The sequence below is a fragment of the Diceros bicornis genome, chromosome 1 (genome assembly GCF_020826845.1).
Source record: "Diceros bicornis minor isolate mBicDic1 chromosome 1, mDicBic1.mat.cur, whole genome shotgun sequence".
Classification (NCBI taxonomy): Eukaryota; Metazoa; Chordata; class Mammalia; order Perissodactyla; family Rhinocerotidae; genus Diceros; species Diceros bicornis.
In genome coordinates, this window is record NC_080740.1 from 51765137 (window position 1) to 51826084 (window position 60948).

The window sequence follows — 60948 nt, forward strand, 5'->3', positions numbered from 1 at the left end:
AGGTCTGGGGCAGGGCCTGAGAACCTGCATTTCTAACAAGAACCAGGTGCTACTGATGCTGCTGGTCTGGGAACCACACTTTGAGAACCACTGGCTTAAGCCGAAGCCAGCTGGTCCAGGCAATTGCATCCCCCTTGAACCACGGTGTTAGGTAAGCGAAATGCAAGATGGGAGGGGGGTGTGGACAGGTAGAATGGGCCTGGAGGCCTTTGGCTGCTGTTTGAGAAGTTTAGATGTAATTCTATAGATTTAATTTGGGGCCATATGGATGGACATGTGTAATAACTGGTCTCCAGGCTGTCCTACTCCAGAGTCTGGGTACCCTCAGCCTGAAGCTTAAAGCTATACAGATGAGATGTGCAGGTGATAAATGCACACTGAGTTTGGCCTTGTAGAGACAAGCCCTGCACACAGCACACCTGCAGAGGGAAGCACAGTTTACACTGACAGACAAACAAGAAGAAGGCATTATTTTAAATATGTTACATCAGGAGTATTTGTAGCCATGCAGTACTTGCTTGCTGTGAGGATGGCAGGTGGAAAAAGAATCTGCTGATCTGACCTTTCAGGCAAAAGCAGCAGATTTACTCTTAATAGAGAGAGAATTGCTCTGAATTTTTCTTCTTGGCCTACAGCCCTCCCAGATTCCCAAAGAAAAGGATGTTACACCACACACCCAGTCCATTTCTGTCGCTGGGGAGACACCTAGATCTAGGTTTCCCCCAGATGGTCTCTCTTTGGCTAAGGAAGGGAGAGTTAGTCGCCTTGGTGGGGTTTGGGGAGGACGGCACACTCTGTGAATGCCCCAGGTGAAGAGTCCCTGCTCCTTCCCAGGGCCATCCTAGTCAGGACACTGGACCAGCAGGACGAGCCCTTTCCCAGATGACCCAGGCATGAAAAGCAGAGGCCATCTGTCATCCTATGCACTGGCTTCCCGTTACACCTCCAATAAGCTAAACTTACACTATTAATTTTCTGCAGAGTAATCTACTGGGTGTGGTAGAGACACAGATGAATCAGCCACAGACCTGCCCTCCAGAAACATAAAATTTAATGGGGGTAGAGGAGACAGAGGCCATTCTTGGTCATTAAAAACCCTCCCACCTGGTCCCCTTGTTTCCTCCCTCCGCATCCCTGCTTAGGTCTAGTTGCCTTCTCTCCCTCCCTCCCCAGTGCTGGAGCCTGGGGGCTCTCACTCATTTGGCGGGATACTGGGGTCACAGAGATGAGTAAATCAAGATGCTTGTGATCTGGTGGGGAGCCCTTCCTGCCCCATAGCTGGAGATAGGCCAGCCCTGAGCAAGTGCCCTATAGCCACTACTCCTGCTGCTGGGGCCGTGCCCATCAACTCTGGGCTGAGGAAACCTGAGTCCCCTTGCTAGCTGGGATCCACATTGATAGAGTGATCCTGGGGACCCCCACCTTTGCATCAGCCTGTCCCAGACCAGCCAAACCACAGGCCTCTGGGGGGTCACAGCTGCTACATGCATGATGATCCACAGGAAGATGAGGTGGGGCTCAGGTGACTGCCAGTGCCCCACCGACTCCCCGAGGACCTCCTTCTTCTTGGAGTTCTGCTTGCCTTTTCCTCAGGGACATGGGAACTGGCTTGCTTCCTCCTTACTCCGCACTCCCATTTGCAAGAGAATCACCCAGAAGAGAGCAGGGGCCCAGAAATCAGAACCAGGTTTAGATCTTGGCTCTGCCACTCCTCAGCTGTGTGACTAGGGCAAGGCGCCTAACCATTCTGAGCCTTAATTTCCTCATCTGTAGGATGGAGATAACAACCTTGCTTACTTCATAGTGTTGTTCAGAGGCACAGAGGATACAGAGGCAAAATTCTTGTCCTTAAACTGCCCTGAAGCCTAACAGAGGAGTTGGGCAAGCACACACGGTGTGATGTGCATCACACCAAAGGCGTGTTTGGGGAGCAATAGTGAGCAGAGTGGAGGCAAACTAATTCTGTTTAACAAAGGGAAACTGCAGAGCTTCCTGTCCCCACCGTGGGGCATGGGGCATGGTGGAAGCAACTCTCCAGGGCTTTGGAGTCTAGTGTTTGTTGAACACCAGACACCGTGTTAAGTGTTTTACCCATGTTTTATTTAGTCCTCACAACAAGCCTGTGAGATAGGTGTTATTATCCCCATTTTACAGACGAGCAAATGGAGGCTCAGAAAGGATCATGCGTTGACCTGGCATAATATTTTTTTTTTTTTGCATTAAAATAACTCCGTTATTTAAAAATATATTTCCTTCAAGTTTTTATATGCATTTTTTACATAGTTGTAATTATCATATACTATACAATTTTAATCCCGTATTTAACCTAACATTTTATTGTAAGCACTTTATATATCCCTCCATTTAAAATAATCATGTAATATTTATTATGTAGATGTAGCACAATTTGGCATAGTATTTATTGAGCACCTACTACGTGCGTGCTAAGTGTTGTAGATACAACACTAAACGAAATGGACCCAAGTCCCTCCCTCATGGAGTTTGCATTCCACAGGTGAAGGGATTTGCCCTAGATGAGGCTGGAATGTGCCAGAGCTGGGATTCAAACCCAGGGGGCCTCCTAGGCTTGTGCTTTTCTCACCTTACCCCAGAACTCGCTGCCCCTGGGGACACTCCTCTCATGGGGAGCATAGACGGTCCCTGCCAGCCCCTCTGGGGAATTCAAGGATTCAGTGGCAAGGCTGGGTCAGGGATAGGAGAGGAGCTGCTATTTCTGCAGAACCCTCTGCTTCCTGAACCACCCGCAGCAGCCTTGCGCCAAAGAAAGGCTGAATGCCTGACCACTAGGGAAGGGTGGAGAGAGGAACTTCCCAAGGGGGATTTCAAGGCAGGATGGGGGTGCGCTCTGTGCTTGGGTCAGAGAGTGACACCCTCTTCCTGGCTGAGGGGGGAATCCCTTTGGATTTCACTGGGTTTATGGGAGGAGCCTATTGGCCTATTGTTTTCCTACTGCTCGTGCCCTCAAGGGAGGAAAGCTCAGGACCAGGGTGTGTCAGAGGATTAAATCAGCCTCTGGCACCTGAGTGAACTGGGGCTCCTTGGGTTCATGGCTCAGCTCCGCCCTTCCACTACCCTCAGTCTCAGGCTGCCTCTTGATGCCCTGAGACCTGCAGCACTCCCACTGGGCAGTGACATTTTGTTTTAACACAAGGAAACAATCGGCCTCCCTCACTAAGAAAAAAAGATACAAGATTGTTCATTATAGCCTTTACTCACAGTAGCAGTCACGTGGAAACAATCTAAATGGCCAATGTTTAGGGATTAAATAAAATAAAGTGAAAGTTTGCATTCAATGGAATACTATGCAGCCATTAAAAATCATCATATAGAAGAAAATTAAATGACATGAGAAGTGCTTATAATAGATTTAGTCAAAATTCATGACTAAAACGTACACAAAACAGAATATACAACATGATCTCATTTTTTAAAAATACGTCTCTATATGCATAGAAAAATGTCTAGAAGGATGCATACCAAGTGTGAACAGTAGTTATCTCTGGGTAATGGAATTGTAAATGACTTTTATTTTCTTCTGTTTTCAATATTTTCCAATTCCTTCAGTGAAAATGCATGTCTTTTGTAATCATGGAGAAAAAAAATCCTCACAATATGTATATTAGAGAGAGAAGAGAAAGAGAATGTCTCCTTTTGGCCTGTACTTAGATGGCCACAGGCCCCACCCAGCCTTGGGAGACGCCAAAGCCTGAGAGTAGCGGGGTAGGGGCCAGCTTGAGGAGAATTAGCCAGGTATCATTGTCCAGGTCGCATCTTAAATGTCATCTCCAGAGAGGTCAGCTGACCACACGGCCTGGCTGAAGAAGGCCCCTCCTACATTTTCTCTCCCTCTTTCACCCCATTTTTTCCGTCTTCGTTGCCCTTGTCCGCATCTGAAGTGATCTGCCTGCTCATCTGTTTCCTTGGTGATTGTCTCCTCCGCCAGAAGACAAGCTCCCTGAAAGCAGGGCCCCTGCCTGCCTGCTCCCTCTGACTTCTCCTCAGCAGAAGGGGCCCAAGTGGGGTCTTGGTTTGTAAGGAATGGAAGACTTGCTCAGCAGCCCCAAGCTTTGGGCATGGATCCTAAGGCTACATGTGACAGTGAGAAAATAAGAATAATTTCACAGGAGTCTAGAAACAGGCAGATAGCCAGCTCATGGGGCCAGAACTGGACGAAGCCCAATTCAACCTGGAGAACCTGGTCCAGCTTGGTAACAACGGCTGCCGTTTACAGGTGTTGTGCAAGTGCCAGCTTTGTGCTTTACATTTTATAAATGAGTGAAGTGAAGGCAGAAGCAATTTATCTTTGCCTACCCCTTACCCCTTACTCCTTTGCTTCCAGCACTCCTGCTGCTGCCAGCCCCTCTGTCCTCCAGCTCACGACTTCAGCTCCTCTCTTTTAAACCTGTTCCAGTCAGTTTCTCATCCCAACCATTCCGCTGAATCTGCCCTTGACCAAGATCACCCGTGACTCCAAGATGCTAAATCCAGTTATTAATTCTCTGTCCTCATTTGACTTGACCTATCACAGTGGATTGCTCCATCCTCCTTGAAACCCTTTTTCGGGTTTCCCTCTTATTGTACTTGGTACTCCTTTTCAGTCTCCTTTGCTGAGCGATTGAATGGGGCTCAGTCCTTGGACAGCTTCTCAACTGACAGTCACCCCCTTGGTGATCTCACCCTATGTCATGGCTTTAAAGAGCTACATGCTGAGCACTCACTAATCTTCATTTCCAGCCTAGACCTCTCCCCTGAACTCCAGACTCATATATCCACCTGTCTATAGGCCTCTACACTTGAATGTCTAAAATGCATCTCATACTTAACATGTCCAAAACTGAGTTCCTTATCTTCCCCCAGACATGCTCCATCAGCAGGCTTCTGCAATCTGATAAAGGCAATGCCATCCTCCTGTTTGCTCCCACTTCCAATCCATCAGCAAATCCTGTTGGCTCTACTTTCTAGAATCTGACTGTATCTCAAAACCTCCATGCTACCTCTCTAGTCCAAGCCATCATTGTCTCTCGCCAGGATTTCTGCAATAGCCTCCTAACTGGTTCTATCTATGCTCCCCAGTTTATTCTCAACACAGCATCCAGATTGATCTTGTTAAAATTTGAGTCACATCATGTCACTTCTCTGTGTAGAACTCTCTGGTGGCTCCCATTTGAGTCAAAGCTCAAGTTCATACAAGGACTTTCCTTTAATGCTCTGCACACTCTGGAGCCTCTCACTACCTCTCTGATCCTCTCTCTTACTTCCCCTTTGCTCACACTACACTTGCCACATCACCCTCCGCACTGATCTTTACCATGTCAGGCAGGCTCTCACCTCTGGGCCTTTGCACATACTGTTCTCTCCACCTGGAAAGCTTCTTCCTCATTAATTCTCAGGGTTCATGTCTTCATTTCTTTCAGATCTTTGTTCATGATTCACCTTCTCAGATGTCTGTGCTTCCCTGGCCACACTATTTAAAATTTCAGCATGCCTTCCTGCCTCCTCCTCCAACACTCCCTTTCTCCCCTCCTGCTTTAATTTTCCTCCAGAGCACTTACCTCTTCTGACTGCTATATATTTTCTTTCTTTCTTTCTTTGGTTGTTGATCTCCCCCAGTGGACTGCAAGCTCCATGAGGGCAGGGTTTTTGTCTGCTTTGTCTACTGCTGTATCCCCAGAGCCTGAGGACAATGCCTGGCATATACTAGCTGCTCGATAAGTATCCATGAATGGTTATCTGAATAAAAATGTATGAAAGGACCACTTACTGTCTATATAAGGCCTTGAGGCAAGGTGGAAAGAGCACTGGAGTTTCTGCCAGGGTAGGAGCATCAACAGGCCAAGTGAGAAAGAAATGACCCAAGTGGAGAGTGCCCCTGTGTAGAGGTCACGGTGCCTGTGTCTGCCCTGGACCGGCATGCAGCCAACTCTCACCTCTTTGGCTTCTGAAGAACTCGCCACAGATGAGCACTCATTGCTCAACCTCCGTCCAGGCTTGCTTTGCCCGAAGGCCCACCTTCAGCACTCTGGCTCAGTCATTTACTTTCCTTTTTTTCTCCAGGTGCCAGAGTTTGTAGCCTGTTGGAGGAAAACAACATCAAGGTAAGAGAACAATAAGACTGTGTCTAGTTTAGGACTTCCCAACTTAAAAGGCCTTGAAAGGTATTCAAGAAAGACCAGAGTGCTGAAAACGTTGGCAACTGGATAAAGTGAAGGTCCAGGAGACTCGTGTTGACTTCCTGGATAGAGGGTGGGCACTGGGGACAGTGAGCACAGCTCAGTCGCAAGGAATGGATCATCAGAGATGGCTGTGAGGTCTTTACACCCAGGGAGACAGTGCTTCCCTTAGGAAAACATGGCAACCTCCCCAAAGCCAGGCAGTCATGGGCCCACAGCCTGGCCCTCTTGCTCTGATTCTTTGCCTCCCTCCGGACCTCTCCCCTTCCTCAGTCTCTCTGGAGATTCTACACAGCCTGCTGAAGTCAGACCAGGCCTCAGCAGAGTGTCTAGGGCTTTTTTTTAAGCAACGATGGTTTAGTTCTAGATCTAGGAGAATATACTAGATCTTCCAGCATAAGGGCTCTCTGATTCTATGTTAAATCTCAGTCCAAATTTTAAAAAGTGAAAACACTCATTAAGTAATGGATGTGAGGGAATATGCACCCAGATGTACTGCTGATGTGATGGGAAAAGGGGCAGCTTTTAAAATGTGTCTAGCAAACACCATATGATCTTACTCATATGTGGAATATAAACCAACACATGGACAGAGAAAACTATATTATGGTTACCAGGGGCAATGGGGGTAGGAGGTGGGCACAAGGGGTGAAGGGAGACATGTATATGGTGATCGACAAACAAAAATGTACAACCAAAAATTTCACAATGTTATAAACTATTAAGACATCAATAAAAAGAAAATTTACCATCTTAACTAAAAAAAAAAAAAAAAAATGTGTCTAGCTTTTGACCAAGCAATTCCACTTTCCAGAATTTATCCTAGGAAAATAATCACATTTGTGCAAACGTGTATGTACAAAGATATTTATAACTGTATTGTTTATAATAGGAAAAAAAGGAAATATCGGAAAGCCCAACAAAAAAGGAATTGGTCATTTAAAACCTGGCCCATCCATGCAAGGGCATGTCATGTACCACAATGACCTAGATGTATGTTTATTGACAAGAATAATGTTTGCGTATATTGCTAAGTAAAAAAAAAGAAAGAAAAATGTGGGAAAAGCGTACAAAACATGCAAGGAAAGCAGCTTTGGACTCAGCCTGGAGGGTTGAAATCCAAATCAGTCTCTTAACCAATATGGGAACTCAGGCAAGTGATGTAGTCTCCCTCAGCCTCTGCTTCCTGCCTGTAATATGGGCGTAATAACACCTGCCTCACAGAGTGGTGAGGATTTGGGGGAATTAACACTTCTAAAGGCTCCAGCACAGGGTATGGCATGTGGTGAGTGCTTAGCAGATGGGTACCCAGATGAGATGAAGACTAATAGTATTTTTGCCTGTGTATAAGCCTGGAAACATTCTGGTTGGTAGAATTATGGGTGATTTTCAATATTTTTTTATTTTTCTACAGGGAATACATATTACATATACAAGGATGATGTAATAAAAAAAAGGGGGGGGGAATAACAAATGAAAAGGTTAAAAAAAAATTGTACTACATTTGGTAGGCAAGCCGGCTGAGCATCCCCCAGCCCCTGGGGGCAGAGCTCTGGAGGACTGAGGTAGGGGCAGGGAGGAGGGGAAATTGGAAGGGCAGTTGGGGAAGGAAAAGAAAGAAAAGGATGGTAAGGGCTGGTCCCCAAGGAGATGTACCTCAGAAGTACAGCTCAAGCCCCTGCTGGCATGCTCCACACTTTGGCCCCTCCCAGGGGAGCCCCTGGTAGGAGATATGGTGACTCAAGGCCCATCTGTCCCATCAGATGATGATGAGTGCGCGCAGCCAGCTTCAGCTGCTGAGGAAACCTGACTCCGTCACATCTGACGAGGCTCCCTGTGGCTCCAGCCCTCAGCCAGCTCCTCACTCACCTTCAGAAACCCAGCATCTTGTCCATGTCCAGAGGAGGAAAAGCAGGGAATCCTAGTCAATTCCCAGAAGTCATCCTAAAGGATGACTAGCTCCTCTCCTCTTTGGCAGCCTTGTAGGATTCATCCTCAAGAGCAGGGTCTCCCAAGCAAATACAACCTTCTGCGAAAGGGAGCTGGTGACCACCCAAGGGCTGCTGTTCCAGCTCCCATCCCCACCCCAACCCCACCAACTGCCTTCCTAGCCAGTGAGTCAGGAAAAGCTCTTCCACATTAATAAGGTTTATGCCTGCCCGTGCCAATTCATTGAGCATTCTTGGGGCGTGGCTCATCCACATAAGTGAATTTTCCACCATAACGTCTGGTCTCCCCCAGGTCTGAGCTCCAGGGTTCTGGGGGTGAAGTGGCTTGCCTCCCGTCCATATCCCCCCTTGCAGGCCCTTAAGTAACTAGCTTCCTCCATGTCAGCCATCATTCTTCCATCTGCTTTCCAGTTTCCCAGAGTTTGCTGAAATCTCTCATCCACTGATGTCTCCTTTACCATTCTTTTTGCTCTTGAGAGTTTATATCATTTTATTTCTTGAAGGGCATTTTAGTGGCACTTCAGGAGAGAGAGGAGATTGGGAAATGTGAGTAACCTGACACATTTAACTGGAGGCCCTGTTGTACTTCTTTTGGATGGATGTATCTCTAAATTGTGTTATAATCTTCCCTGCCCCGTTAAGCCTCTGTTAAGTAGCACAATGACCGCATTTAACCTGTTATTGATAATTCAGAGTCATCTTTATGAACATACATGTTTACCTTGGAATTACTAAGCAAGTAGAGCTGTCTCTCCGTGATGGGCACCAGGATCACTGTGCTAAAATTCCCTAAACGTTTTTTCATGGCCATCTCTGTCTCTGGCTGCCTCTTGTCACATTTATTTGTGGTAAGGGTGCCACATTACAGCACGTTAACTTCTGATTTCCTCCTTTTAAATGGCTAAACCGGATGACTGTGCAGGGCATCCCCCCGACCCCACCCTGCCCCTACCCATTTGCCACCCTTCCCCACACCTCCCACCATTTGACCTTTGTGATTTGCATCAACCAGCCTCCTTGTCCTCATGCTTCCAGTTGGGTTTGGCCAACCGAAGACCCCTGCAGGAGATTAGAGAGTAATGTTGCGGTGCTTTGGGATGCTTCATCTCCCCAGCTCTCTCCTTTGCCAGGCCTCAGGTCAGCAGGGCGTGTGTTTTTCACCCTAAAGCTACAATTCGTACAGCTCTCTCTTGCTCTATAACCACTCCCTTTTCCTTCTACCTTCAGCCCGTGGTGACAGCTCCCACTGTTGCTGGCTCCAGGATGCTTCTCCTGCCCTTATTGTTTCCCTTCATCCTGCTCACCCCCTTGTGAACAGTCCTTCCTTAAGCTCTCCTCTGTTACCTGTGGAGTGTGCATGTGTTTCCTACTGGGATTCTGACCATTCAGAAACTTCTTCTGGTTTGCATCTAAAACAAGAATAGTCCCTGAGGGAGCCCTGAGAGATCCTCCTAGGAGTCCTGTGTATGAGCTTTGGGACATCTCTGGGCTACTCAGTGGCTTTTTAAAATTCACTTCCTTACTTTTAACTGTATACATACCAGAAGGTATTGGATTAATGACTTCTCCATACAGGGAAATATTACTTATTGGAGTGTTTTGAGAAGGAAAATAAGCATGTAAATAAAAGGAAATCAGGATAGGAAATTTATTATGACTTTCAGAAATTATGTAACAGACTGAAAATATCAACAGTTTCAGAAAAGGATTAAATACTTTCCGGGATAGCAGATCCTTCCTGGGTCTTAAGGTAAAGTGGATGGTTGGGGGACATCAAGGCCATGTCTGGATTCCCCCAGATGTGACGTTAGGAGTCGCTCAGGTAGACCTGCCAGGTCTCTGTGCTTCCAGATCAGCAGCTTCTTTAATGCTTTTGCTCTGAGGAGTACCATGTGCTTTTCTGTCCACTGGGATGAGAATATACTGGAGCCCAGAGAGGCCACAGCCTTGCCCCCAGTCACACCTCACACCCTAAGGAGTGCTCGGAGCCCAGTTGTCCTGCAGCCACCTCTGAGATCAGCTTGCACTGCAGACTCTCCTGCTGGAGCACTCCCTGGATTCTCTTGCCTCCTCACCCTACCTCCCAGTCAGCCCTCAGTTTTGTTTAATTTGTGCACCACTTGAAGCATGTGTACCTCAGGGAAAAAGTAGAATCAAGAACTCTTCCTGACCACCCATTTCCTGAAGCATAAAAGGGAAACATTTCATAAATGCCTCTTAAAGAAGACAACAGGAGGGCCAGCCCCGTGGCTTAGTGGTTAAGTGCGCGCGTTCCACTACTGGTGGCCCGGGTTCAGATCCCGGGCATGCACCGACCACCACTTCTCTGGCCATGCTGAGGCCGCATCCCACATGCAGCAACTAGAAGGATGTGCAACTATGACATACAACTATCTACTGGGGCTTTGGGGAAAAAAAAAAGGAGACAACAGGAAAGGGTAGTGCCACTCTGGCTGGCAGGGGTCACCACTGTAGTATTTCACAGACAGGGACATGAGGTGGCACATGGGGGCTGAGGTCCCAGCCAGGGCAGCAGAGGCACAGCCCTCAGGGCCTAGGCCTCCCGTGGCCCACTCTGGCAGAGCTGTGGAACCTCAGCCCTCCTGGGCAAGAAGAAAAGGCCTGGGGGCATCACCCCCATCTCACAGGGAGGAGACTGAAGCCAGGGTAGTGGAGAGGTGCCGCTTCTGTGGAGAGACACTCTTACACCCTGGCTTTCTTATTAATGATTCTTTTACCTCTAGGGATTTTTTTTTAATTTAGGGAGTGGGGATGGGGCAGTTGGAGACAGGTTTGTTTCTTTAATGTGGCTACCCTTGAGTGATGTAGCCTTTATCAGTTTAGCTTGTCCTCTTCCAGCCCACGCCACTCTGTTGTCCCTGGGCCAAGTGAGCCCAGCAAGGCCCCTCAGCGTCCCACCCAGCGGAGGTGCAAGCAGCCCCAGGCCCCTGCCTGTTCACTCTTGCTCTGTAGATGCAACGCTGGGAGGCAGACATGCAGGGACACCGCCAGAAGAGCCAGCCTGGGGCTCGATGGTGGAGGGCCCTGGAGGGCTGGGGGATGCTTCTGAGGCCTCTCTGCACAGCTCCTCCCACAGCACAAGGTTCACGGTCCATGTACTTCTGGGACTGTGGATAGGGCCCAGGTGGGCAGAACACCTGCACAGTGTGGAAGCCCGAGTCCTTTGTTGTCCTGTCTAAGCTGCCTGTAGTTTGATCAGAGTATGCTGGAGGTAGGCCATTGCTAGGGTGGCTGCCACTAACCACATGGAAAGGAAGGAAAATTCTCAGCTCAGGCACTTAAGGAGCCAAGCCCGATGTGGTCCTCAGCAAGATGTTGCAAGTTCCTAATCTGGACCCAGAGGCCAGAGAGTTTGGGTATTATCTGGAACCCAGAGTTGGCTGTTACCCGCAAACATAGACACCCTGAATGGGACCTACACCCACACACACACAGGGTGTCAGAGCCTCAACAGTGCGTCTGGCCTGGGTAGCAGTCCCTGGGAAGTCCAGCTGCCACCTCTCGATAGATGGCCCTGTAGCAGCTGTGCTGAGTGAGCCACTTCCTTGGGGCGGGGTTAGGGCCCACCTTGTTTCCATTACAAACTGATGCAACCAACTTTCAACAGACACTGCCAGGGAAGAAACACATTACAACAGCATGCTGCAATACTTCCTCTGCAGGAGGCTTGCTCACATCAGCAAAGATGGACCTCTTCCCACCCCAGTATCTCACTCTACCGAGCTGCAAGTGCCTTTTATCAGACCATTTGAGGCCTTTGAGTGGATCTGCTTTTCCCAAGGAATTAAACCAGTGGCTCTCAATCCTGGCTGCACATTACAATCATCTAGGATGTTAAAAAATACTGATGCCTGGACCTTACTCTCACCCCAGAGATACTGACTGAGTTGATCTGAGTTGAAAAAAAGATTTAAATCTTTATTGAAGGATAACATACATGCAAAAAACAAACAAACAAACAAAAAGTGCAAACCATAAGTATAAAGCTCAGTGAATTTTAACAAAGTGAACTTACCCCAGGTGACCAGCCTTCCAGGTCAAGAAACGACACGAGCATCTCTTGGTGCCCCAAAAGGTAACCACCATTCTCACTTCTAATGGTATAAATTAGTTTTGCCTGTTTTCAAGCTTTATATTATATAAATGGAATCATACAGGATATATTTCTTTTGTGTCTGGCTTCTTCCACACTATATTGTGTTTGTGAGATTCATCCAAGCTGTTGCTTGTAGTTGTTTTAGTTCATTCATTCTCATTGCTGTGGAGTATTCTACCATATTGATATTCCTCAATTTATCTATCCATTCTACTGCTGATGGATACTTGAGTACTTGGATTGTTGTTTGCAGTCTGGGGTTATTATGACTACTACTGCTATGAGCTTTCTAGTGGTGTCTTTTGGAGCACATTTGTATGCATTTCTGTTGCATATGTACTTAGAAGTGGAATTGCTGGGCAAGTATGGATATGAGTATGTTCAGCTGTGGTACCTTATGCCAAATAGTTTTCCAAAGTGGCTGTACCAATTTACACTCCCTCTAGCAATGTGTGAGAGTTCTGGTCACTTCACATCTTTGCCAACAATTGGTATTGTCTGTCATTTTCATGTTAACCATTCTGGTGGGTGTGTAATGGTATCACAATGTGGTTTTAATTTGCATTTCCCTGATGACTAATACAGTTGAGCACTTTTTCATGTGTTTATTAGCCATTTAGATCCCCTCTTTGCAAAGTGCCTGTTGAAGAATTTGGACATGTGTATTTTTAAGAAGCTCCTCAGGTGGTTCTAATGTGCAGCCAAGGTTGAAAACCATTGAACTAAACCACAAGTTAGCATCTCCTGCTCTGTTTCTCGATGTCCTGCCCTTGAACTTAGAGTATTTGGGATCTGAGGGGGCCTCATGGATGTGGAGAAAGATAACCTTCACCTCTCACACCAAAATGAGCCTACTAGGAAGAAGCAAGAGAATGGAACTGGAGTTGAGGCAGTTGAGAATCTTTGGGAATGTGGCCTCCACTTCAGAAGGGTCTAGGAAGGGCCTTTGGTGTCCACAGCTGCCACAGACATTTCCTGACCACAAAAATGACCCCTTGCTGGTTCCCCCAGAGCCCCAGGCAATCATGTGGAGAAAGTAGAGGGGCCCCATGCCAGGTACTTCCCAGTTTCTGGGCCAGCATGAATGGGACACAGCTCGTGTGGGGGTTGTGGTCAGGTTGAGGACAGTGGAGCATGTGTTCTGGGGACCTGTGTGGGGCTGAGGGAGGCCTGCTGTCTGTGGCCTTTCTCCTGGGTGAAAGAGCAGCCGGTGGGCCCTCCCACATGGGTCCAGGCCTGGCCAGCTCTTGAATTCTGTGGGTTTGCATATAGGTGCCAGTTGTTGTTTCCCTCACCTGTAATGATCTCCTCTATCTTCTGCTCCCCACCTTGGGGGCCCTGCTTCAGCACCTTCCCTGGCCACCCGACCCCTGCTTGACCCCCTCACTCTTCTGAGCCCCTGCAGCACTTAGAGTGAGAACAAACAATATGGCTCCTGATTACAGACTGCCTCGTAGTGAGTCCCCATTGTGTCATCTCATCCTCGCCTCTGGACTGCAACCTCATCCCAGGGACTGCTGGGCACTTCTCTGTGCTCCCTGACAGTGAGGAAAGTGGCATTTGGTAACTCAGTGACAACATCCTCCAACTTGAGAGGGAAGATGCAGTAAAAATACAGACCACACACAGAGTCAGCATTTTCCTTCCCTCAGACTTGAGCTGTGCCGGTGTCAAGCAGAGCTGCCCTGTGTGGGCGCTGTATTGGCACATGTGCCACATGTCTGGTAGGCGAGCAGTTCTGTGCAGTGAGTCTGGAGTTGGACCACCGGCAGGGGGCTAGGATGCTTGTGCCCAACTGGGTGTGCATAAAGGCCCCTGAGGCACAGGGGCTCTGCACACCCTGATGGAGTTCACCGCAGTGCCCAGAGCTCAGTGGGGTGACACCTCGTCAGTGCCTGTCCCATGTGTTCTTTGAAAAGAGCAGGGTCCACCTTCTGTTGACTGAAGTCCTGCCAACTCTGTGACGTGAGATGAGGGGCAAGGGAGCATGCGGGCAAAGTTGACATTTTGGAAGCTGGTGAGCACAGAGCCAAATCTGGGCTCTTGGTTGTGCCATATCCTGTGGATTCAGGCCCATCTTGGAAATCGCCCTGGACATAGAGCATTTGATGTTTGATAGTCCAAGTGCAGATGCTGGGGTTCCCTTGACTGGCCAAAATGGTAGCCTGAACCAGCAACCAGAGTGCTGTCTGAAGTCTGGAATAATAACAGGAAGAACACTCTCTCTGGCAGTATATGCAAGTTCCAGTTGCTGCACATTTTTGCCAACAACTGGTATTTTCTGTCCTTTTCATATTGGCTACCAGAGTCTCATAAAAAGAGAGACCCCTTTCCTTCTACTGAGTCTGCATCCCAGCCTCTCCCCTTTCTCCAGGGCCCCCACCCAGCAATCATGCCCTTCAGTTCTCTCTTTCTGTGGTGCAGCATTTGGCATACTCCTGCCTCAATTTTCTGTGTAATGCTTCCCTCCACCCCCTTCCCCGTGGAGAACAGTCATGCTGTCTGCCTCTCCCGGCCAAGATTCTGGAAGGAGACGTGTCCTCTCTCCTCCTCCTCCTCAACCACTCATTTATTCAGCAAGTGTTTATTTTACACCTGCCTGTGCCGGGCACGATGGGGTTCAGTAGTGAACAAGACCCCGGCCCTGCTCTCATGAGGCTTATAATCGAGTAGGGAAGACAGACATAAATTATTAACACATGCTTATGTAATGGCAGTTGTGATATGTGCTACCACAGCCCGACAGCACAGGCCAGTGCCCTTGTGCACTGTACACCTGCAAACTTCTGCTCGTCCCTCGAGGCTCAGCTCACATGCCACCTCATCTGTGCTTCTCAATGCTGCACCCACATGAGAAGGTGGCACTCTGGGCCCACAACAGCCTTGGGTATAACTGCTCCCCACAGAGGTTGAAACCTGAAGGCAGAGACCAGACCACGCTCACCTCAGAGCTCCCTGCCCGGCACAGAGCCCACCGCTTTGGAGGTGCTCAGTAGATGAATGCAAGTCCCTGCCAAGACGGAGCCAAAGTGTGTGAACATCTCCCGGGACTGAGAATCCACTGCTTCCCTTTCTTTTTTAAATAGCCTTTTGTTTCTTTTTATCATTATAAAATTAATTTGGGTTAGGTCACAACAACGCGAATTAACAATACTGAATTATACCATTACAAATGGTTAAGATGATAACTTATGTGTTATATGTATTTTACCATCATTTAAAAAATACATAGTGTAAAGAATAAGTACAAAAAAGGAGAGAAAAGGAGAAAGGTCCATATTATCAAGAAATAAAGGACAAAGGATTTGATTCAGGCAGAATTGGATTAAAAAATAAGATGTTTGGATTAGGGAAATGCAAATCAAAACCACAATGAGATACCACTTCACACCCTTTCAGATGGCTATTATAAAAAAATAGAAAATAACAAGCGTGGACAAGAATGTGGAGAAATTAGAACCCTCGTGCTTTGCTGAGGGAATGTAAAATGGTGTCATCGCTGTGGAAAATGGTGTGGAGTTTCCTCAAAAAATTAAACATCGAATTACCATATGATCCAGCAATTTCCATTCTGGGTATATACCCACAAGAATTGAAAACAAGGACTCAAAGAGATATTTATACACCCATGTTCATATCAGCATTATTCACAATAGCCAAAAGGTAACAATCCAAGTAAATGTCCATTGACAGATGAATGGATAAACAAAATGTAATGTATACACACAATGAAATATTATTCAGCTTAAAAGGGAATGAAATTCTGCCACATGCTGCAACATTGATGAACCTCGAAAACATTATGCTAAGAAGTGAAACAAGGCAGACACAAAAGGACAAATATTGTATGACTCCACTTATATAAGGTACCTGGAGTAGTCAAATTCATAGAGACAGAAAGCAGAGTGGTGGGCCGGCCCCATGGCTTAGCGGTTAAGTGCGCGCGCTCCGCTACTGGCAGCCCGGGTTCGGATCCCGGGCGTGCACCGACGCACCGCTTCTCCGGCCATGCTGAGGCTGTATCCCACATACAGCAACTAGAAGGATGTGCAGCTATGACGTACAACTATCTACTGGGGCTTTGGGGAAAAAATAAATAAATAAAATTATAAAAAAGAAAAGAAAGTAGAGTGGTGATTGCCAGTGGCTGGCAGTAGAGGGTAATGGGGAATTAGTTTAATGGACTTGGAGTTTATGTTGAGGGTGATGAAAATTTCTGGAGCTGGATGGTAGTGATGGCTGCACAACAATGTGACTGTACTTAATGCCATTGAATTGCACACTTAAAAATGGTTAAAATGGTAAATTTTATGTTATGTATATTTTACTGTGATAAAAAAAAGTAATTTGGGGGGCTGGCCCAGTGGCGTAGCGGTTAAGTTCGCACGGCTCAGCTTCGGCGGCCTGGGATTCGCAGATTCGGATCCCAGGCGTGGAGAGACGCACCGTTTGTCAAGCCATGCTGTGGTGGCATCCCATATAAAGTAGAGGAAGATGGGCATAGATGTTAGCCCAGGGCCAATCTTCCTCAGCAAAAAGAAGAGACTTGGCAACAGACGTTAGCTCAGGGCTAATCTTCCTCACAAAAAAAAAAAAAGTAGTTTGGGTATATTATGGACATTTTAGAAACTAGTGATAAGCACTAGGGGAAAAAATTTAAATCATTCATAATCTTACCAGCTGGATATAGCCTCTGTTAAACTTTCAGTGTGTATCTTTCCATTCCTTTCTTGTTCTTGCTCTTAAAAAAAATTTATACACACACACACACACATATGTGTGTGTGTATATATATCTATCTTTAGAGACCACACTGGACCTATAGGAAGTCTCCTCCTCACGTCTGTCTCTCCACTGTTCCCATTGATGCTGCTTCCTCCCTTTGAGCCATCCAGAATAAGTCTGTCCCTGTTCTGGACATCAGTCCTTTGAACAATTTCTCACACCTGATTTCACTCCTCTGCACCTCCAGGGTTTCACTTCTCTGAAAATGCCCATTTCTTCCATGTGTCCAAAAACATGGTACCAGAGCAGGCCCAGTAATATGTCAGAAGGAGTTGGAGAGAAGAATGAGTGCCTCTCCCACCTTCTCAGACTGCACATCTTAGATATGTCCACATGAGCATGTTGGCTTTTGGATGATGCAGTCGTTGTTGTGGCTCCTGCAAAGGTTACTGACCATTAAACCCCTAAGTCTGTTGGTCCAGGCTGTGTTTTGCTGAGATTCCCGTGTCCTGCCTTGGTGTCCTTGCTTCCTGGACCTGGTGCTGGAGCTTGCATTATCCCTGTTGATTCTAGCTCCTAGATCTGGCTTCTGTAGCCTGTCAGGAACCTGTGACCTCCTGCCCCAAAGAGCAGATCCACCATCTCCACTGTGAGGGAGCTTGGAAAGGAGTGAGGGTTCGACAGCCTCTGATCCCTGCTAGGTCTTGGGGAGGAGCAGCTGCTTCCTCTCTTCCTCCCATGAGAAGTGGGCCTCCTCCTTCATCCCAGGCACCAGCCTGCCCTGCACAGCAGTAGGTCAGCAGGAATGAGCTAAGCTATCAGAGAGAGGGGCTCCCTCTGCTATGTGGGCTCTGTGGGCCCTGGGGGCTGCCCTGTCTCCACTGCCATCAGGCCAGGCCCCAGAGCCACGCCACAGCTGTCATACTTCTGGAGGTGCCCCCATGCCTCCACATTTGGGCCCAACTACAGCCTCCTTCCCCAGCTTTGCCACCAGGTCGAGGAGCCAGGGCATGGCCAGCTTCATCAGCAGCCGGAGGTAAAGCAAGAGGTCACAGCCACTCAGGTGACTGAAGTTCATGTCTGTGCCCACTGATTAGAGATGAATGGTGCCTTCATTTGGCTCCAAATCCAGCCACAGACACAAGACCTTTCTCTCTTGGCTTTGAGGGCTCTACAGAAGTGTTTATTTAAGGTTTCAGCAAGGACCTTTACAGCCCAGTCCTGAAAAGATTATGTTTTTATTGCAACTTTGATTAATAATTGATCAAAAACTGATATTAGAAACACTGAAGAACAAATTTGCCCTAGAGATTAAGAAAGGTCTACATCTGCCAGGCTTGGGGACCTGCCCACCTGTCCCCTCCAAGGTCAAACCAGGGCAAGGGTACATTGGAAGACCCCTCCCACGCACAGTCTCACACACACACACACACACAGAAAAAAAACAGATATAAATGCCCTTAAATCCTTTTTGGAGTTAGGCTATAAATTACAAATAAATGGAGCAAAGGACAGAGCAAAGGGACCTAAGGGCTCAATAGAATTTTTCTTTCTTGTTTTTTTTCTATTAATACCTATTACAAATTGGCATCTTAAAGGGAAATTTGGAGTGTGGGGAAGAGAGGAGCTTGTGTGAAGACCGTAGCCTGGGCTTCCTACAGGTCTTAAAGAACTGACGTTTGAAATGCATCCAACACCAGCGGGGAAGGGGCAGGGGATGCTGAACAAAATTTCACAAGCGCTTGTAGGAAGAGTCTTGGCGAGGGCTCGTGCTGTGCCTCAGCTGTTCTCTGGCTGTTTGATGGTCTCTGAGGTGTGACTGCTGTAGTGGGCTCCACAGGCTGCATCAGAATCACTGAAGGGCCCAAACCTACTGCCTCAGAGACTGGGGAACCAGGAATCTGCATTTTAACAACCTCCCCGATAAGGAGGGTTCTGCCAGTCCCCACCCTCTGAGTGCCCCAGGGAGCAGGGTGCTGGCTGCAACACTTTTCTCATGCCCCTCAGCTCCGTGCCCTGCGGCATGGGGAGTGGAGAGCTGACACAGATGCTTCTAAATGGAAACTGGAAAATGAAACTGGAAATCACAGCCTCGCAACCCCAAGTGCTGGGGTTTCTTTTCCTCAGGGAGAGTCCCCAAGGGAGAAAGAAGCGAAGGAGTGGGGAGAAGCGTGTTTAGTGAGGGCAATGAGGGCGTTCCAAAAGCAGCCTGGCCTGCACCAATTCAGGGCTACACGGGCAGCCTGCAGGCTGGGGAGGCGCCTGCGTGGAGGGCCGCAGTGCTGCACCAGCTTCCTCTAAGGCTGGCCAGCCTCCTGTCAGCCCTGGAAGGGTTTCCTCTCTAGGAAAAGCTAACTTCACGCTTTATGTTGAAAAACTCTTTTCAAAGGTACTTTAGAAAGGGCCCTGGCTCTCAGTCAATCTGAAAATGTTTACTTCTGAAAATGTTTCTCAGAAGTAAGCATTTCATACCAGCGGCTTCTTGCCCCACCAGCTGCCTTCACCCCCTTGGCCTTCCAGGGCTCTCCCACATGCCCACTCGGGACTTTGATGAAGAATGGAGCTGCTCGAGTTTAGCTGAGGATCAAAGATCAAAAACCCTAGTCGCCCCTCCCCTCTGGTCTCCGCCACACACACACAGGAGTTGGTGCTCACCCAGGCACAAACACTAAAAGCAGCTGCCAGCAAAGCCACTGCTTGGGGGCAACTTGGACAAAACCAGCAGAGCAGCTTTCATGGAAGCAGATTTCCTGAAGGGACTGGAATGCGGGAGAGAGGAGGGCAGTGGGATAGAGGCCAAGAACTGTCCCCCCTAACTCCACACCATCCCTCCATTCCTCCACATGCCTCAAATGTCTCTTCCTCGGGAAAGGGCTGCCCTAACCCCTAATCCCACACTCTCCTTCTTAGATTAGGACCCTGAAGTTGCACCCTCTCATAGCACCCCGTGTTTTTCAGGTATCTGTATGATTGTTTGCCTCATGTCTGTCTCCCTCACTGGAACTAAACTCTGCAGGGCCCAGAACCTGGTCACTGTTGTGTCCTCGGTGCTTGGAATAGTGCCTGACACATGATAGGTGCACAAAAGAGTATGTGTTCAGTGAGTGAGGGCGGCCTGAAGAGCCCAAGAGAAGGACAGCATTCCAGCAAGAGATCTGCACCGGCATTCCTCAGTGTCCAGACCCCACCCCAGCCCCTCACAGCGCCTTTGGTTGAGGATGCTGTGGACAGACGCCCAGCTCTGCTGCCTGCAGTCCCAGGACCCCAGCCCGTGGAATGCTCTGACTGTCCCAGGGTGTGCAGGTGGTATGTGAGGACGGCAGGCTTAGCAAGGGGAAGCGGGTTGTGTGTGTGGGGTCTCCTGTGGCACATGCTCCATGGCTCTGGCTTTGCCCCCCCTTACCTGACAGATGGGCTCACATAGCCTTTTCCAGACAGGCAGGGACACTTGGCTCCCTGGGCTACCCAGAAAAGGAAGGCCACCTTTAGCCTGTGAGTCAGGAGGAGACAAACTGGGGTTGGCGGGGGCATCACAGTGATAAACGTGGGGCGGGGCGCAGATGAAGGATGCCAGTAGACAGTGCTGTGGGAGGAGATGTGGACAGGGGAAGCAGCCCTGACTTCAGGCCCACCCCCCACCCATTTAGTCTTCTCAGCCTCCCTTTCTCATCTGTAAATGGGATTTCTTCTCGTGCGTGTGTCTTGAAAGGCAATGTAACAGGAGATAATAGGGCAGACTTTGGAAATGGGCTATCTGGGATAAAATCCCAACCTTGCCATTCCTGGGCTATGTGACCGTGAGCCAATTACTGAATCTCTCTTTGCCTCCATTTTTCTCTTCTGTAAAATGGAAACAATTAGAGTGGATTCTGTGAGTTAATTCACGTTCCTGACACATGGTGAGGGCTCAGTCATCACTGGCTATTATTACTTTAGCTGGGCTTGTGAGGATGCAAAAGATGGCAAAGGTGAGCACAGTCCCCAGCCTCGAAGGTGCTGTATGAATATGAGGAAAGTGTGATTATTATGAAATATTGACGGCACAACTTCCCTCCCACGTTTGTCTGGGGTGGGGCAACAGTTTTACTTATTTAATGTTAAGCTAGAAGATGCACCAAAAGGAGGTGAAAAACTGAAACCACCAACCGTTTGAGCTGTAGGCTGCACTGAAGCAGTGTGGCCAGTGCAGATGGTGAGGGCCCGGCAGGCGCACTTCCTCCCTGCATGCCACGGGTCTTCCTCATACCAGCCACTTCCCAAAGCTGCAGGAAGTGGGCCAGGAACACTTCAGGGTGTGTGCGGGGAGGCCTGGGCAGGGGTCGGCAGCTGCCAGGGTGAGAATAGAAGCCTTGAGGTCCTTGCTGGGTCCTGGGGCCACCTGTGCAGTAGCCCCTGCCCTCTCCCTGCCCAGGCCTGCCCAGGACGGGTTGGTAGCAGACTCCCCCGCCCAGGCTCTTCTCTCTTGAGGTTGCAAGCTGTTGTACAAAAGGCGTCCAGCCCAAGAGAGGCAGGCTGGAGAGGAGAGCCAAATCTTTTCTCAAAGGAAATGCAGTTGTGGTTTTGAGACGTTCATTTCACATCTGTGGTTGGCGTTTCCCAGGGTTCTCAGAGGTGAATGCAGGGTCAGCCTGATGTCGCCAAATAAGGTTCACCAGTGACCTTAGCAACAGGCTTCGCTGCCCATTGGCTGCCACTGCCGCCGCCTGCCAACGCGGTCTCCGGAGGCCAGCACTGAAGCTGGGCTGAAGCTTCCACATGTGCAGGGATCTAGCTGCTCCCTGTCAGAAATCACTGCCCTTTGAAGCAGCCACAGATAGGTAGAGAGCTCTGGGCAAAGGTGCTGGGGGGCAGGACTGCCTGGATGCCCACGTTTCATCGTCCACCAGGTCAGCACTCCACTGACCAAGTCCTCACACAGCACTGGATCAGCTCCCTCAGCTTGATGGCCTGGTCCCAGCTTGCCAAGATGAGCTGCCTGACCCCCATCCCCCAAGTCTTGCCTGTCTACCTTGGAACTCCATAGTTCCCATTTCATAGTTCTGCTCATTCCTTCTTTGTGCCAGGCGCTCTGCCAAGCTCCTCTACACGTTATCTCTTTTAACTCTCTCAACAAGCCTGTGAGTCAGTTAGCTCTATTTTACAGATGAGGAAACTGAGGCTAAAGGAAGTCAGGTAACTGGCCCAAGGTTGTACCAGTAAGTAGGGAAGCCACATTTTAAACCCAATTTAGACAGCTCCAGAGCCCACACTATTAACTGTTGTATTGTATTGCCAGTCACTCAATGTCTCTGTGCCTCAGTGTCTTCATCTGTGACATGGGGATGACAACACCTACCTCACAAGGTGGAGTGAGGATTGCATGGAGTGACTTATGCACAGGAGCCCAGTGCAAAGTGGCTGCTTGTCCGGTAGCACACCTTCACACCAGTGGGCTTGGTGCCTGCTAGGCCTGCTCCACAGGCAGCTTGCACGTTCCTCTCCCACTGAGTGTGCTGCTGAAAAATTGAGGTTTGTGCACCGGACTTCTCTGTGGCCCTCGTATTTGGTTTCCACTTCCTCATTCTCAGCCTCCTCCCACCTCAACCCAACTGCATCACTGAGGTGGGGAGGCCAGAGAGGAGTCTGCTGCCAAGGAGCCCCAGCCTATGGGTGCCAGAGGGAACAGGGTGCTGAACTGGAGGGGACGAGGTTCTGAGGACAGAAGGTGGGCCAGTCAAACTGCAAGAGCAGGCATACCTCATTTCCTCTACCCCAAGTAATGCTACGGTGTTAAAGCACTGTTTCCCTGAGAAACATTTTCAGAATTAAAAAGTACGTAAGTGGTCTGGTAAAGATGAAAATATACACACCCTGTAACCCAGCAGCCCCACTCCTCAGAATCTGCTCTAACCAGACTTTTACCTATGTCCACACAGCACCAGGAAGAGTCCAAGTGCCCATCAACACTAGAAAATATAAATAAATTGTGCAACATTCCTGCAGTGGAAATGAATGAACTACAGTGACTTGTTATAACTGTAATATTGGATAATAATACTGTAATAGTGGATGACTCGCATGAACATAATGTTGAGTGAAAGACACAAAAGAATACGTACAGTATAATTTCTTTTGTGAAAAGTTTAACAACTGGCAAAACTGGACTGTTTAAGCACACATGCAGAAGAGGTACAGCTATGAAAGGCATAGAAATTGTCATAAAAGTCAATTTCATTGTGACCACAGGGGAGGGTTGGGGTTGTGATTAGGAGGGGCACACAGGGGTCTTTGAGGGTGTTTGACATTCTTTTATCTCTTGACCTGGTGATGGTTATACAAATATTTGCTTTATATTTTATATTTATTAAACTGAACATATGTTTTGTGCATTTTTCTGCATAATTATTGTTTCACAATAAAAAATAATAGTGTATGTATGTCAATTCCAGCACTGAACAGTGCAGTGAATGGATAGGGCAGCAGAATGAGCTCTACTCGGCGTAAGCGTCTTTTGGAACAGCACTCAAGAGCGCCACACTGGTTGCTGAACCACAACTGTTACTGAAGATTGAGGAGCCTTGGAGGGAATGGAAGATAAAAACCAGTATGCAATTTAGGAGTGGAGGACATTCTTTGACATGTCACTATAGCCGGGGAAGATCAACCAGTGGTCATGGAAACACGGGCTGAAAGACACATAGTCAAGGCCTGTCTGGACTTGAGGAGATCTGAAGGGGCAGAAGGATACATGCAAATGACCATACATGGGACCCAGCCCCCCTTTGCCCCCATAGAGCACTGATTCAGCTGGGGCTCCCATCCCAGGATCCCCTCTTCAGAGATGCCTGTACTTGTTGATTATCTGCCATATGCCTGGCCCCTTCAGAATACACGGAAGAAAATGGCCTTCAGCAGTGGCTGAGACAGGACCCTATGGGATGCACAATAAGGAGTCTAAGGCCACAGGATGAGGAAAACCTGACTGTCCCCTAGCAGGCTAGCATTTTCTAAGGTTGCAAGCTTGTTTTATTCATCCTTATTTCCCTAGCCTGGAATAGGCCGTGGATGACGGTTAATAAACGTTTGTTGTGTGAGCAAGTGTGTAGAGTGTATGCTGTAGAGAGTAAGGCCTCATCAGGTCCCAGAGAGGCAGCCCACCAGGCTCCCTTCTTCTCTGGTCCATCTCCACACAGCCCAGCCAGCTAGAGTGGGCTCCCTCAGGGGGTGCCAGGGCTGTTGTCCACGGGCAGCCCATCAGGTGTTAAAGATGACCTTCTTTTTTCTTCTCCAAGCAAATGTCACTGGTTTCCACAACTCTTTATCTTATAGCCCTCAACATTCTGGTTATCCAGTCTGGAGAGGCAACAGAAGTATCCAGATGCAGTCTAAACAGGCAGAACCATGGATGCAGATGGAAAATCCGGGTTTGTGTGCTTTGGCAGTCTGTGTATTCAAACTGTGATTATGACAGCTGCTGGCATGGCCTCTGACGTGGTAGGAAGGTTTAGGTTTGCTGCTGATCGTCTTTCTTTGGTGTTCTCATTAGCCTTTATTAGACGCTTTTTTGATGTAAAACTCCACGCTGTGGCCCTTGTAGACAGTATTATATTTCTCCTCAACTCTCCTGGAGACTCTCTGCGAGCTGGCTTGTAGTAGGCACTCCACAGATGTTAGCTCAATTATTTACTTAATTGTTTTATTATTTGAATGAATCATGAATTCAGTTTCATTTATTGAGCAGGTACTATGTGTCAGGCACTGCTAGATGCCAGAATTTAGTGGTGAACAGAATCGGCCTGTCCCTGCCTCCAGAGCTCCCAGACACTCTGGGAAAACTTGTTGATTGAATAATAAACACTGGTTGAACTCATTGTGATCAACACCACCACCGCGAGACATTTACTGGGTGCTCTCTGTGGGTTCAACTCAGAACACCCCCTCCCTGCCCTCCAGTGCTGGAACGTGGGAGTTGTTGAGGAAGACACCACTGTGAGAATGATAAAACAATGGATGTGGAGTGAACTGAGTAGAGATCTAGTCCTAGCTCTGCCACAAACCTATGTGTGACCGTGGGTGAGTTCACTTGACCTCTCTGAGCCTCAGTTATCTTATGAGTGAAATAGGGATATCAATACATCCTTCAGAGGCCAGAGAGGATCAAATAGGGTGACCACACCACACAACTCCAGGGGGTGGTGTCCACACGTTGGTTTATGCAGCTGCTGGTGACATGGGATTAAATGAGAGCACTTTTGCTTTGTGACCTGAAGTTAACAGTCACTAAATGGTAGCTATTGTTATGCACAAATTAGAGGGAAGCAGAGGTTACTGCAGGCCAGCAGGCTGCACAGGATTTGGCAAGGCTTTGTTCTTCAAGGAAGGGCAGGGCTCTGAGAAGTGCAAATTGTGATGCAGGCAAATACCAAGAGGCAGGGGCTCCTAGGGCAGGTCTGGGAGAATCAAGGCTGGTGAGGGAGGTGGTCTCAACCTCAAGGCCTGAGTAAGGAGTTCTCTAGAAACAGAGAAGCCACTGGAAGCTGGACATGGAGCAAGGATGAGTGAGACTAAGGTGAATATTTTAATTATAGAGCTGCAAAGGATCCTAGAGTGCCTCGTCTCACCAGGCCAACAGAGGCCAGGGAGGGAAAGTAGTGAGTCTCCAAAGTCCCACAGCAAGGGCCCCGGGCCAATCCTCCTACCTGTGCAGAACCCCACTCAGATGATTGATTCCTCAAGCCCAGCTTGTGGCTCCACAAAAGGAAGTCCCCAGGGCTTTTCATATATACATATATAATTTTTTTTCTGACTGTAAAAGTAATTATAGATCATTGTAGAGCATTTTTAAGTTATAGAACTATAAAGAAGAAAATATCACCTATAGTCCCACGACCCAAAGATACTCACCATCAGTATTCTGATGCATTTCTTCCAGGGGGTATTCCACATAAAGTTATACATTATATATTCATTAGATTGGAATTGTATTGTGTGTAGTTCCATGTTCCACCTTTTTCCTGTAAAATTGTGTTTTATGAGAAGGAGGGACTGTTTTTAACGCAAAAGAAACTCTAGAAAACTTTTTTAGGGAAAAAAAAAAAAAGCACAAAGCCCCAGTCTGTGGTGATTGGGAGGACATCCTGCGGGCTGCAGGGTGGCTCCATCTCACATCCGGTGTGAGCTCCCAGGCTGTGGCTTGGAGAAAGACAAGCCTTTCTTGCCTCTCCTGGCCAGGCTGCAGCCTCCTGCCTGTGGGCAAGACAGAGTTGCTGAGTCTGCACTCACCCTTCCTTCCTCGACACAGGATGTGTGATCATCCACTCCATCCAAAGGCAGATGGGGTTGTGATCATTCTTGTTTATTAATAACAACAGCATCTCAGTCTGTGCAGCACAGTGGTTTCTCATGTGTTGTCTCAACCGAGACACACACTGTGAGGCAGATAAGACAAAAGCTGTTATACCCATTGTCCAGATGCAGAAACCAAGGCTACAAGAGGTCTAGTGGCTTATGTGAGACCACACAGCTAGTAAGTGGCAGAGCAGGGACTTTACGCGTATCTGGCTGACATCCAATTTAGTGATTTTTCCTCTAAACTTTACCCCCCCACCCCCAGTCCTAGCTTTTTCTGAGCCAAACTGCATCCCTTAGTGAGACCAAGGACTGAGAGTGCTGTGAATATTGTGGGTGTGTGGAAAGGACACAGAACCTCACCCTGGGAGTCTTAAGCCAAGGCTGCAGGTTCTGACTGGATGTGCTGGGTGGCCTGACCTCAGGGCAGCTGCTCCAGGACAGCTCAGATCCAGCACCATCAGAGGTTTGGGGAGTGGGTTCAAGGAGACATTCCTGTCGACGTGTCCAGCACAGGCGCTATTCTTCAGGCATCCTTCTTGACCCATCCAGGCCATGGAGGCGCATCCCCTGGGCAGGGAATGGGCTCAGAACAGGATAGGGTCTTTCACAGAGGGACTGTGGGGCTCTGTGAGACTGACTCTAACCAAGGGATTTTTGGCAGCTGCATCCCCCAGGTGGTTTCCCAGTATTGCTGCTGTAACAAATTAGTATAAGCTAAGTGGCTTAAAACAACATAAATTTATTATCTTACAGTTTTGTAGGTCAGAAGTCCAAAATGAGTCTTATGGGACTAAACTCAAGTTGTCAGCAGGGCTGCATTCCTTCCTGGGGGCTCTAGTAGAGAATCTATTTCCTTGCCCTTTCCAGCTTTTAGAGGCCACCTGCATTCCTTGGCTTGTGGCCCCTTCCTCCACCTTCAAAGCCAGCAATGGCTGGTCAAGTCTTTTATATAATACCATCTCTCTGGTTCTGACTCTTCTGCCTCCTTCTTCCCCATTTAAGGACCCTTGCGATTACATTGGACCCATCCAGATATTTTAGGGTGTGCTAATTAGCAACCTTAATTCCATCTCCAACCTTAATTCCCCATTTCCATGTAACATAACATATTCACAGATTCCATGCATTAGAATGTGGACATCTTTATTCCACCGTGGACCATTATTCTGCCTACTCCTCTTGGTTCTTCAAGGGCCCCATCCTCAGGCATGGACAGCAGGCCTGGCCAGAGCACAATCAGGATGTGCTGGCCACTGTCAGAGAGGTCCTTTCTGCCCAGGTCCCCTCCCATCTGCCTGGTCCTCACTCAGCTCAACCAGTCCTGGACTCCTCTTCTGCCATCCTCTGCTCCCAGTCTTAGGTGGAGAGGAGCTGGGCAGGAAGTGCCAGGGAGCATGGACACAGAAGAGGGAGCTGCAAGGCTGGATTCACCAGGGCTGTGGGAGGCCCCAGGGGCCTGCACAGAGACCCTGAACTTTCCAAGGACTGGGGCCAGAGCCTAGCCTCTGAGGACTCAGACACTGAGGTCTAAGGGTAGCTCCAGGGCTGGAGGGGCATGCTGCCAAGTGTTGGAGCCCCTCCACCTCTGCATCCCTGGCTGCTCTTGACAGCCAGAGTTCACCTGGCACCTTTTCTCCGGTGATGACTGCCTGTCTGCCTTTACTCATTCCCTTTCCCCTCTCCTTCCCTGGGCCTCAGGCTGGAACCTTGGTGGGACCAGAGGGAACTGGAGGCCCCTGTGGAGCCTCTGTCCCTGGGCTGCTTGATGAGGGCCTGGGGATCTAAGACCCAGCAGGAGAGCCTGTGGGCAGTGTAGGAAGGCAGCGGCTGGACAAGGCCTTTGTCCCTCCAAGTAGGGTGACCAACTCGCCTGAGTTTGCCCAGGCCTTTCTCAGTTTTAGCACTGAAAGTCTCACATCCCAGGAAACGCCTTAGTCCTGAGCAAACTGGGACAATTGGTCACTCTACCTCTAAGGCCCTTTGTACCTCCTAATGTATTCTAGATTACCTCTGCAGTCTGGACAGCTGGCCCTTTGGACTCTAGGCTCTTGGATGCCAACCTCTGCATGTTATCTGGGCGCAGAGAGACCTGGGGGCTGAGGAAGGGCCCCAGGCCAGTGCGGGAAAGTATAGACTCCTGCTTGCAGCGTTCCCAGCAGAGGCATCACTCGTGGAGACCATGCCTGTGTCTGCATGGGACAGAGCTCCTACATATATGCCCCGGGGAGTGAGAATTGTGTTTGCACCTGAGTTTCTAAAAATTTAACAGCCTGATTACTTCTGGGTGGTATACTGCAGGTGGCTTTAATTAATGTTTCTATTTACTCATCTGTATTTCTTACTCTGTACAATTAAACCATGATCCTTTTACTTGTGTACATTTTTAATAAAAGAAAGTAATTAATGACTCAGCCATCCATCTCCAGCAGTCCTGCTGAGGGACACGGAGGGGTTGTGCTGCATGTTGTGGGACACAGAGGCCCTTGTTCTGAAGCCTTTGGCCTGGCTGCTGGTTGGTCGTGGCCCGTTCTGCCCAAGGCTCTAATGCAGGGGCAGAGCTAGTGGCCACTCTGTGCCCTCCTTGCCTCTCAGCCTGCTCCCCTGCACCCCGGAGTCCAGCCTGGCTTATGCCCCAGGGAAAGACTCAGAGAAGCCAGGTGGACAGTAGGCAGAGCAGGTGAGCAGATGCTGACTATAGGGTTTTGCTGACCCAGAGTTTTGCAAGAGATGCTCTCAAGTGCCATTCCTGCCTGAGCACTGCGAGAATATGGAAGAGAGGAGCTGCTTGTCCCTGAGGAGCTTCCAGTCTGGTTGGAGAGACTGGGCACCCCACAGACCACATGGGCAGTGGCAGACAGGAAGGGGACAGGCACTGGACGGTGAGCTTTGTCTGTGTGGGCCGTCAGGGCCACATCGCACGTGTCTTAGTATGGCCAGAGACCAAAAATGGGGTCCTCCCGTGTGACCTGAGGCAGGGCCCCCAAGGTAGGGGCAGAGAGTCTTCTGGTTTGAGAACTCTGGCTACTAGCCAGTCCATGATGGAAGGGTGGTGAGAATGGTCACCAGGCTCTTTCAAGTCTTGGAAAGTTGGACGCCCCTTCAGACACTCTTCTCTGCCCCACCACCAGCCCCCCGCACCTATATGGGAATGCCAGGCTCCCACACCTAAAAACCGAGCCCCCACCATGGCTCTCAGCATCCTGACATTCAGCTCCTCTCCCCATGCTGGCAAGCCCAGAAGGAGCACGTGAAGGGGAGCCCTGGGTCCCCAGCAGAGGCAGCCACCCTTCACCTCCCACAGGCAAGGTCAGCAACCCCCACCCCAGTCCGCCATTGCCCTGGTGTGGCTGACGTGACAGAACTTCTTGACTTGTTCTTAGTTTTAGGAAAGTAGTAACTATTCTGGCGTAATGACTCCCCCCTATCCACCCCAGATCCCCACACACCAACTCCTTGTCCACACAACTCCCTCGTTCCATGAAGTCAGCTTTCTCAGAGAAGCCTGCACACAATCCCCCCACCTCCACCCCAGGACTCATGTGGCCTGGGCTGCTTACTTTGCTCCTGAACTAAGATCCCCAGCATAGCTCTTCACCTCTCTGAGCAAAGGTGTGGCTGAGTATTTTTAACTGCTGTGGAAGAACTCACTGTGCCTGCCCTAATTTCTGGGCTGATTCAGGATGGACAGTGTCAGGTAGCAGAACTGGACACCCCCACGTCCACCTGGCTGTTAAGGGAAAGAGGAGGCAGAAACAGAGAAGGAGACCCAGGCCAATCCAAGGCATTTGGCCAGAAATGGAAGTGAGGGCCAGAAATGGAAGTGAGGGCCGCACCCAGGCTGCCTCTCAGCTGGGTTTGTGGGGCGAGGAAGGGCCTTCCCTGAAGGAAGCCTGTGAATGAGTCTGAGAAGCCCCCTAATGGGGGGCATCAACCAGCCAGCTGCCAAGAGTGCTTGGTTTTCTCAAGGACCAGGAAGCTGGGATTAGCCTCACAACAGCCATAGGGTGACTCCAGCCATGTGGCTGGGAGGTAGGATGCACCCCTGAGTGGTCCTGACTTGTACAATCACCCAGAGTTTAGAGCTCTGAGGACCCCAGGACCCAACAAAGGGTCTGGTTGAGAGCAGGAGAACAGGAGAGCTCTGGTTGCTTTGCTCAGACAGAAACGTGGCTGAAAAGTCCTCTTTGATCCCTTGAGCTGAGATAAGGCCTAGCAGGCCAGAGTCCCCTGGAGCTGGGAGCAGGTTCAGAGACAGGCTTGTGTGGTTGAGCTGCCCCCTGCGCTGAGGCCAAGTTCAAGTTACAGGCCTGCATTCTACCCCCCTGGGGCCCCACCCCTCGAAACTGCAGGTGGCCTCCAGGGCATAGGTGGGGCATCGCTTCCCTTGAGGACCAAGCCAAACCCCACCCCACTGGGGCCCTGGGGCTTGTAGCGGCAGAGCCACATTGCCTGGGGTGCGGAGAGGGGAGCTGAAGACAGGGTGGGGTCCTACACAGTGTCCAGAGCAGCTGCAGCTTTTGCTGCCTTCCCTCAGTATCCCCAAATGCCTTCTTGGATTGAGGTGCTAGTGCCCTGCCCTGGGCCAGCTCTCCCAAACTTCCTCCCCAGGCCTCAGTTTCCTCCTCTGCAGGCAGCCTGATATTGTGGAACCAGTCCCAGTTCTGGGCACAGACAGATGTGGGTTGGAATCCAGGCTCCATACTGATTAGCTGAGTCATCCTGGGGGAGCGCCTTTTGCTGGTTGTACTTTGGTTTCCTGGTCTGTGAACGGGGGGCTATGGTGGTGTACCAGTGCCATGGTGCCTATGGGGTGTTTGGCACAGCACCCGGGGCAAAGTGAGCACTTGAGGCCTGTGTTGTCATCACCCAGCCAGACTTCAAGGTCCTTTCCAGTTCCGCCCATTTCTGAGCTCAAGGAGATGAGAAAAGCCCATATCCAGACCTCTCACCCTCAGACATCCCTCACTGGGGCCTTATCTGAAGGGGGTATTGCCATGTCAGTGGTTCTCAACCTGTGGTTTTCAGAAACACTGTTCTGATCAAATACACCCCTCCACAGAGATTCTGTGTGCATTAGCCCAGCCAGAACCCTGAAGAAACGTGGAAGAATGAAACCTGCTTCATGTGAGGTCATCCAAGGTTTTCCTAACACATTTGTGCGTGGACCCGTTCCACAGTACATTGCAGGGCTGGTATTCAGCACCAATACAGTTATTGTTGGCTGTCAAAACAGTAAAATACTTTTGAACTGGCAGGTAGATAGCTCCAAGCCCCTGCCCGTGTCCTCCAGCCACCCCAGCCCCTCCCTCTCAGTTCTGCCCCCAATCCAGTATCTACCTGTACTGTCCAGTATGGTAGCCCTGGGCCACATGTGGCTATTTAAATTTTAACTACTTAAGTAAAATTTAAAATTCGGTTCCTCCATTGCACTGGCCCCATTTCAAGTGCTCAACTGGCACATGTGACTATGCCACTGCTGACTATATTGAATAGCACAGAGAGGGAACACTTCCATCACTAGAGAAACTGGACAGCAAGTAATGCCCAGCACAGCAGGCCTGGGGGACCTTTTTGGGCTGGTGTCTGTGCTGACTGTCCGTGACTATGCTGTATCAATTATTAACTTCTTGGAGGAGCACCTGAGTACACGTGCATTTGAGTTCAGCAGCACGTATAGCCTATGGCACATTCCTCAGAAGAACTCAAAACCTAACACTCCCCAGGCCCCAGGAGCCCAAATTCAACTCAGCCCTGCCTATAAAGCCAAGGGCAAGTGACTCTATTTACATGAGCATGTCCCTGTGCCATGACTGTCCCCTCCTCCTGCCATCTTCTCCGTGAACATAACTGAAAGGATTTTGCAATAGGTGCATGTCACTGCTCACCCCAAAGTCAAGCTCAGGCAGGATGCCAAGAATGAGTCTGTTAGAATGTCTCTACAAAAAGTAAAATCATTTGTAATTTATCTCTAAAGAAAAGGCCACACCCCCTATAAACAATTGACTTTTTATAAAAAGACAAATGTACATATTTACACACATGTACATACGTGATCACACATGACTTAGTGATTAGATGGAATTTCCAATTTTAAAAGTCACACCACGGCGCTCACACTTCCCTCCCTGGGCCTGCTGAGGGCTGCTGGGGCCTGCCTGAGGGGACAGGTGGGCGCAGGGCAAGGCACTGTATAAATAAATGCAAAGGCCAAGAGCTTGGGGGAAATGTTAGTGTACACCTCTGATCAGATATGTGGCAAGGGCCACAAGAAAAAGTGCCATGTTTTTTCCCAAGCCCCTCAGCCCAAGCAGGAAGCAGGGCAGAGCTCCTCTGAGGCTGAGGGAGTATTGTCCCACAGGACCCCATTTTTCCTTCACATTTCACTGGCTTTGGAATAGTCCCCAGGGCTCAGAAGGGAAGGGAAGCGGTTGTTTGGGAACAGGATTCACTTAGTGCAATTGTCTCTTAGTGCAGAGCCAGCCCTGGGGTTGGTGCTATGCTTTTCTGAGGTCACTGGTCCACTCCCTCGGGCCAGCTCAGTGACAGTGAGACCCTCTCCAGGTAGCTGGGCTCAGAGGGGAAAGCTGTAGGCTGACTCCTTTCTGAGACTTCCACCTGACACACCAATCTCAGAACCCCATCTTCTGGAGAGGCAGGGCCAGCTTTAACCCCACAAGATGAGCCCAGACCTTGGCCTGGCAGGCCTCAAGAGGCCACTGTCCCAAGGAGGGAGGCCCCATCCCCGCTCGGCAGTGGGGTCACACTTTTGCCATGTCAAAGGGCCCACAGGAGTCCTGCTTCTTTGCACCACAACCACCATGATGCCAGGTCCTGCTCGCCTAAGGAAGTAAAAGGGGGCCAGGGGCCCAGCTATGGAGCACAAGGAATGGCCTGGATGGAGGGCAGCCTGACTGGAGGCAACAGGCTATCCAGCCAGCTGGTGTCCATGTTCTTCAGATCAGAAGATATCAGTCCAATATACCCTAGAAGATGTGAAGAAGGTTGTGTAAGGATGGAGGTGGAGGCAGGTGTGTTCTTCCTCCACCCCCCAGCCCGGTCCCTGAAGGCCACAGACACAGCAGCCTCTGCTGTCCACCCCACGGAGCAAGCCCCCCTCATCTTCAGGCAAACCTGAGGGCATGGGAGCAGCAGCCAATTTGCAAGCTGTCTATACCCAGATAAGTTTAAGAAGGATGCTTTACTTCTGCTGCTCCCTAGCTCTGCCCCCAAGCCTTCCCCACCTCCTGCATGATTCTCCCTTCTCTAAGAAACCACATGGATCCAGGGGCTTCTTACCCCCAGGGCTGTCAATTTCTGGCTCCTCCTTGCAGCTGAAGTCTCCATAGACAGAGGGGGGCTGGGCCCCAGGTTCATTGAGCAGGTACCCCTTCCCATCGACGTTTGTCGGCTGCCACCCCGACTGCTCCAAGAGCTGGAGACAGAGGAGCAAGAAGCCATCAGCTCACTTCCGGTGTAGACTCACCCTGTGCCCTGCCCTCAGTGACCCAAAGCTTCCCAGCCAGGATCACACCCTGGCCATTCTCACATTCTCAGATGGATGAAGACATGGAGTGCAGATAGGACAGGGGCCTGGGAGGTAAGGGTCTGCCCTGGACCCATACTCCCTCATCCACCCTCTGGCACAGAATCTCCAAGACTTCCCTTTCAACTGGGTAAGGGCATACCAACTGGGAGTTTGGCTTAAGGCAATGGTTAGCGTAATAAGTGAAGAAAGATGACTAGAAAAGCTAGAGATAGGAACTATGCCCATGTGTCAATTCTCTGTGCTGATGGGTACTGCAAAAACTTTTTTATATTCACTTTTAAAACTGAAGCAGAAAAAAACCCTAGAGGATAATTTCCTTAAAAAAAAAAAAAAAAAAGCCATCGTATTATAGATCCCAAAGGCTGATTATTGAAACATGATGTACATTTCCCAAACTAGCAGGGCTGGGGCACGTTGGGGCGGATGACACTTGCCAGGGACCCAGCGCTGATGGTGGCTGACTCAGAGCTGCCTGAGGCCCTGAGGCCTGCTCCAGAACAGCCTGTTGGAAATCAGGCCTCCCTCCTGTCCTCACTTCCAGTCTTTCCCACCAGCCAAGGAGGGCAGTGGTCCCCAGCCACATGGATATGGCACTTGTAGGACTATGCAAGCAGCCAGGTCACAGCAGCAGCTGCCTACCCTCTGATTTGGAAGCTCTCACTGGTTCTCTCTCTCCTCTCTGAGAAGCAGCTACTTCAAAAGAGTGCCCAGGGAGGAAGGGGCTTACCTTCATGATATCCTCAGTTAATTTCCCTTCCTCATCCTCGTCTGTTGCAGCTGTGGATGGGAAAGAGCAGAGAGGTTGGCCAGCAGTCAGCCAGGCTCGCCCTGCAGTTCTAGTCCCACCAGGTCCCCCTGCCCCTTCACGTGCACACACACACTGGCCTCCCAGCGGACATCTGTCTGCCATGGAGATTCCAGAACAGGACACTGTTGCGGTGACTCAGCCTCCCAAACTCTGAAGCCACACCTCTTCCCACCCCCTCGCTTCCTTCCTTACTCTCGGAGACTGGGCTGCAGAGAAGGCAGGAGAACCAGCAATCTTAGACCAAAATGCAGCCCCTGGCCCCCTTTCCTCTTTTTTCCAGCCCACCATAGTCAGCTCAGTGCCAGGTGGAGTTCTGAGCATCTTTTCTCTCTCAGGAAATCCCTCCCAGGACCCAAATAGTCAGGCAGGCAGGCTGGGCCCCAGGAGCACGCACCTTCAGAAGTGGAGGGCATGGGCGACACCTGAAAGTTGTACAGGTCACTGGTGCTGTCCGGCACAATTTCCGCTGGGATGTGCCAGTCGGGGAGAGTGCTACTGACGGCACATGGTGACAGCGCTTCAGGACAACAGAAACCACAGGTCAGAGCTGTGTGCCTTCTCAGTTTGTGAGACATCCAGCATCCCCAACAGGCCACCATCCACAAGCACAATGCCTCCTAGACCCAAGTGAAAGAGCCATCCCACCGAGCTCTGTGTTCCCCTGCCATACCTGGCCCACCTCACCTGGAGTAAGGGCCCGTTCAATCTCTAAGTCCTGCCCCATGTAGCTCTGAGCTGTGTAGCTGCTGTGGTCATCAGGCAGGGTGGAACTGCTGAGTCCATCAGAGAAGGTATCGGGGCTGGAGTCCCCACATGACTGCAGAAGGAGAAAAAACCTTAGGCCCAGGCTTGCTGTGGCACTTCTTCCACTGCCCACCCTGACTCACAGCTGACCAAAGGACAGCTGCTGAGGGCCACACTCACCTTCCTCTTGGCCTTGCTCTTGGCATCTCGGCTAGACTTGGACTTTCTCTCTGTGGAGCAGATAGGCTGTCAGCCTTGGTACAGGCATGCTAGCCCCAGATGCCCTTCCTCCCCGTGGCCTCCCTCCCTGAGGGCTTCCCGAGGACTCAGAGCCCTTGGATACCTTTCCTCTGGTTCTTGGTGAGGGGTGGAAGCATCCGGTACACCCGCACAGCTGAGCTGCCCTTGTTCCTGCTCTGGTCCTTCACCTCCTCGATGTCTGGCAGGGAGTTCATGGCACAGCGAAAGTTCGCCTTCCATGTCTTAGGATCTGGCTCCTTTTCCCCTGCTTTGTATCGGCCTAATGGGAAGAAGAGTAAGAGGATGGTCAGGGCCATAGGCGGGGATCCTCAGCTGCCCCCTGGCCGGGGAGGAGGAAGGCAACAGTATCCCTAAGCTCTTATGCTGCCAGAGATCCACACTGGTCAAAGCAGCAAGTATTCCTGGGGGACACTCTGCAGGCCCTGGCCCCTGGGGCTTCTCCAATGCCCAGGCTTGGCTCAAACACATCCAGCAGGCCTCATTGAAGGGCCTAGCCAGCACTAGACGGCCCATACGCCCAAAAGTGCTATCTTTGTCCCAGACCATGCCCAGTCTCCCTGCTTGGGCTGTCAGCAGCCAGAGGGTAGGGACTGGGGCTTATCTGATATTTCCAAACATGGGAGTGCACACAGAGTAGGCATCAAAGAACAGTTACTGATAGGTGGACTGACTGGTCTGGGATGGGCCAAGAGCCCCATCCGTCAAAGATTAAAGGAGGCTGCCAACCAGATGGGCTTTGGGCCAAGGACTTTGGTCAACATCAAGAAAAAGGAAGGCCTGGGTCTCTTTCAGTGTCCTGGCTCATAGCTGCTTGTGCCAGGGAGAACTTTCTTCCAGCCACAACCTGAAGCCACACTTTCTAAGATTTTCACAGGTCTTCACAAATTCCTTTGAGAACTTGCTGAAAGAATGGACTCTCTCCCCAGAAACATGGGTCTGCCCTGTCCACCTCTGAATTCTATACACCTTCTCAGAAAGCTCAGAGACCCCAGTGAAGAGCCCCTCTATTAACAGAAGTGCCTCCTCTCATCTCTTCCCTGGCCCCTCCTGGGCTGAAGTCCAAGGCACACACCTGTGTGAATGGCCCAGCTCCGGAACAGACAGGCGTCCTTGTTGATGTCCCAGCCATGCTTGGCCGCGTGCTTCCATGGGATCTGGAAGATCATCTCCTCCTGAACAGCACACACACACACACACACACACACACACAAGGCTGTGTCAGCTCAGAGACCACAGGTTTTTGGCCTGAGTCTGCCCAGCCCCCCAGGTGTGGGAAAAGGCTGACTTCCCCTTTTCACCCTGACATCTGGCTTGGGTTGACCCATCCTGAGATTGGCTTAAACCAGCTACTCTATCACTCTGGATCTCTCAGAAGGGGCTCTGGGTTCTGATGAGCTGTGGTACCATCAGCTCAGCAAAGACCTCACTCTGTCTGTTACAGATGTGCTGGAACCCATACAGAGCTCCCTGGGATGCTTCTCTCTGGCTTGTCAGCATCAACATGGAAGTGAGAACTCCATCAATTAGATGGGGCTGCTTAGGACACCTGGGACCACTGGCTCCTACACAGGGGGTCCTGGCCCTACACCTGAGGGAGCCCTGGGCCAGACTTGGATGCTGACTACCTGTGTGATCCTGGCACTGTCACTGTTCCTCTTTGTCCCTGTCTTGTCTTCTATGGAATGACAAAACACAGTGACAAATATAAAGACTAAGGTCTCACTGTTGTTACTGGTGATTAACAGTATGGATTTTTGAGTCAGACTGATCAGGTTCAAATCTTGGCTTTATCACTTTTTATGTGATCTTATTTTCTACTTCTCAGTGCCTCAGTTTCCTTATCTGAAAATGGAGATATTAATAGGATCTACCTCACAGGGCTATTTTGAGGATTAAATGACACAATGTAAGTAACATACTTAGCATGGTGCCACACTCCTAGTGAGTATACAGTAAGCATTAGCTATTATTATGAATACTATTATTACTATTAAGTCTGCAGGGTCTGTGTTGCCCTTTGTGCACCAGCAAGAGGCTTCTTGGGCCTGGGCAATGGTGCAAGGTTAATTCTTGGGTCCCCTGCTGAGCCAGCCACCTTCCTGCCAGCAGTGCCCACTTCTCTGTCTCCCATCAGTCTGACTGGAGCCCTGTAGGATGCTATGTGTGTTTGTAGGAGTCTCCCTCAGAAGAGACCAGAACTCCAGCTCTGCAGATGCTGGCAGAGCCCTGCTGCTGGGAACTGTCAGTGCCCTCAGGTGGGTGCCCTGTCCATACCCTGAGGAGGGAGAAAGGCAGAAGTTGGGCAAGTGGGGCCCAGGGCTGGGCCTCCCACACCCCCTGCATGCAGGAGTCACTGGGAAACACAGCTGCCTGCTCCCTATTACTTCCCTTTTCGAACTGCATCTGAAGCTTTGGTCCCCCAAAGAACATGGGTTAAAATAGCGGCAGACAAACCCAAAGAGTTACACTCACTTTATTAATCCAGATCAGCCCGGGGATTTGGTTGGAATTAATCTGCATCTCTAGCCAGGGTCTCATGCGCATCCGAGTGATGGGCATGTTGGCTGTAAAGAGAAGACAGAAGGCTCCTGTTTGGAATCTATTGAGCAGCCATAGGCACTACCCTGCCCCACCCCAGGTCATTCAGTTACCTTCCCCACCTTCAGCCAGGTCCCAGGTACTACAATCGTGAGGAAAGGGGCTTTCACTGAAATAAATCTGCCCTCCAACTTCTGCCCCTTCCCTCACCCCCTCCTAGAGAGCCTTGGGAGGAGACAGGCTTGCAAGTGATAGTTTCAGGATTTATGTGCAGGAAAAAGAGGCAAAATACACAGGAATCTTAATACCAGAACTTTTCTCCCCAAATTCAAATCCTTTGGGAAGGGAGGGGATTCTTTTGCTTGATGCCAAGAAATGTCCCTACTTGAGTTGTTGCCACTGGCTGTGCACCTTTCCCGAAGGGCAAGCAGTCACCCTGCACCCTGGGCATCCTCCCCCGACCCCCATCTATTCTACGCCTCCCTGACAGCCACAGTACAGAGGCCGGGACGCAAACCCTTCCTGCCTGGCTCCCCTCCTCGGCGAAGTGGCCCAAGAAACACCTGTGGCGCCTCCTCCCGCAGCTCCAGCAGGTCCTCCAGCCACCCAGGGCAGCAAGCCCCAGCCCCCGCCGCTTGCATAGATAGCCTGAAACCTGGGGCCTCGGCGCGGAGCTGGGACCGCCGAAAGCCGCCTTCGGGAACACAGAGCGCCCACGCGCGGACGTACACTGGAGTTCCCGGCACGGCTTGTGGATGCGCGCAACGAACACTCCGGGCCACCTAGAGGCCCCCGGCAGCTTCGCGCATACAGATCTGAGAAAGCGACCGCACGCCTGCAACCTCTGCCGGGTGGGCGGTCCACGCCGCGGTCCGCCCTCCCCGCGCTGCCGCTCGCCGCTCCTCCAGCGCCCTCCCGAGACCGCTCGGGGACCCAGACAACGCCGCGCGCCCGCGACTCTCCTGCCTGGGGTTTTCGGCCCCCACTTTCTGGTGCCCAGCGCCCTTTTGTTCGACGCCACCGGTCCCTCCGCGGCGAAGGCGGCTCACCTCTGCAGCGGGCGCGATCCGGTGGCGGCGCGCGATCCGGTCCTGGCGCAGCGGGAGCTGCTATGCCGGCGCGGGGAGCGCGATTCCGGGTGGGAGCGAAGGCAGAGGATGCCCGGGTCGCGGGGCTGCTGGGCACGGCTGGCCTGGGCTTGGCACGGCTCCTGCTGGCCTCTGCTCCGCGCGACTCGGACGCACGTCCTGCCTCGACGAAGGAGTGGCGCGCTCTGCCGGGGCAGCGGCGCCGGCGAGAAATCTAAACACTTAGCGGGATTCCCCCAACCCATGCTCGGCCCCGCCTCTAAAGAGCCGCGAGGACGCCGATTGGCCGGCGCCGCCACATCATTTCGGAGAAATCAGGCTGTTGTAGAGCTAGCGGCGAAGGGGAAGTACAGGGCGGCTGCTTCTCCCCACCCCCTCCGGCCCGGCGCCACCGCCCCGGGGCGTCCGCGGGCCCGCCCCGCCCTCTCCCACTCCACCCCCACAGCAGCTAGCCCGGGAGAAAGGCTGTCCTGGAAAGCCGAACACCCTCCGGCCCCGCGGTTACTTCCCTCACTCCGCGTTCTCCCAGCCTGCTAGCTCCTGTGGCTGTCTCTTCACTCTCCTCTCCGGAGGTGGGGACATCAATCTCCAGAGCGCAGGTGAGGGGGTCAGTCGGGCACCTGCCGCCCTCTTCAGAGTGAACACCAAGATGGAACCCCTGAAAAGTAACCTGGTTCCTCAGGCCTGTTAATGGGGTGTCAAGAAGGGAGGATTTCGACCCTCACACTGCCCCCTTTTTGAGGGGTGACACACCTCCAGATCACTCGCCTGCCCTGGGAAAGTAAAGGAAAGCCTACTCTGCCTGGCGTGCTGCTTGGGGCTGCCGGACGAGAGGAAATCCCAGGCTGGCTGCTGCTGGCACAGCCTCTGGACCTCAGTTTCCTCAACTACGAAATAGTGATAGCCCTACCTTGCTGGTCTACAGTGACAGAGAGAGATGATGTCTCTAAAGCTCCATGCTTTTTGGGCAGCAGATGCTGCATGGTTTGCAAGGTCCCTGCTGGGAGTACAATAATGACCAGGGAGACACCTCTCCCCCTTTACCGTCTACATCCCTGGGACTGCCCCACGTCTGGCCTTAGGGAAAGAGAGGAGAATTGTTTCAGAGAATCAAGGACTGCTGAGCTGGGGTGGGGTAGCCTTGGTCCCTCCTAGCACTCCTGCCTTAGGCCACCTCCACATCCTCACATGTCCTTTGCCTGGGAGCTCCTCAGTGGCAGCCTTGGTGTTGTTTCTGGGTCCTCAAGGCTTGGCCCAGAGAGGTTCTTGGCAGCATGAGGGCATTGCTTATGGCTGGCCAAGGCCATGGGTCTAGCCAAAAGGTTGGGGAGCCCAGGCCCCAGGCCACTTGGGAAGGGCAGCTACTTAACTTGTGTGCTTACTAGACCTTGCTCCACTTGTACTTCTAGAGGCTGTGCTGTGTTCATTTCCATGCATAACTGTGGCCCAGCAGGCTCCTTCCTTCAACTCCTCAAAGGTGCTGACTCAGAAGTAAATCACTCTTCCAGGCAGGGCTGGTTGTGTCACTCCCCAAACCCCAGCTCTCCTTCCACAGCAGCACCCAGTTGCAATGATGCAGTCTATAAATAGACACATTGATGCAGCATTCCACCTGTCAGTCACTCTACTGCCTCCCTCCCACAGAGGAGATGGATGGGTTAATCCAATTCTGGTGCCCCAGAATCTGATGCTGTGAATAACGCCAAGCTTGGTTCTCAGGAGACCAACAGGAATGGGTCAGAGCTGTCTCCAGACAGTGGTGGGTGCAGGAGCTGGGAGAGGGCAGAGGCAGGAGGAACTGTGAGGAATGAGCCTAGCTGGGTGTCAAGGAGAAGGGAAGGTGCTGAGGCCCTGGAAGGGGGAGAAGGGGTGGAGTGCTTTAAGTGACAGATAGGAGTGGGAACCCACTACAAAGACCAAGACCATCTGAGCAAGAAGAGCAGAAAACAAGTGGCTTCAGAATTGTGAAGTCTGTTCTCTGTGCAGCAAATGGATGCTTGTCCTGTCTCTAAGAATCTGACACGGCCATGGAAAATTCAGAATGAGATTAGGGAGAGGAAGTTTGCAGCTCATGTGGTCTGAGAAATTAACCAAAATGACCCTATGAAGGCAAGAGGAGACTGTAAAAAGTGCTTTAAAACAAAAACGTTAATTCACAGATAATCATCTATATGTGCATCTGTATATATAATGAGCATCTTTCCATGTCATGAAAGGTACTTCTGCAATATCATTTGTAATGGGTACGTATTATTCTATCATAAGGATAAGTAAAAATTTACCCAATTAATCCCCTATTGTAGGACATTTAGGTTATTTCCATCTTTTCATAATACAACACTCTGTAGCTAAATCTTTGTGCACATCAATAATTTTTTGCTTAGGAAAAATTCCCCAATGTTAGGATTTACCAATGAAATTGTCATTTACATCTTTGAAGTGTTCTTTGACTTTTTTTTTTTTTTTTACTTTTAATTTTAGGGATTCTTATTTTATCTTGAAGTCTATAAAAATCCACTTATCATGATTGGGGGTGCTATATGCCAAATCAGCGAAATAAAGCTAAACCCTATTTAAGCACCTCAAATTTTTATTGTAACTGCTCTTAATGAATCCCATTCTAAGATGTAGCACACATTCCCTGTGACACTAAGCAGAACACATAGAATCTTCCCTAGGTATTTCTTAGTAATTCACGGTGGGCCCTTTCCCCTCTCTGCCTCAAAATACTCATCGTCTGTAATTCCAGCCATCCCCTCTGGGCAGGTGACTTCCAAACCGCAGCTCCAGCTGCCTTCTGGACACTCCTCTACAACCCTCTCCACAAATTCACACACACACAAGCAGAAGTCTTTCCACCCCTTTCCACACTGTCCCCAGCAGCTTTCTCTCTTCCTAATTCCAGCTCCCTCCCTGGTGAAGTCTTTCCCATTTTCCTCCCCTCTTGGCCTCACCTGATCCTCTGGGTCTTCCTTCCTCACATCAAATCATGTCTTCACGTTCCAGGACCAGATTGTTGTGGCCACAGCCTCCTCTTGGGCCTCCCTCCCCATCAAGCCTGCCCCTCCTGGCACCTCTGCACTAGGATGATCTCCCTAACTTTGATGATCTCCCTACTATTCAGGTCCACCCAGGAGCATTCTGAGTTCCCCAAGACTCCTTAGCCCCACATTCAAATCATTGCTCGCTCTGGTCCTAGGGGTCCCATTCCAAACTTCTCTTCCAAGGCTCTGCTACCCTTGGCAGTAACTAAAGGGCGTTGGAAAGAGAACACAGGATTTGAGTCTGAAAGCTGGGTTTTTGTACTTTTGCTACTTGCTGTGTGACCTTAGGCAAGTTACTCTCCCTCTCTGGGCCTCAGTTTTCTCATCTGTAAAATAGAGATACTCTCTGCGCATCTCTCCTAATTGTTGTGAAGATGAAATCAGACAGACTATCAAACTCCTTTCTTTTTTTTTTTGTGACGAAGATTAGCCCTGAGCTAACATCCAATGCCAATCCTCCTCTTTTTTTGCTGAGGAAGATTGGTCCTGGGCTAACATCTGTGCCCATCTTCCTCCTCTTTATATGGGATGCCACCACAGCATGGCTTGACAAGCAGTGCATCGGTGCGCGCCCGGGATCCGAACTGGTGAACCCCAGGCCGTCGATCCGAACTGGTGAACCCCAGGCCGTCGAAGCGAAGTGCACACACTTAAGGGCTACACCACTGGGCCAGCCCCTCAAACTCCTTTCTAAACTGTAAAACATTAGTCAAATGACATGTATTAACAGTATGCATGAACCTTTCACTGCATTTCCATTCTCTGAACACAGTTTGTATGTTCCCCCTTCTGGGGAACAAAGGCTGAATTTTTCTGCAAGAGACCTGAGCAGGTTCCTCACACCTGCAGCTGGAGTTAGCTGGGGGTTAGCTCTGGAGCAAGGTCTCACTCACAGGATGCCTCCCATCTATACTGTCACTCAATGAGGGTAAATATATTGTGCAGTTTCTCGGTATGGGGCCCTGTGGTGCCTGGCAGGAGGCTGACTGGCTGGCAGAGCCTCCTTTGAGGTGATTTCTGCAATCAGGATGCTGGGGGCAAGATCACCCGTGTGGGAGCCTCTTCCCTGATGGACCAAATCTTGTCCCCAGCCCCCTCCCTAGGCTCTCAGAACACACTGCACCCGCTACGTGGGCTCCAGTTAGTCCTGAAGTGCAGGACCCAGCAAGGCTTTAACTAGGTTTTTGAGAGTAGGGCATCCTTGGGCCCCTGCAGGGGCTTGCTACCCAGAGAAGAGGCCACAGTCTCCAAAGCAGATGAACCCCCAGCAGGCGATCCAGCCTCCCAGGTCCAGAGGGAAGGCTCTCTTAGATGCTCCAAGTCCCTCCCAGCCATCATCTCTATTTTCACAGCAAACCTGGGAGGCAGGCAGTCCTAAACTGTGAAGTACAGAGCACCAGTCAGGCATAAAATCATCCGAAAGCACTCAAAAGCTTGAAGACAGAATCCAGGCTTAATCACCCTGCCTGAAAGGAGCCTAGTTGGAGAGAAAGAAAGGCGTTTCTTAATTCATTCAACAAATATGAATCGCACTCCTGCTCTGGGTCAACTCCAGGTTTGGCCCTGGGGATATGCTGGGGCACGAGACGAGCCCCTCCCCTCTCACAGCTCTGGCAAAAATGCTGTATGACACAGCAGAATAAACGTCGTGGTGTTATAAAAGCCCTAAACGCAGAGTGGGAGGCTGCCGCTGGCTGGGAAAGCACTAGGGGGTCCTGCATTGTAAGAGTGGGCCGAGGAATTGCTCCAGCGCTCTGGGCTGTTCCGGAACTCCGGAGGTGGAGCGGGCGTCAGTGTGGGCTGCCGCTGATGCCCTGCGCAGTTTCATTTCTTATAAACACTGCGTTGGGAGGAAAGAGGCCTCAGCTCCTCATCCGCCCTGTGGGGCCCCGAGGCGGGGGTAGGCTCTGGGGCAGGCCCGGCGGCCACGACCTGGAGTGGGGCTGGACGGGCGGGAGCAGCACCCTCCTCCCCCGCGTGAATGGGTCCTGCAGCGCGGCCTGCGCCCACTGTCGTTCGCCCGGAGCGCCGGTAGCAGCTTCTTGGCCTTTATGGGGTTAACAGCCCCCCTATTTCTCCCTGGGGAATCCGAGTCCTGGTCTGGAGCCCCCTCCTCCCCAGGTGACCCACGCTCGCGCTACCCGGGCCTAAGCTGGGTGTGTGTGTGTGTTTGGAGGGGAGGGGGCACAAGCCCTTCAGGGCCAACTTCCACATTCCTGCTCTCGCCGAGCTGGGGGTGAATCGGGGTGAGCGGCGGCTCTGGGCTGGCTGGCTTCCTGGAAAGGGAGGGAGAGAGGGAGAAAAGCAAAGCCTCGCAGCCGTGCCGTCCGGGTGGTTGCTGGGACAGCCCCTCCCCCTCCCCAGCTGGCTGCCCCGCCCGTGCCAGGCGGCTCACCTGCCCGCGGCCCAGGGCACTTCCTCCACCTTCCCCGCCCAGCCTCCCGCTGGGGGCCATGGGTTTGCTGCCAGCTTCGCAGCTGCAGGCTCTGTGCAACCTCGGGCAAGTCGCTAAACTTCTCTGTGCCCACTATCCCCTCTCCCCCGCCACACACAGATGAAGCTAGCAACACTGGGGGTGCAGAGCTCTTTGTAAATGCCCCTGCCCTTCCTTCTAATCCATCCCTTTGCCCCTTCCCCCAGCCTCCCGGGTTTGGAGGACACACAGTAGGCGCACAGAAATGGCGCCCACCTCTATGTTGCTGCAGGGAAAGGCCGCGTTGCGTCCCCACGCCGGGGCACTCCGCCATCCGCTGCAGCCAGGGCGACTTGGGTTAGACTCGCAGCTTTCCCATGGGAGGCGAGGGTTGTGCTGAGCCGCTGGGCGGACGATGCCCACTGGGGGTCTGCGCGGAGCCCAGCCCGGGCACTCAGATGGCTGCCCACCTCGCCCTCGGCCCTGCGGGCGGGGGAGCGGGGGGGATCGGGCCGGTCCGGCCTCGCGGTTCTGATCGGCCCCTGCCTCAGGCCCCAGCCCCCTCGCGGGGTTCCGCGGGGCCGCGCCGGAGGGGCGGGGCCTGGGTTTCGGTTTCTTGCAAACGCTGTGGCGACAGGGAAATCGAGGAGTTTCCGGGAACCGCGCCGGGAGCGCTGATGTTCGCGCGGCAGCAGGGAGGCGGGGACGGGCAGGCGTCCAGTGTCGCGGGCCAGTGGCCCTCTGGAAGTTCCAGCGGGAGCGGGGGAAAACCGGCCCCGGAAAAGCCCCACCTGAATGCACCTGCCCCCAGCATCCTCCCGGGTGGTGTTCCCACAGAAAGGGGCGTGGTGGTGGGGGTTAGGGGGCTGTATACGCTGGAGAGGAGGGTACTGTGTGCAGGCAGGTGGAGTCTGAGGAATGGGAAGGCCTCCCTCAAAAGGGTGAGGTCCCCAGACGTACTACTCATTGTCTGTCACAGCCCTTTTTATTGTCTTCGTAGCTGTTATCATTGCTGAAATTAACCCCTTTGTGTACTTTATTTGTTGGAGGATACCTCGTACATGACTTGGAGCCCCTTGAGTTTGCAGCCTTGCCTGCCTAGTCTTGCCTGCTGGGTCCCCAGGGCCTAGAATGGGGCTAACCACAAGGAGGGTTTCAGTGAGTGCTTATTGAAGGAGTGAAGAAATGAAGTGAGTTAGAGGCATCCAGGGTGGGCCTTGTGGCCTTCTGACCTGCTCCCTGGGGACCTCTGGACCCAGCTCTCCTGGCCCCCAGCCTGGTCATGTCCTGCTGATCCCCCCAGCTGAAGGAGGCCCCACTCTGTAGGAGAGGCCTTAGCCCCTTTGGGGGGAGTCCCCTGTGGCTTCCTGAGAACTGCCCTCCAGATGGGGTGATGGGGCAGTGAACAGACTGTAATCATCACAGAGGAATGCCGGCTGTGGGGGTCGGCCACTTCCTTCCCTCCCCAGAGCTTGCAGCTCAGGCCGGGGATGATTGTGGCTTGGGCCGGGATCTGAGCCAGGGATGCTGGGAGTTTGGAATGGTGAGGCAGAGTCCAGGACCCTCCTTGACCTCTTCAGACCAAAGCAGTACCTGCGGTCAAGGTGGGCAGTGTCACTTGCAAGCCTGTGTCTCCTAAATTCTTGCTTTCAAGACCCCAAGTCTGTGATAGGGGTCTTCCTTCCTTATAGCCCTGAGCCCATGGCTCTTAGAAAGACAAATCAAAGGAGAAGAGCTCCCTCAGTCCACTGGGGTGGGGCAGGTAGCAGTGGTGGCCACTCTGGAGGCAGCCAGCTAGCCAGCAGAGGGACAGGCAGACAGACCCTCAGGCATCCCTTGTCCAGGCCAGCATTGACTTCCTCTGGCCCAGGCTCAGGATCAGCCTGGCTGGCCTGGGAGAGGGCCAGGGAAACTCCAAATGCTGCAAGAGTGGAGCTTGTGCTGTGAGCACAGCCCCCAGTGACTCTGGTTACTCAGCCTGGGAATCCCAACTCCAGGGGCTCCCCTGGAAATAAGGCTCAGGAGAGTGAGGGGGTCCCCTTGAGGGGACCAGTGACTATGGCAGCAGTTTAGTGAGGCCCCAGATCAAATAGGTTGTTGTCCCATCCTTCTCCTGTGGCCTGGGGCCAGACCCACTGATGCTGGTCCTTTGCCTAGTCCAAATAGTATTTTTGAGGCAGGGAGCCCAATGCTGATCCTAGCCCATAAATTTGTCTTGGGAGAGGACCTGGTCTTAAGAGTGTCTGTGTTGGGCTCCATTTCAGAAACAGTAGATGTAGCTTAAGCTAGAAAATATCAACATGAATATGTCTTTGTAGCTTGGACTCAGCAAGTGCTGAGTTATAGGTTCATTCATGGAACGAAAGCAGGGCAAGAGGCAGGAGAAGAACGGGGTGGCCTGGTGAGTGCTCTCTCTTGTTCACTGCTGTAGCCCTAGGATCCAGTCTTGGCTGAGCACTGCATGTGCCCTATGAACCAGTGTGGCATGGATGGGGGTGGATGGATGGATGGATGGATGGAAGATTCAGATCGTCTCAGTAGCATGCATGTTTTCCCTGAGGTGGTCTTGGCAACAAGACAATTTCCACAGAAACTTGTGGATGCCCCAAAGGAAGGGAGAGAGGGAGGGATGCGGCTTCCTTGAGTGGCACTGTGGTAATTTCTGTCTGGTTCTATCCCTGCAAGGGAACCTCTGTTCCCTTTCCCATCACCTTGTTCACATGTGTGGCCCTTCTAAGTCCTGCAGAGAGACCGGGAGTCCAGTGACAAGGGCCAGCCAGCCACAGAACAAGAGGAAGGGGTTATTACTATCAGGTGGGTGTTCTCTGCCTCTCCTGGAAGGTAGGTCCACAGAAGGTCTCAACTTAGATAGGACCTCAGCCAGCTGTGAGAAGTTCCAGTCCTTTCTCTGCGTGAGTAAGTCCTCAGGAAAGCATCTGTTGACCAACTGACTTACAGGAGGGGTGAAGGATCAGCAGAGACCCACCTGCCTGGATGGTCCAGGAGAAAGCATGACTCTTTGCCTTCCAGCTTGGCAGGTGACAAACCACAGTGAGTGTGTCACCATGTCAGATAGCCAACGTGAAATGCTGCTCTGGGAGTATTTCAGAGGACTGGGTCCATACTGGGGGGCAAAATGGACCAATGTATGCTGGGAGAAGGAGCTCTGAGCCACGAGGCCTCTGGTGACTGGTCACCCCCAGGAAGCAAAAGCAATTCTCCCTTCCTCAAGAACCCTCATGGATGTTAGAGAGGGCTTCCCACCACCTCATGGCCTGGAGCACACATATATTATTTGTTTTCAGTGGAGTGGTAACTCCAGAAGGCTGAAGACTTAGGGGCATCTGATGGTCATGGAATGTTTCTCAGCCCTGTGCCTGTGCCGGCCACATGGGGGACTTAGAAGTGAGCGGCCATGGTCCCCACCACTGACCTGGTTGTGAGCTCTGTGAAGGCAGAGGATGTGAATGTTATGCTCAGAGCCAACTCCCTGGCACCCAGTGTACTCCTCGCAAAGAGTAGGCCCTTAGTAAGTATGCTCTGATTGCAGAATGGAAGATGTGTGTCATACCTGGAGTATGAGGCAGAGATGCTGGGGTGTGGAGATAGGAGCAATTTATCTCAGCCAGTGTTTACAGATGGCTACTCTGAGGAGGTGGCATTCAGCAGGGCCTTGAAATATGAGTCAAAATTTAATAGGCCAGCAGTGGGAGAGGGCATTCTAGGATGCGGGAACAGCCCGAGGAAAAGCCTGGAGGCTCAAAAGTGCAGGACAGATCTGCTTGCGTTGTAGACTTATGTGGCTGGCCTAGGAGCTGAGGCTGGAGCAGCTAACAGGGGCCACACTGTGAAGAAGCTCGAATGCTGTATTTAGGAGTCTGGACTTGATCCTGGCAGAGAGGGGCCTTCTTGGGACAAGACCATGGTTCTTCCTCTTCTGGAGAACCAGGGTCTATCATCAGATGTTTGTTGAAGTAAATTCTAGGGCAGGCCCTGTGGGGGTAACTAAGAGTCTGAACCTGTGCTTTAGGAAACTTTCTGTGGTTGCCTTGGCCACATGCCACATGCCAGTGTGTGGCACACCAGGGCAGGAGTAGGGTGAGGCAAACAGCTTCCTAGGCTACAACAATTAAGGAGGCCAAACTCACCCACTCTCAGGGGCCAACTCTGTATTTTCGTGACCCTGAGAGTGAGTGCCTCCTCAAATTTTGCAACCGAGGCACCTACCTGCCTCACTCTAGTCTGGGACCCTGCTGCCTACTGGAGGCAGGGAGATGGACAGGAGGCAGCTCAAGTGATCCAGGTGGATTAGGATTGTGGCACTAGGGGCTGGAGAGAAGTGGGCCTACTTGAGAGTGAGATCAGAGGACAGGATTTGAAGATAACCAGGATGTGTGAGGGGTTGGAGCAGGACCCTTTTGAGGCCGTCCTTAAGTTCCTCATCCTGGGAGGAGTGTAGGGAGACCCCCACTCTGCAGAAGGGGCATGTATGCCTGCAGCCAGGGCCAAGCCAAGGCAAGACTCTTGGCCTTGGCTTCTGTCCTAGGTTATGAGTCATGGGAGCTGAGGGCACTGAGCTAAAGAGAATAGGGCAGGAGGTAAAAAGGTCACAGCCTGCCCCAGGAATGCCCAGGTCATTGGTGACCACAGCTAGAAGCCTGAAATGATACGCCAAGATTGCTTGGCACTGGCCCTTTTGATACTGGGTGTGTGGGCACAACAGTCGGGGAAGGCTGGATAAGGGTGCCTCTACTACTGGATGGGGTGTGTCTATCTATCCATCATCCCTCTGCTGTTCAGCAGGACCAGAGTTCACCCCCAGGTCCACCTGTGTTCCCAGGGCATTAGCAGTTTGGCTCTCCTAGCCCCAGCCCCTTGGAAGCTCTGACCCTGTGGCAGAAGCGCCCCCTGCTGGCTAACAGAGAGACTCTCCCACTTCCCCTCCTCTTAGGGGAGGGGGTATAGGGATCTAGGGGAGAGAGAAGGGTGCAGGGACCATGCTGGCTCAAAGGGCGGGGGCAGGAATTGAGGATGGACTTTGACTAAGGCAGATAGGCAGGTGCCACCTGGTAAACAGAGCGCCTGCTTCCTGGTCAGTAGCCTTTGAGCAGGCACCAGAGAGCAGGGACCCAAGCAAAGGCAGAGATAGGATTTTCTAAGGTGACTGCTGAGGGAGGCCAGAGAACGAGAACCTTGTCCTCTCCTCCAGTGTCAAGGCCTAGGAAGGCCTGCATCCTAGGCTGAGCACGCGTCTCCCCAGGTGGGCTCAGGCGCCCACTCAGATTCCCTCAGGGCAAACCCCCTGGGCCCCATAGAGGATTTGGCCTGGGACTGAAGCCCAAGGGACAGGCCTGTGAGGGGGTAGTGCCCTAGGCACTCTAAAAAGAGGAAGAGTCATTCCCAGACAGAATTCCTGCCCCAACTATCCAATCAAAGTTGAGAATGGAGGCAGGGACATGTCAGCAGAGCAAAATCAGAGAGTCCACGAGCAGCTGCCTGGTTCCTCAGATTCAAACCTTGTCTGGACTCACTCCCCTCCTGAGCCCCAGGCCTCAGTGCCTAGGGACACAGGGACCAATTTGGAGTGCTGAATGAGATGCCCATTGGACAGAGGAGTGAGAGGACCCTGTGTATGCTGCCTCAGTTTCCTTACCTCTGAGCCAGGAAGTCTAAAAATGGGGCCACACCCTGGGCAGCCACTTCCCAGAAGTTTCTGCCACAAGAAGAGGGTGGCTTTCCGCGATGAGCCCTGCCCGCCCATGGCCCTGCCATCTGGAGTCCTCACCTCAGATAAGAAGCTTCTGGGAGTTTGTTTACATCATGACTCTTGGTTAGAGTGAAGGCTGAGGTGTCACCTGGCTCCTTGGAGCCCAGGCAGGGGCCTTGATCCCAGGGAAACTTCTCTCCCAGACCAAGACAGTCTGGGTGGCCACTATTGTCTTTAGGACTCAAAGAGGGCCTACTGCTCAGGAAAGCAGCTCCTTACCATGCCTTACCAGCCATCTTGATTCACCTGGGCAACATAAGCTCCTCACAGAGACTCCTCAAACTGCTCACCTACCAGGCTTTCAGGGAGAGATGAAACCTACGGGAGAGTCCATGAAGAGAAGAAACTGGCGCTGTGTGTTAAAACTGCCCACGTACCCTAGGTGCCATGCTCAGCCAGTAAGCCTCATGCCTACATGGCCAGAGATAGGGCAGGAGCCAAGGAAGCTACGAGCTGTCACCAGTTGGTGTGTGTGTGGGGGGGGCGGGGTGCTGACCCACCAAGCTGAGGATTATGGGCTGGAAAAATCAACTTGCAGGTACCAGGAAGTAGAGGAGCAGAGTAAACAGCAGATGAGGTTAAAAGAGTCTAATTACCTTTGACAGGCAGGCCTTGTGAAGGCCTTTGGGCTACACCTACCAACTGCACCACTGCCTCGTGTGCATTCTGCGTGGGCCTAACAGCCCCAGCAACCAAGGTAAGGCTATCCCTTGGGTGGGAGCCTATGCCAGAACCAGGGACATGGCAACTCTGTCACAAAGCTCCCAAAACACTTCTAGAGGAATTGGTCTTCTCTTTCAGGCTTCTCTGCAAATTTTCTCTTGTCACCTTCCTGCCTGTGTGTCTTTTCTCTCCCTCTTCTAGCCCAGGAATGCTTTTTGACCATTGGTGCCATGGGGATGGATTACTGGACAAATTCAGACAGCAGACATTTACTCTGTGGCCAGGTGCCAAGCACAGAGGTAGGTGCTATAGGCATAGACATTCAACAAGAATTTATTGAACCTGTACTATGAGCCAGGCATGGATCAAGCCATTAGAGATGTAGAAATGAACAAGACAAAGTCTCTGCTCTCATGAAACTCATATTCTAGTGGAGGCAGACAATAAACAACAGGGAAAGTGTCATATTGTAACAGCTATTCTGCAGAGAAATAAAATAGCATGATGTCATAGAGAGTATGGAGGTAACCACTTTGGATTTGGTGTTCAAGAATGTCTGTATGAAGCAGTGCCATTTTAACCTTCTAAATGACAGAAGGGGCAGCAATATGCAGAGCAGGGCTAAGAGCACTCCAGGAAGAGGGAATAGCTAGTGCAAACGCCTCAGGAAGAGAACAAGCTCAGTGTGTTTCAGGAAAAAGATCGTGGTGGTGTGCAGCACGGTGGTCAAGGGAGAGAGTGATAGAAGACGAGACCAGTAAGATAGGCAGGGGTCAGATAATGGGGGGCATTTGGGGCACATTGTCAGGGGCGTGGGCCTCATGCCAAGGGAATGAAGAACTTTTGAAGGATGTTATGCATGGAGGTGAAATGATCCAGTGTGTATTTTTAAATGCTCACTGGCTGCTGTTTGCAGACTGGACTGTAGTCTAGTCCAAGTCTTTCTGCAAGTGTGGAAGCAAGAAGACCACAAGGGAGGCCAGAGTAGGAGGATGATCCAGGAGACAAGAACTGGGGTCATGGTGGCATCAACTGAAAGAACAGGAAATGGATCCAGGCAGAGTATGGAGGGGAAGCCAAAGAGATGAATAAAATGTGGTGGCTGCACTGTGGGAGAAAATATTTGCAAATCTTATATCTGAGAAAGGACTTATATATAGAATATATAAAGAATACTTATAACTCAATAAGAAGAAGACAGCACAATTTTAAAAATGGCCAGAAGATTTGAATGGATATTTCACAAAAGAAGATATACAGATGGCAAATAAGCACAAGAAAAGATACTCAACATCGGTTGTCATTAAGGACATGCAAATTAAAACTGCAATGAAATACCACTACACATCCACTAGGAAGGCTAAATGAGAAAGATTAACTATGCCAAGTGTTGACAATGACGTGGAGCAACTGGAATGCTCCTAAGCCGCTGGCAGGAATATAGAATGATACAACTACTTTGGAAAACATTTTGGCAGTTTCCTAAAAAATATATACACCTAACATATAACCTAGCTTTTCCAGTCCTAGGTATTTATCCAAAATAAATGAAAGTGTGTGTCCACATAAAGACTTGTACTTGAATGTTTGCAGCAGCTTAATTTGTAATAAACAAAAACTGGAAACAACAAAAATGACCATCAACAAGAGAATGGATAAATAGGTTGTAGCATATTTATACAATGGAATACCACTTGGCAATAAAAAGGAATGCACTAGGTAATATGGAGTAAACATACTCCACCCTGTCTCTCCCATTAAATGCAGCAATAAAACCTGGACAGAATGCAAGGAGGACTCTGAAGAGTAAATAGTAGCAGGTGAATTGGGGAAGAAAATAAGAATTTGGAGTACCATTGAACTGGGGGTGAGTTTCCCATTTTCCCTCCAGTACCTCCTAGGCTGGACTCAAAGCAGCCTGAAACCTGAAAGTGGACAACGGGGCACAGACAGTGAAAACTCTAGGAGAAGCCTTCTAGTTATGGTTTGAAGAATGGGAAAGGAACTCCTAATGCTCAGAGAGAGTGAGGAAATACCCCCTTTTAAAGTTTTCTCCATTTTCTCATGCCCCAGCTCCCTAATATTCCTGCTGCAATGACATATGAGGATTGCAGGCACCTAAAACTCTAAGGGATTGGAGGAGTCTCCAGATATTGGGACAAATCCCATTGCTCTCTCTTTCTTTGTCCTTTTACCACTTGGCCCTGGATGAGGGCACAGTTGCAGGAAGTACACAGCACAGCAAAGTAACTAAAACTCCAGCTTTCTGGCTAGAGGACAAAAAAGAGAAGCCCCAGGAACTCAAAAGTACCAGAAAGATCATGGAGAAGGAGGAACTCAGAAAACTGACCTCATAAAGTTGTTGATGACCTACTAGGCTCACCTTCAAGATGAGCATGCATGGATTTGATCCTACACAGCATACTAAAGACTGAGAACTGAACTAAAAGATAAACCACCACTTTGTTCTCAGACTGACCACCGGAGGGTGCACAGTCAGGACAAATCTAAACAACACTTCAAAGGCTTTGCAAATGGAACTAACATTGAAACCACAATCCACAGAAGGCTGGTCAGAACTTGTGACCTGAGCCCAATAGAGTCAACTGCCTGCTAAAATATAAATATCAGCAGTCTCCATAGTATTCAAACAAGACCCAAAATCTCATAAAATTAAAAATGTCCAGGATTCAAAACAAAATTACTTGACATATGAAGATCCAGAAAAAAGATGATCAAAAGAGGCCAACAGTGAGATGATGGAATTAAGTAACAGAGACTTTAAAGTAGTATAATGAAAATGTGCCAAGAAATAAAAACGAACAATCTTGAAATGAACAGAAAGATAGAAAGTGTCAATGAAGAAATAGGAGATATAAAAAATAAAGAAATGAAAATTCTGGAACTTAAAAATATAAGAACCAAAATTTAGATACTCACTAGATAAGCTTAAGAGCAGAATAGAGATGACAGAGGAAAGAGTCAGTTAAGTAAGTAAACTTGAAGATGGGCCCATTAAACTATCCAATCTGAATAACAGTAAGAAAAAGATGTTTTTAAAAAATGAATAGAGCCTCAAATACAATACCAGAAAGTCTAACATTCATGTCATTGGAGTTCCAGAAGGAGAGGAGAAAGAGTGGAGTGAAGACAAAAATATTTGAAGAAATGGTGACTGAAAACTTCCCAAATTTGGCAAAGGACATAAACCTACTGATTCAAAAATCTCAGCAAGCCCCAAAGAAGATAAACCAAAGAAATCCATGCCCACATGTATTGTATTGTAATGAAACCTAAAAAGTGAAGAATATATATATACACACAGGTACATACATATGTATGTATGTATTTCACTATATATAGTTCATAATATATTATATATATTTATAACATATGTCATTTAATTTTATATATTAATTATGTATTAAATATACAAGTATATAATATATAACTATAGTATATTAATATATGAATATAACATTTAATATATATAATATTTTCCAGAAGAAAATGATACAATTCTATGTCCGATAAAAATATCCTTCAGGAGTGAAGGTGAAATAAAGACATTCTCAGATAAAGGAAAACTAAGAATTCCTTGACAGCAGGCCTACTCTAAAATAATTGCTAAAAGAAGTTCTTCAGATAGAAGGGAAATAATCCCAGAATTTAACTTGGAATATCAGGAATGAAGGAAGACCAACAGAAATGGTAAAATCTGGGTTAATTTGATATTCTATTCTTCAGCTCTTGAGTTCTTTAAAATATATTTTATGGTTGAAACAAAAATTATAACATTTTCTCGTGGTGTTTCCAGTGTACATATGTGGAATACATAATAAAACTACAACATAAAGAGGGGAGAGTAAAGGAACCTATGTGGTGGTAAGGTTTTATATTCCATTTAAAATGATAAAATATCTATTCTAAGCAGAACTGAAAAGGTAAATATGTATATTGTAATCCCTAGAGTAACCACTATAAAAAAAAGAGAGTTAAGTAGAAGCATTTAAATGGAATACTAAAAAAATGTTCAAGTAACCCAAACATATGAAGGAAGGAGAAAACAAATAATAAAATGGTAGACATAAATCCAACCACGTCAATGATTACACTAAATGTAAATGGTCTAGGAGTGGTGTCAGTGAAAATGATGGAGTAGGGAACTCCAAAACCCATCCCTACACACAAGCAGCAAGTAAACTGGCAAAAACTGTCAGAATCAACTTTATTGGAACTCTGGAAACTAATCAAAAGTTTACAGTAACCAGGGAAATGCCTAATCAAGAAAAAAAACAGCTGAATTTCAGTAGGAGAACTTTGTGGTGTTTTAATTTACCCAGGCCCCATTCTCCTCTCCCCAGGTTGGTGAGAGCCTTGAAGACAACAGCCTGTATTCCCGGTATATGTCCTTAGTACCAGAGGGAGCAGAATGGGCCTTATTCTCAAAGAATTGTGGTTGTTTGTTTTGACCTATCTTCTCAACTACACATGAAACATTCTCAAGGACAGATCATATGATAAGACACATAACAAGTCTTAGCAAATTTAAGAAAATTGAAATCATACCAAATATCTTTTCCATCCACAATGGTATGAAACTAGAAATCAGCAACATGAGGAAAACTGGAAAATCTACAAATTGTGCAAACTAAACAACACACTCCTGAACAACCAATAGGTCAAAGAAGAAATCAAAAGAGAAATCAAAGAATATCTCAAAACAAATGAAAATAGAAACACAACTTACCAAAATATATGGGATGTAGCAAAAGTAGTTCTGAGAAGGAATTTTATAGTGCTAAATGCATATATTAGGAAATTAGAAAAATCACAAATAAAAAACCTAGCTCTAGGGGCCAGCCTGGTGGTGCAGCAGTTAGTGTGTGTGCTCTGCTGTGGCAGCCTGGGGTTCACAAGTTCGGATCCTGGGCGCGCGCTAACACACCACTTGTCAAGCAATGCTGTGGCAGTGTCCCATGTAAATTAGAGGAAGGTGGGCACAGATGTTAGCCCAGGGTCAATCTTCCTCAGCAAACAAGAGGAGGATTGGCATCAGATGTTAGCTCAGGGCTGATCTTCCTCACACACACACACACACAAAAACCTAGCTCTACACCTCAAGGAACTAGATAAAGAAGAGCAAATTAAGCCCAAAGTTAGCAGGAGGAAGAAAATAATAAAGATCAGAGTGGAAATAAATAGAGACCAGAAGAACAATAGAAAAGATCAACAAAACTAAGAGCTGCTTTTTCAAAATATAAACAAAATTGACAAACCTTTAGTGAGACTAAGAAAAAAAGAGAGAAGACAAATAAAATCAGAAATGAAAGAGGAGAAATAATAACTGACACTATAGAAATACATAGGATCATAAGAGACTACTATGAGCAATTATATGCCAACAAATTAGATAACCTAGAAGAAATGGATAATTTCCTAGAATCATACAACCTACCAAGACTTAACCAGGAAGAAATAGCAAGTCTGAACAGACCAATAATAAGTAGGTAGATTGAATCAGGAATCAAAAACCTCCCAACACACAAAAACCCTCAGGACCAGGTGGCTTCACAGGTGAATTCTACCAAATATTTAAAGAAAAATTAATGCCAATCTTTCTCAAACTCTTCTAAAAAATTGAAGATAAGGGAACACTCCCAAACTCATTCTATGAGGCCAGCATTACCCTGATACCAAAGCTACATAAGGACACTACAAGAAAAGAAAATTATGGACCAATATCACCGATGAACATAGATGCAGAAATGCTCAACAAAATATTAGCAAACTGAAATCAAGAACTCATTAAAAGGATTATACACCATGACCAAGTAGGATTTATCCTTGGGCTGCAAGGATGGTTCAACATACGCAAATCAACAAATGTGATATATCACATTAATAGAATAAAAGATAAAATTCGTATGATCATCTCAATAGATGCAAAAGAAGCATTTAAGAAAATGCAACATCCCTTCATGATAAAAACCCTCAACAGATTGGGTATAGAAGGAACGTACCTCAACATAATAAAGGCCATATATGACAAACCACAGCTAACATTACACTCAATAGAGAGCAACTGAGAGCTTTTCCTCTAAGATCAGGAACAAGAACAGGGTGCCCACTCTCACCACTCTTATGTAACATAGGATTGGAAGTCCTAATTAGAGAAGTCAGGCAAGACAAAGAAATAAAAGCCATCCACATCAGAAAGAAAGAAGTAAAATTATCACTATTTGCTGATGATATGATCTTATATATTGAAAATCCCAAAGACTCGACTAAAAAACTGTTGGATCTAATAATGAATTCAGTAAAGTTTCAGAATATAAAATCAATACACAGAAATCGATTGCTTTTCTATACACTAACAATAAAACATCTGAAAAAGAAATAAAGAAAACTGTCTCACTCACAGTAGCATCAAAAGCAATAAAATACCTAGAAATAAATTTAACCAAGGAAATGAAAGATCTGTACAATGAAAACTACAAGACTTTGCTGAAAGAAATTGAAGAAGACACAAACAAATGGAAGGACATTCCATGTTCATGGATTGGAAGAGTTAATATTGTTAAAATGTCCATGCTACCCAAAGCCATCTATAGATTTAACGCAATCCCTATCAAAATTCCAATGGTATTTTTCACAGAAATAGAAAGAAATAATACTAAAATTTGTATGGAACACCAAAAGATCCCAAATAGACAAAGCAATCATGAGAAAGAAGAACAAAACTGGAGGCATCACACCTCTGGATTTCAAACTATACTACAAAGCTATAGTAATTAAAACAGTATGGTACTGGCATAAAAATATAACAGAATAGAGAGCCCAGAATTAAACCCCTGCATATACAGTCAACTAATATTTCATAAGGGAGCCAAGAACATCCAGTGGCAAAAGGTTAGTCTCTTCAACAAATGGTGTTGGGAAAACTGGATACCACATGCAGAAAAATGAAATTGGACCCCTATCTTACACTACGCACAAAAATTAACTAAAAATGGATCAAAGACTTAAAAATAAAACCTGAAGCCATAAAACTCCCAGAAGAACGTATAGGGAAGAAGCTCCTTGACATTGATTTTAGCAATGAGTTTTTGGATTTGACACCAAAAGCACTAACAACAGAAGAAAAATTAATAGGTGAGACTACATCAAACTTAAAAGCTTCTGCACAGCAAAAGAAACAATCAACAAAATGTAAAGGCAACCTATAGAATGGAAGAAAATTTTTGCATACCATGTACCAGATAAGGGGTTAATATCCGAAGTTTATAAAGAACTCATACAGTTTAATAACAAAAAACAATCCAGTCAAAAAATGGGCAGAGTAAATAAACATACATTTTTCCAAAGATGACATCCAAATAGGCAACAGGTACATGAAAAGGTGCTTAACGTCACTAGCCATAGGGAAATGCAAATCAAAACCACAATGAGATATTACCTCACACCTGTAAGAATGGTGATCATCAAGAGATAACAAGTGTTGGTGAGGATTTGGAGAAAAGGGAACACTTGTGCACTGATAGTGGGATTGTAAATTGGTTCAGCCACTATTAAAAACAATGTAGAGGTTCCTGAAAAATTAAAAATAGAACTAGTATACAATTCAGCAATCTCACTGCTGGGTATCTATGCAAAGGAAACGAAAACAGGATATCAAAAAGACATCTGCACTCCTTTGTTCTTTGCAGCATTATTCACAATAGCCAAGATATGGAAACAACGTTAAGTGTCCATCAATCAATGGATAAAGAAGATGTAGTATATTTGTACAATGGAATACTATTCAGCTATAAGAAAAAAGAAATTCTGCCATTTGCAACAACATGGATGGACCTTGAGGACATTATGCTAAGTGAGATAAGTCAGACAGAAAAAAGGCAAATACTGTGATATCTCTTATATTTGGAATCTAAAAGAACTGCAATTGTAAAGCAAAGCAAAATGGTGGTTACCAGTGGCTGGGGAATGAGGGAATGAGAGAGATGTTGTTTAAGGGTACAAACTTGCAGCTAGTCTATAAATAAGACCTGGAGACCTAATACACAATATAGTGATTATAGACAACAAAAACTATATTATAAACCTTAATAGATAAAGGTATTAGCTAATGCTACTATGGCAATCATATTACAATATAAATGTATCAAACTGATATGTTGTACACCTTAACCTTACACAATGTTGTATTTCAAATATAACTCAATCAAAAATTTAAAACTAATAAAATAAAAACTAACTATAATGCTACAGTAATCAAAACAATGTGGTACTGACACAAAGATAAATATATATATTTATATATTAAATATATATGTGGAACAGAATTAAGAGTACCAAAACAAACCCTTCCATTTATAAGCAATTTATTTTCAATAAAGGTGCCAAAGCAATTCAATTGTTTTTTCAATAAATAGTGCTGGGACAATTGAATATCCACGTGCATAAAGAAGAATTTATACACTTACCTCACATCACACACAAAAATTAACTCAAAGTGGCTCATAGACCTAAATGTAAGAGCTAAAGCTATAAAATGTTTAGAAGCAAACCTAGAAAAATATCTTTGTGACCTTGGATTAAGCAAAGATTTCTTAGCTACAATACCAAAAGCACAATCCATAAATGAAAAATTGACAAATCGGACTTCAAAATATAAAACTTTTGCTTTTCAAAAGATATCATCAAGAAAATGGAAAGTCAAGCCATAGACTTGGAAATATTTGCAAACCCTACATTGGATAAAGGACTTATATCTATATAAAAAATTCAAAGGCAAAAAAAAGAAAACAACGAAATGAGAAATGAGAGAACAAACAGGAAACAAAAAAATAAAATGGCAGACTTAAGCCATAGTACATCAATAAATACATTAAATGCAAATGTTTCAACATCATCAGCCGTTAGGTAAATGCAAATTAAAACTATGATGAGATACCACTAGGTGTCTATTAGAATGGTTCAAATAAAAAATATTGGCAAGACCAAGTGCTGATGAGGAAGTGGAGCAATTGGAATTCTCATACATTGCAGATGGAAATACAAAACAATATAGCCACTTTGGAAAACAATTTGGCAATTTCCTTTAAAGTTAAACATCCACTTACTATACGACCCAGCAATCCTACTCCCAGGTGTTTATCCTAGAGAAATGAAGATATATGTTCACACAAATAGCTATACGTGAATGTTTATAGCAGCTCTATTCACAATTGTCAAATACCGGAAGCAACTCAAATATTCAACAAGTGAATGGATAAACAAACTCATACATCCATGCAATGAAATACTACTTAGGCAAAAAAAAAAAAAAAAGGAACACACAAAATTTGGTTGAATTTCTAAGTCATTATGCTGAGTAAAAGAAGCCATTCTCAAAAGGCTACATACTGCCTGATTCTGTTAATATGACATTCTCGAAAAGACAAAACTATGCTGATGGAGAACAGATCGGTAGTTCCCAGGGATTCAGGGTGGAGGGGAGGTGAGACTACAAAGGCAGAGCACCAGGGAGGTTTTTGTTCTGTATGCTGATTGTGGTGGTGGTTACACAAACCTATACCTGTGTTATAATTCATAGAACTGTTCACCAAGAAAGTTATTTTTACTGTATGTTAATTTAAAAATAAAATAAATCAAACAAGGAATAAACTATTGATACATGCAACAATATGGATAAATCTCAAAATAATTCTGCTGAGTCGAAGAAACCAGGCTGAATATGGTCCTAGTTTTATAAAATTCTA

General features: G+C 48.8%; 1 protein-coding gene across 4 annotated transcripts; it reads right to left on the minus strand.

Annotated features, from left to right (window-relative positions):
• Positions 1–32302: 32302 nt before the first annotated feature.
• On the minus strand, positions 32303–39688 carry IRF1 (interferon regulatory factor 1). Of its 4 annotated transcripts, none has more exons than XM_058540230.1 (10): positions 39259–39688; positions 38144–38235; positions 36744–36843; positions 35754–35930; positions 35591–35640; positions 35351–35483; positions 35061–35183; positions 34586–34635; positions 33609–33744; positions 32303–33295 (listed from the first exon to the last, which is right to left on the minus strand). In XM_058540230.1, the coding sequence occupies exons 2-10, from the start codon at positions 38228–38230 to the stop codon at positions 33183–33185; spliced, it is 969 nt and encodes a 322-aa protein (XP_058396213.1). In that variant the 5' UTR covers positions 38231–38235; positions 39259–39688; the 3' UTR covers positions 32303–33182. The 4 variants fall into 4 exon arrangements, with proteins under 4 accessions (XP_058396213.1, XP_058396222.1, XP_058396240.1 ...); XM_058540239.1 differs by lacking the exon at positions 39259–39688 and adding an exon at positions 38939–39041; XM_058540257.1 differs by lacking the exon at positions 39259–39688 and adding an exon at positions 38865–38879.
• Between the last annotated feature and the right edge of the window lie 21260 nt (positions 39689–60948).

Bases quoted from the DNA above. Each gene is read 5' to 3' on its own strand.
- IRF1 (XM_058540230.1), bottom strand. From the start codon at position 38,230: ATGCCCATCACTCGGATGCGCATGAGACCCTGGCTAGAGATGCAGATT. The intron at 36,844-38,143 runs GTGAGTGTAACT...TGTGCTGTTCAG, and splicing joins GGCTGATCTGGATTAATAAA to GAGGAGATGATCTTCCAGAT. The intron at 35,484-35,590 runs GTGAGTGTGGCC...CTCCTTCTGCAG, and splicing joins AGAGCAAGGCCAAGAGGAAG to TCATGTGGGGACTCCAGCCC.